Source organism: Loxodonta africana, chromosome 22, assembly GCF_030014295.1.
Source record: "Loxodonta africana isolate mLoxAfr1 chromosome 22, mLoxAfr1.hap2, whole genome shotgun sequence".
Taxonomy (NCBI): Eukaryota; Metazoa; Chordata; class Mammalia; order Proboscidea; family Elephantidae; genus Loxodonta; species Loxodonta africana.
In genome coordinates, this window is record NC_087363.1 from 43,597,759 (window position 1) to 43,669,204 (window position 71,446).

At 46.9% G+C, this 71,446-nt stretch overlaps 2 protein-coding genes across 2 annotated transcripts; one reads left to right on the forward strand and one right to left on the reverse strand.

Annotated features, from left to right (window-relative positions):
• Nucleotides 1-2,959: 2,959 nt before the first annotated feature.
• On the forward strand, nucleotides 2,960-35,510 carry OXTR (oxytocin receptor). The gene is made up of 2 exons (XM_003409984.3): nucleotides 2,960-3,881; nucleotides 35,263-35,510. Exons 1-2 carry the CDS (start codon nucleotides 2,960-2,962, stop codon nucleotides 35,508-35,510), a joined length of 1,170 nt encoding a protein of 389 aa, XP_003410032.3.
• Nucleotides 35,511-43,395: 7,885 nt separating this feature from the next.
• On the reverse strand, nucleotides 43,396-57,881 carry CAV3 (caveolin 3). Its single transcript, XM_003409774.4, has 2 exons — nucleotides 57,710-57,881; nucleotides 43,396-44,093 (listed from the first exon to the last, which is right to left on the reverse strand). The coding sequence occupies exons 1-2, from the start codon at nucleotides 57,827-57,829 to the stop codon at nucleotides 43,752-43,754; spliced, it is 462 nt and encodes a 153-aa protein (XP_003409822.2). The 5' UTR covers nucleotides 57,830-57,881; the 3' UTR covers nucleotides 43,396-43,751.
• Nucleotides 57,882-71,446: the final 13,565 nt, after the last annotated feature.

The window sequence follows — 71,446 nt, forward strand, 5'->3', positions numbered from 1 at the left end:
CACCCACCACACATAGACTTCCTAGGACTAGTAGACCTCCCCACGTGAGGAAGAACAGCCTGCCCCTAATGGAATGGCCCAGGAAGGCAGCTCTCTTCCAGGGAAAAAGTGCAGGCTGGGCTCTATAGGCCAGGGTGTTTAGGGAAAATCCCTCCTCACCCAGCCAGCCATGGAATGAGAAAGAAGTGTTTTACCTCCTAGAATTAAGTTCTCAGATGGCTTAGATCACAAAACTTCAGAAAACCAGAAGGATGGAACCTCAGCCATTAGCTATCTTGATTAGTCTGTCCATTTTACATACGGGAAAACTGAGGCCCGGGAAGAAGGAACTTGCCCAAGGTCACTTAATCCTTAACTGAAAATCCTGGTCATTTAAATCTGTAATTTATGTGACACATAATATTAATTAGGTCCAGGCAGTGTTTTGTTTTGTTGTACATAGGGTTGCTATGAGTTGGAACCTACTTGGTGGCACCTAACAACAGCATAATATTAATACATGACACAACTCTCAAGAGCAAGAAAAAGACAAATTTTGCCCCTGGCACCTTCTCCATGCTGCTGGACTTTAACAGGCCCATCCTAGAAGGATGTTTACTCGCACAGAACCCTGGGTCAGAGCCCTGTGGGGTCTGCCCCAAGAATGCCTTTGCACAGGGCTATAATGGTGGGTTCAGAAAAACAGATCCTAGGCTAATACAATTCTCTCTGCATAGTTAAAGAGGGAGAAGTGAAATGTTGGGAGAAAATATGCGTTTAATACACTTAAAAAAAGCCCTGCTCATTTTTGAATCCTGGCTTTTTTTTTTTTTCTGACAATTCTCGGCTGCTGTAGGGTGGCTATGAGTCAGACTTGACTCTATGGCAATGGTTTTAAAGGGTAGATTAACCCATAAATGATTCTGGAATAGAAAAGGAGCAGAGAAACTGTCCTTAACATTTCATCTTCCCTGGCATCATTTTGGAGCCCTGGAGGCACAGTGGTAAAGAGCTAAGGCTGTTAGCCAAAAGGTTGGCAGTTTGAACTCACCAGCCATTCTCTGGAAACCCTATAGGGCAGTTCTACTCTATCCTATAGGTCGCTGTGAGTCCGAATTAACTTGATGGCAATGGGTGGTTCGCCTCATTTCAGATTTTCATTTTGAATTGTGGCAAGGATGTGCCAAAGTCTTCAGGCCACAGATGAGCAAACTCGTTTTAAAATTAAGAATTTTTTCCCTTATCTTCCCTAAAACCACTAAAGAATGAAGACCTCTCACAGTGCGGATTAGAACGGAAGGCATTTCTAATTCCTCATTAAGCAGGAATACAAACAAAAATATTTCAAAGCAAGTTCTTACTTGAATTCGCTGCTAAATCCACTACATCAAGCTGCTCGTGGGGAAAAAGCACTGACGTTAACGTCATGTTTGGGAAATATCAGTTAAATGCTTTTGTAACATCATCACCATCAACTCAGGGGAAAACATCACCATTCAAACTTATTTGTCCGAGTCAGGAGCTGCTACACCAAGAAAGGAAGAAACCAGACGCGTTTTTACGAGCTCCTTGAACCACTGGGAGCAGAGCATGTATGTGACCGCTCTGGGGCAAACGCTGGGCGCCTTAACCACGCTCCGCCGAGGTCAGTCTCCCGCGCCCACTAGCGGAACGGTGCGGTGGCTCAGCTCCAGCTTCTGGCTGCAGAAAAGCCGGCCACTGGCAGACAGCGCCACATCCCGACGCTGTCCGCGCGCGAGCAGCCTCGGCGCCGCTTCTTGCACTCCTTCTGTATCCATCTGGAGCCCAGGGCTGGGGGACTCCAGCCGAGGCGCCAGGGTTCGAGACTACGGCATAGCGTAAGGTGGAGATCCCGCAGCCATTTGGACCTGAGCCGGGCGCACGCGTCTCTGGGACGGTCAGCAGCAGTGCAGCTTCCCCAGGGAGCCAACTTTAGGGATCAGCCTGCCGACTCCGTGCAGGTAGCCGGGTCCTGCACGCGGGTTGGGAGTGTGGCTAGGGATGTTGGGGCCGTCGGGATCCGAGTTGGTGGTGGTGATGGTGGGGTGCCCCGCGCTCCTGGTTTCTGATGCGCATGGGGTGTACTGAGAGATTGTAAAGTGATTGTTCGGGACTGAGGCTCCGAGGTCTTGACGCTCGTCGAGTTCCTGAACGTTTGAGACTGCAGGCTTGGGGAGCATCCCTGCGGGAGGTGCCTAGGCTTGGGGTTCTGGAGACCGAGGTTGGGCGTTCTGGGTAGTTACTGAGGCAGGAGGGACTGCTGGACAGGGGTCCCCAGAAGCAGTTGTTAAGGAAGTTCAGGGGATGCTGGCTGAGCGCCTTACAAACAGGAGGTTGGGAAGGAGGGGGTCAGGGGCTATGAATTCCCAGGCAAGTGGCTGATTGGGAATCTCTGGAGGAAGTAACTGGACTATTTATTAGGAGAGGTAGCTGGTTTGGGGATGCCGCAGGAAGTGGCTGGGCTGAAGGCTCCTGTGGGGAGGTAGCTAGTTTGGGAGTCCTTGGGGGAGGTGTCTGGGCTCGCAGTCCCAGTCCTGGGGGAAGGTGGCTGACTATGACCCTCCCTTCTACCTCGGTGGAAGCGGCTGAGCATCTCAAGAACAGGCGGTCCAAGAGAGGGCTCCCACTCAGTTGCAGTGGCTCAGAGGAGGTACCCCAAACAGGAATTCCTGGGGTGGCGGGAGAGCGACCTTAGGGCCAGCAGTTGTACTCTGGGGTCCAGATGATTGGAGCTTTCTGGGAAGGGGCGCTCGGCTCCGCCCGGTCGCCGACAGAGAAACCGGGCTGCCTTCTCACGCCCCCTGGTTTGTTTCAGGATCAGAGTCAGCACATCCGTCCGCGAGTCTCCGGAAGTGGACCCCTAGGCGCCCCCAGGCACCCAAGACTGTGCGTCGAACTCCGCCCCGCCGTGCCACGCCTTAAAGGGCGCGAAGGCTAGGGGCGTATGGTGGCCACTATCATGGAGAGCGCCCTCGCAGCCAACTGGAGCGCCGAGGTGGTCAACTCGAGCTGGGCCCCGCCAGGGGCCGAGGGCAACCTCACCGCCGGGCCTCCGCGGCGCAACGAGGCCCTGGCGCGGGTGGAGGTGGCCGTGCTGTGCCTCATCCTCTTCTTGGCGCTGAGCGGCAACGCGTGCGTGCTGCTGGCGCTGCGCACCACTCGCCACAAACACTCGCGCCTCTTCTTCTTCATGAAGCACCTGAGCATTGCCGACCTGGTGGTGGCGGTGTTCCAGGTGCTGCCGCAGCTACTGTGGGACATCACCTTCCGCTTTTACGGGCCGGACCTGCTATGCCGCCTGGTCAAGTACCTGCAGGTGGTGGGCATGTTCGCCTCCACCTACCTGCTGCTGCTCATGTCGCTCGACCGCTGCCTGGCCATCTGCCAGCCGCTGCGCGCCCTGCGCCGCCGCGCAGACCGCCTGGCCGTGCTGGCCACGTGGCTTGGCTGCCTGGTGGCCAGCGCGCCGCAGGTGCACATCTTCTCCCTGCGCGAAGTGGCCGACGGCGTCTTCGACTGCTGGGCTGTCTTCATCCAGCCCTGGGGGCCCAAGGCCTACGTCACGTGGATCACGCTCTCTGTCTACATCGTGCCGGTCATCGTGCTCGCCGCCTGTTACGGCCTCATCAGCTTCAAGATATGGCAGAACCTTCGGCTCAAGACGGCCGCAGCGGCGGCAGCCGAGGGGCCCGAGGGCGAGGCCCCCGGCGGCGGGGGGCGCGCGGTCCTGGCGCGCGTCAGCAGTGTCAAGCTCATCTCCAAGGCCAAGATCCGCACCGTCAAGATGACCTTCATCATCGTCCTGGCCTTCATCGTGTGCTGGACGCCATTCTTTTTCGTGCAGATGTGGAGCGTCTGGGATGCCAACGCGCCCAAGGAAGGTAGTGTGGGGCGGAAACTCGGAGGCGGGAGCGCGGCGGGGCCGGGCGGGGCGCTGGTCTTGCTGCTGCCGCACGTCTAGAGTTCTACGGACCTCAGGAGAGTAAGCGGGTCTTGGAATCCTGCAGAGCTGAGTTTGAGTGGCGGCTCTATACCATCCACTGGCCAAGTGACTTTGGACAAGTAACCTCCCTGAGCTTCCAGTTTCTCTTCTGTAAAATGGCAATAATGATTTTTTTTAAAAAGTACTAACTCTCATTAGGCAGTAGGGGAATGAAATGAGAAAGATGCAAGTAAAGTCCTTAGCGCAGTCCTTGGGCTACAGATGGGGGCGTATGGTTAGTGATTCCAGTAACCCAGTGCCGTCGAGTCGATTCCGACTCATAGCGACTCTATAGGACAGAGTAGAACTGCCCCATAGAGTTTCCAAGGTTAGTGATTAAGGACCAGGAAACTGAGGTTCAAGCGGCACGTCTTTCCCACAAGATTAGCGATTGGTGGAGGGAAGTTTCGAACCCAGGTGTAAGCTCAAGCTCCTTCCACTTTAAGAGGCTTCCAAGTTAGGGTGTCTCTGCCTAAACTCTAGGGGTTTGGTTTGGATGCGGGGACAGCCGCAGAAGATGGGTGATTCGCCCAACCAAGCGCCGAGAAGGTGCCTGGCGGGGCGCTTTGGGGAGGTGAAGACGGATTCTTGAACCTCTGGTCCGGTGGAGGCAATGAGCCCTACAAGGTAGGGAGGTGAGTACAAGGGGCAGCAGGCAGACTGGGGGCACTCAGGACTGGGGTTGGCAGCGCTTGCACTTGGAAAGGGGGAAAGAGAAGGGAGCAGGGAACCGGACGGGGAAGTTCCAGTTGAACCTGGGAGGCAGGGTGATTTCTGGGAGGGGATTGGGGATAGTGTGTGGAGGGGACGTGCCTTCCAGGTTGGAGGACTGCCGAGGTAAGGGCTTAAAGGTGGAACTGTGCTCCTGAGCCCTGTGGCTGCCGGCCCCTTCTCCGCCCATGGGCTGAGGATGGGGCGATTGTCAGAGCTTGGCCAGTGTTGGGAGGCTGGGTGAAGATGGTAGGGTTGGGGACCAGGCGGGATGGGGCCGGGTGGGGATGGAACTCAGGGGAGCAGAGAGCACCCGGGGCTTGAGGCTGGCTGCGGGGGTGGGGGTGGGGGGGTCGGGGGGAAGCGCCAAGCAGCTTTTCCTTCCCTCCCCCCAATTCCAGAAATTCATTTGGAAAGTGGGGGAGGAGTGGTCGGTGTTCCCAATGGTACTGGGATGATGAGGACCTCAAATGCTTATAAGGAAAGACCAAGGGGTGTGCTTCACCCTTTCTGCCCTACAGACAGCAAGAATATCCTGTTTCTGGATATGACCACTGCTGCTCCCAACAGTCTTAAATACACAACCACCCTTTTGAAGCTGAAACCAAAATCCCAGCACAAAGCTACCTTCTTTCAGTTTGATAACTTCTCTTTGCTCGCTTCCTGAAACCACAGACTTTTGGCTTTTTGGAGCCTTTTCCAGTTAGCCTAGTGTTTGCTTTTGTGGTCAGGGCACTTGCCATTCAGTATTTATTGAGTGCCTGCCCAGAGAAGTGCTGGATGAGGATTGCTGTGAGGACTCAAGAAGAAAAGCCAGGCTGGCTTCATAATGCAGCCCTAGGCCACACCTTGTGGGGGGAGGGGGTGGGGGGGATGGATTCCAGGGCCCAGGGGAGGGGAAGGCACTTGCCTCAGGTCACACAGCAAGTTTGAGTTAGAGCAGTGACTAGAGCCAAGGTTTTCTGACCCCCTTCTTATGAAGGGTACTCTGTGAGGAAGAAGGATTGGTCGAAAGCCAGCAAAGAATGTTTCTAAGTGAGGTGTCAGGCCACACCTGTTTCCTGGGTGGGCTCCTGAGAGGCCAGACCCAGGTCTTGAGAAGCTCACACACCAACTGTTGAGGAAATGAGAAGATGCTTGCTTAGGGCAGACACTGGGAGACCTGGGATCTAGTTCCTCCCTCCAGCCTCACTAGCTGTGGGACTTTAGGCGAGGAAGCCCCTTTTCTGGTTTGATCCTTAGTTACTTTTAAAATGAACACATTTCAGCATTTGGCTTATTCGTTCCATGAGCATTCCAGCTTCTCTGTGCACTGTGCACTCCCGTCACCTTGTCACCTCTCTTGTCTGTGAGTCCCTAGTGATTTTCTCCCTCATCCCTTCCCCTGTCCCTCCTCCTGGGGCTTCCTGGTGTCCAGCCCCCTCTCCTGCCCTCCCCTTTCTCACACTTTCTCTCTTCCCTAAAGCATGAGAGTGTATGGTCAAAGCACATGTAACACTCCCTGAATGACATTTGTTTTTTTTTTCTACTTTTAAAAGTACACCAGACAATTCACTTTTCTATCTGAAAAACAAAACACAGAAAAGAAAATACCTTAAAAAGGGAGCTCACGAGGGCTGTGGGGACCTTGGCCTCGGGGAACACCTAGTTCAATTAGCATAATGTAGTTTATAAAGAAAATGTTCTACATTCTACTTGGTGAGTAGCGTCTGGAGTCTTAAAAGCCTGTGGGTGGCCATCTAGGATATTCCACTGGTCTCACCCCTTCAGGAGCAAGGGAGAATGAAGAAAACTAGAGACACAAGGGAAAGATTAGTCTGAAGGACTAATGGACCACATCTACCATGGCTTCCACCAGACTGAGTCCAGTACAGCTAGATGGTGCCCAGCTACCACCACTGACTGCTCTGACAGGGATCACAGTAGAGGGTCCCTGACAGAGCTGGAGAAAAATGTAGAACAAAGTTCTAACTCACAAAAAAAGACCAGACTTACTGGTCTGACAGAGACTGGAGAAACCCCAAGAGCATAGTCCCCGGGCACCCTTTTAACTCAGTAATGAAGTCATTCCTGAGGTTCACCCTTCAACCAAAGATTAGACAGGCCCACAAAACAAAATGAGACTAAAGGGGATTACCAGCCCAAGGGAAAGGACTAGAAGGCAGGAGGGGACAGGAAAGCTGCTAATAGGGAACCCAGGGTCCAGAAGGGACAGGGTGTGGGGTTGGTTACCAATGTCATAAAACAATCTGCATACTAACTGTTTAATGAGAAGCTAGTTGGTTCTGTAAACCTCAACTAAACGGCAGTGAGTTTTAGTGGGTTAAAGTACAATAAAATAAAATTTAACATAAAAAAAATAAGGAGCCCAGCTGAGGTGGGAGCTGTGGCCTTTGTGCACACATGGTCCCCAAGGATCTTCCCAGGCTTGAGACCTTGAGTAGAGATGAGGCCCCGCCCACGCTCTAGGGGCAAAGAATCAATCAGTGGACCTTAGGAATGTCAGGCCCTAGTTCCCTTTGCTTCTTTGCTAATTCTGAGGAAAGGGTGTGTGTCACAGGCAAAACCAGGGCTCCTCTGGGTCCTGCTTGGCATTCTTTATTGGGGGGAGACCAACAGGGGGATTTATGACCCTGTTGCTGTCAATAGAGGACCCCCTGTGTCCTTGAGTGTTTGCCAGGAGCTGGAGCCCCATCAGGTGTGAGAGATCTGTGAGCACAGAGGTGAGGCGTGGGGCTCTGGTCACCAGCCTGGCCAGGAGTCAGGGTGGGGGTGGCCAGAAAATAAGCCCTGTGCCCACTGGGTATTAATTTGCTTAAGTGCCAGTAGTAGGCTGGGCCATCAGAAATCTGTTTGCAGTCACTTAGGAGACACACACAGTCAAGAGAAACACAGTGGGGCTACTCAAGATTCTGGTCGGGAGAGTAGAATGAATGGCCAGCTCCCCTTTCCTCTTCAGGAGAAACAGCCTTTGCAAGAGATGCAACAGCTCTAGACCAGGGCACCTTGCTCTGCTCGCCTCCTGGGGAGTCAAAATTGGAAGTTCGCGGAGCCCGCTGGTAACCAGGAGACGTTATTTAGGGAAGCCCATGGGTGGAACAGGCTCAAATGGAGGCAGGAGAAAGGCAAATGCTGGCTATCTTCCTGCCAGCAGCTTCATCATGAAAGCCTCTGGGAGGACTGGCTGCTCTGCTTCAGATGAAGGGGTGACAGACAGATGGCAAAATCACACTGGCCTTAGCAGCAGACCCCCTGGCCCATGGCAGACCCCTAAGTCCCACCCTGTATCAGCATTCACCCACTAGTGCTCTCTTGAAACCCAAATGTTCCTTTTAACGTCTCTCCCTTGAAACACATTCTCCCTGTATACCTTCACTCATACCAAACCAAGCACTGTCTTTATGGATTTAGAGCTCATCTTGTTCCAAAAATAATTTGGGGGGAGGGCACAAAATTTAAGGTACCGTGACAATAAAAGAGATATGAGAAAACTGGGATGAAGTGGGAAAAAAGGAGAAGAGAATAAAAAAACCAAAACTTTTGCCATTGAATCGATTCTGACCCACGGCAACCCCATGTGTTGCAGAGTAGAACTGCTCCATAGGGTTTCCTTCGTTGTAATCTTTACAGAAGAAGGTGGCCAGGCCTTTCCTCTGCAGTGCTGCTGAGTGAGTTTGAACTGCCAACCTTTAGGTAAGTAGTGGAGCACAGGGATCTGCACCACCCAGGGACCTTAGGAAAATAATAATATTATAATAATAGTAATAATAATAGTAATAATAATAGGACAAATAACGGTAATAAAGATTCTGTGGATAGGTGGGCTGCGCCTGTAGCTCTGAGGCTCACAAGAGCCAAAGCAAAGGGGAAAACTCTCAGTTTCAGTATTTACATTGTTTAGAAGAAAAAAGAGTGAGAGAAGAAAAATTTAAGAAGCATCCTAGTGATTTCGGGAGTTTTCCCTCTGTGGTGCAGTGGTTAAAGTGCTCATCTGCTAACCAAAAGGTTGGGGCTTTGAACCCACCAGCGGCTCTATGGGAGAAAGATGTGGCAGTCTGCTTCCATAAAGTTAACAACCCTGGAAACCCCATGGGAAAGTTCTACTCTGTTCTATGGGGTCGTTACGTGTCAGAATTTTTTTCCCCCCTTCAAAGTAGCCAGGTTGCTGTTGGGGCCCTGACTTGGTAACATTGGTAAAAGGCACTGCAGAAAGAGGTTGTGGGGGTCAGATACCCCCTGGCAGGTTTGACGAGCTCTACACATATCCTTCTGAATCAACTTCCACAGCCAAAGATTGACACCAGCCCTCTCCCTTGAGCTCAATGGAATTTTCTTTGCTGCTAGTCCCAAGGGTTCTGACTGTGGGATGGTTCTGACCGTGGGATGTTTCTGACCCTGGTGTGGTTCTGACCCAGGGGTGTTCTGACCCGGGGTGACCGTAGGGTGGTTCTGACCCAGGAGTGATTCTGACCCGGGGGATTCTGAGTTAGGAGGGAGGTGATAAAAGATGAAATGGGAGTTGGGTGGGGAGAGGAGGGTGTGTTTGTTTTTCCAGGGGTTGGTTGATGCTAGCTGGGTAAGTTGGGGAAATTTATGTCTTTGTCCCTGGTTTTCCCCTTCTGCTGTCTCCTCTGTGAAATGCCCAGTCCAGTGGGCAGGGGTAAGAAAGAGGGGGCAGGTGAGTATGTGGTGTGGGCCAAGTGTGCGGACTACCTGTCCGCAGCAGAGGGCCAAGTGTGGCTCCCATCTGTTCACTCTTCTCAGATGTCAGGAGCCTAGGGGAGAAGCTTCTGGATTAAAAAAAAAAAAAAGAAGAAGAAGAAAAAAAAGCAATCTCATTTCATAGGTGAGCCACATCTGTCTTTCAGAATACGTAGTGTTCTTTTCTCTCAAGCTTGTTGATTTCCACTGGAGTAAGAAATTGCCCAGAAAGTAATAGGCTGGGAGCTCTGCTGGACAAAGACTGGGGAGGGCAGGGTCTCTCTGCTTGGCCAGGAGGGAGTCTCCCTGCAGGTCTGGCCCTGGAATCCCTGCAGTTGGAGCTGCTCCGCCCCTTCCTCCTGTGTGTCCTTGGGCAGGTTGCTTCGCCTCTCTGATACTCGGCTTCCTCCTCTGTATAATGAGACAGCAAAACCCACCTTGTGGGTTACTGTGAGGATTAAATGGTGTGGCCTGTGGAACTTAGGGACACATGATCAATGTCACTCTTCCCTTCATCCCCCTCCCTTTCTACTTTTTAAAAGTTTTGTATGCATCTTTGGGTTTGACTTTGAGGATCTCAGCAATTACTCCTCGTAGAAGGGATGGACATTTTTCTCTGGAGAGCTTGGATGGAGGGGGATGGGGAGATAGCAGCTAGAATTACTGGAAAATAGGTGGGTGTCTGGGGAGGTTTGTTTGTGCAGGAGAAGCTTGTGATGGCCAGAGAGGTGGATCATGAGCCCTGTGATGACAGGGTCCCTGCCTGTCCTGTTCACTGGTGTGTTCTCTGTGCCCAGCACAGGGCAGGCACCCACGGGGGCTCAACCAGTGCTAGTTGAACACATATTTGGAATATGGGAGGAGGAAAGGGCCCTAGATGGTCAGGGATAAGGATGTAGAGTTCGACTCAATAGAAATAAGGACTTTTTAAGCAGCCGTCCAACAACAGACCTGGCTGCCTGATGAAGTAGTGAGTACCCCATCACTGCGGGTAACCAAATGCCTCTCAGGGGTTTTGTATTAGAAGGAAGGTTGGAATGCACAGGAGACCCGGTTTGAAGCGCTTCCCTATCTGTAAAATGAACTTCCCAACCCCTTCTTGTTTCTGTGGCACTTGGGACCCTCTGGAGTGGCCTGCTTACTACCTGTTCATGGAAGCTGGGCCTGAGGGGTGGTGGGACCATGCACCTTGGAGAGCAGTGGGAGACAGTGGGCAGGAGGGAATTGAACAGATTGTTCATTCATGGCCAGGAAGAACTCTGAAGCTTGGCCCTCCTCGCTATGAATTGCAATTAGATGGACGGTTAACGACCATGCTCTTGTCTGATTAAGCGATTATGCAATTGTGAGTTCTTTTATGTTCTTGGCTAATGCTAATATTTTCCCTTTGGGCTTCTGCCCCAAGGTGACTTGACTTTTTTTTTTTAAGGTTTGATTAATAGCAACTAAAAAATCTTTTGGATGGGGTTTGGCTGCATATTTTTCCCCCCTTGGATGGATGTCTGAGTGGATTGGAGAAGGGGCAGGGTGCGAAGAGGGAGTTGCAGGGAGGTGAAGTAGAGGGTGTGGGAGGGTCTAGAATGGGAGTGGAGCAGGCCTCACCTTGGCTGCTTTTAGGGGCCAGAGGGGCTGAGCTGGGCCTGGAGCATGGGAGGCATTTGTCTGTGCTGTCAGTGGGGCTGGCCTACCCTGTGGCCCCACCTCGTCGCACTGGCATCTGTTGGAAGCAAAGGGAGCCCACAGCCTCACTCCCAAGGAGCTGGAGCTGGGTAGGGGCTGAGCTGACTCTGCCAGAGCCTACGGAGAGGGTACAAGGAAATGGCAAGAGTCTCCATCAGAGTCCTGGTCTTGTTGCCACCTGTGCAATTTCTAATGTGTCTCTTGATGGTCTCTGGGCTTCTGTCATTCCCTTCTGAGCAGTGGGGATAATAACTCACGAGGGGCATCAGTTTTTGTAAAGTGAGCAGTGGAATTCATAGATAACAGCAGTCACCATCTGTTGAGTGCTGTGGAGCTCTGGTGGCACAGTGGTTAAGAGCTCAGCTGCTAACCAAAATGTCTGCCATTTGAATCCACCAGCCACTCCTTGGAAATCCTATGGGGGCAGTTCTACTCTGTCCTATAGAGTTGCTATGAATCAGAATTGACTCGACGGCAATGGGTTTGGTTTGATTTGGTTGAGTGCTGTGTGCTAGACCCCACGTCCAGTACCTTCTACACATCTCTGACTGTCACCCAAACACAGCAAGGTAAGGTGGGATTATCCCCATTTTACAGATAAGGAAACTGAGGCTCAGAGAGGCAAAATTTGCACAAGGTCACTGTTAGGTATGTAGTGGAGCTGGGATCTGAACCCAGGTCATCTCATGCCTGAGACTGGCAGATTTCACTGGCCTTCCTTCCCCAGGTCAGCATTTTTCAAAAGGGTGGTCCACCACACTCCACATCGGAACCTCCTGGGGAGCATCTTAAAAAGCTGATTCCTGAGCCCAACTTCAGAATCAGCCTGTACCCTCTCTGTGGCCCCAACATCCCGATATCTGGACCCTCTTCCCCATAACATATAAGTGCACACCCAACCCAGCAGCACCTCCCTGTATATCTGACAATTCCGTCATTTCAGCTGCACCATGTCTCTCTTCCTTCTATTACCACCTTCTTGTTTAGAACAAAGTTTCTCAACCTGGGTGCTATTGTCAGTTGGGGCCAGATAATTCTTTGTTGGGGGGAATCTCCTGTGCTCTGTAGAAAGATTAGCAGCGTCCCCAACCTCTATCCACTGGATACCAGCGGCATCCCCCCTTCTCCTCAGTTGTGACAACCAAAAGTGTTTTCAAACATTGCCCAGTGTCCCCTAAGGGGCAGAATCTCCCTTTTGAGAACCATTGGTTTAGACCCATTGTGTAGGCCTGCCTGAACTAATATCTGAGAAATGAACCACCCCCTCGTTACCTCTGCCTTGGATGCTGGACAACTTGCCTAATCTACTCCCACACAGGCTACATGATTTATGTCCATTACCCACTGCCGTTGAGTGAATTCCAATTTATAGCGGCTGTGTTTTTTTTTTCTATAGGACAGAGTAGAACTGCCCCACAGGGCTTCCAAGGCTGTAATCTTTATGGAAGCAGACTGCCACATCTTTCTTCTCTGGAGTGGCTGATGGGTTCAAACCACCGGCCTTTCAGTTAGCAGCCAAGTACTTAACTGCTGCGCCATCAGGGCTCCTTGATGACTCACTCCTTCCCACAAATTCCTTTTGCTTTGCCACCTGTCTTAGTTTCTTAGTACTGCTATAATAGAAATACCAAAAGTGGGTGGCTTTAACAAACAGAAATTTATTTTCTCACAGTTTAGGAGGCTAGAAGTCCAAATGCTGGGCACTGGCTCTAGGGGAAAGGTCTTTCTATTGGCTCTGGGGGAAAGTCCTTGTCTCTTTTCAGCTTCTGTTCCTTGGTTCTTTGGTGATCTTCATGTGGCATGGCATTTATCTTCCCCCATCTGTCCTTCCTTGCTTTTGTGACTAATCTGCCCTTTTCATATCTCAAAAGTGATTGGGTTTAAGATACACCCTACACTGATATGGCCACATTAATGTAACAAAGAAAACCCTATTCCCAAAGGGGGTTATGTCCACAGTATAGGGGTTAGGATTTACAACACACATTTTTTGGGGACACGATTCAACCCATAACACTACATTTACACCTCGCTAATACTGTTCCCACCACAGGAATGTCCACTCCTAATCTTTTCTGTGGAGATCCAGCCTTTGAAGGCCAAGTTTAATGCCTAGGTTGCTCTGTGACAAAACTCCAGAGGGCGCCATTAACATCACAGTCTGTGAGGGTGGAGCCCCCAGGAGTGCTGCGGTATGCACCCTGAACAGCTGGACATGGCAGTGCTGTGTGCTTACCTAATGCTCCCTTTCCTGAATACCCCCCTACCTCCCCAGCTGGGGGACTCCCTTCTTCCTCTGGACACCAATGCAGTCATTCCACAAACTGTTGTTGGCTGCCTCCCGCAAGGCTTCTGTCCCTAAGACCTCTGCTTTGACCTGTCAGCTCTCTAGTGAGGAGAGTTTGCAAGGAGCCATCCCCAGTCCCTCGCCCGCCCTCCTGTGGCCAACAGCTGGCATGTGTAAACGGGGAGTATCAGACCAAGGTTGGTCACAGGGTTCTAGGTCTTTCCCAGGCTTCTGGGAGGGACACCCCCAGTTTCTACCACAACAGAGTCAAGATCTTGTGTTCCAAGGGTTGCCAGGTGAGCACAGCAGCCCTAGGGACACATGGTGGGAAGGAGAAGTGACCAAGGCCATTTTTGCACTAAATGTAGGTAGAGAAGTGGTCCAGATGGGAGTGTTGTGAGTTAGTTTACCTGCGCTATAAAAAAAAAAAAAAATTTATTATTTTTTTTATCGGGGCAGATTTATGACAGGTCTGCGACTCACGGCCTGTGTGAACGTGCAGGGACTGACCTGCCCTGGAGCCCAGTTTTCTGGCGTTGAGAGTAGGTCTTGAGTTGTGGGGAGGGTGAAATGAGCCCATAGTCCAGTGTCTGACACTTAGTAAGTCCTCGATAAATGTTTGCCTTAAAAAAAAAAGAAAGAGAGAAATTTCAACAAGGGTCAGGGCCCTGGTGTAAGTCAGTGCAGCCAAGGGATGGAAGGCATTTTGAGCACCAAACCCATTGCCACTGAGTTGTTTCAGACTCATAGCGACCCCATAGGACAGAGTAGAACTGCCCCATAGGGTATCTGAGGCGCAGCTGGTGGATCCGAACTGCGGACCTTTTGATTAGCAGCCGAGCTCTTAACCACTGCGCCAGGGCCCCAGGAGGAGGGATTGTGGAGGTTTGGCAAAGAGGTTGCACTTTCAGCGGAGGAAGGGGGCAGCGAGTCTGACGGTGCTGGGGACGAAAGTGCTGGGAGGTGAAGAGAAGCAAATGCCTTACCTGGAGGAGAGGTGGGAAGGGCCTAGCTCTGAGGTTTTAGAAGTGCCTTGGAGGGGACCCTTACATGATGTGTGGGTGGTAGAGAAGTGTAACCAGGTGGTCTGCAGTATCGCAGCCCCAAGGTCGTAATGGTCCTGTGATCCTGAATCCTGGCTACTAAGGGGCAGCCTGGGTCAGTGCCTCCTTTGGTGCTCAGCAGGGACCTGGTGCCCTCAACCTTTTCCCAGATGTCTTCAGTGACACGGGCCTCTGCCCTCCTGGGCCCATACCTCGCATCTTAAGGGTCACCCTTGTTCGTTCTGTGTCTCTCTCCACCTGACCTTGATATCTGAGCATATACCTAATTTTCCTAGATGGAGTTGCATTTGGCTTCAGTGATATTGTTAGGGTGCTATCTCCTATTGTGGAACAGGGAAATTGTCTTTTTGCCTTTCCAACACACCAGTGGTGGTTGCTGATTTACCAGGACTTCCTGTCTGCTATTTTCATGCTTCACTTCAACTCAGTTCCTTCCTGAGCTTGTGTTTTCCAGGCATTCTGCAAATGGCCAGGGACAGAGCCACACAGGAGACACAGTCCCCGGCAGAGGAGTGTAAACATAAAGAATGATAATTTAACAGGCTGGTGCTGTAATAGAAGTTGTACTTATTTATCACGTACTGTGAGGGCCTCAAAGAGGCACCATTGATTCTGTCTCTCTGGAAAAGTCAGGAGGATTTCACAGAGGAAGCAACATTTGAAAAGGGTTTGGAAGGGTGAGTAGGAGCTGGCCATTCCAAGAAGCAAATGGATATGGAAATTCCATGTTGAGATAGTTGGATAGTAACTTTATTATCTTTCCCCTTAGTCTCCATCTGTACAATTTAAGCTGGTTGGAGGAACGTTTCTCAAACTCTAATGTGCACTTGAGTTACGTGGAGATCTTGTTAAAATGCAAATTCTGATTCAGTAGGTTTGGGTTGGGGCCCAAGAGTCTGCATTTCTGGCAAACATCCGGGTGATACCCATGCAGCTGGACCCCTGGTTACACATTGAGTAGCAAGGCTTTAATATATTACTATCTCTTTTACCAAAACCCTGTTTGCCTTTACACACGTGGCCCAAATTGGCCGCAGGGCCCTGTAGTTCCTTGCAGGGTATGAAGAGCTGGCTGCTTGTAGTAAGGCCCCAGTATCCAGAACGTGGTTTTTCCTCACATCCAGCTCAGTGGGTCCAAGATGCCCCTCACATTTGAGCAGTGACTTTTTTTTTTTTTATTGTTCATTGCCATGGAGCCAGTTCCAACTCATGGCGACCCCGTGTGCAGGAGAATGAAAATGTTGCCAGGTCCTGCACCTGCCATGCTCTTGGTATGCTGCAGTCCATTGTTGTGGCCGGTGTGCATTCTGAGTGCCTTCCAACCTAGGGGACTCATCTTCCAGCACTATGTGGGGCAATGTTCTGTTGTGATAGGTAGGGTTTTCACTGGCTGATTTTCAGAAGTAGATCCTCAGGCCTTTCTTGCTACTCTGTCTTAGTATGGATGCTCCACTGAAACCTGTCCACCATCGGCAGGGGTAGGTTATCCAATAGGTAAGGTAAGCACGGTAAGATCATCAGTAGTGAACAGTTTCACTACAGATTAGTAGGTAAGCACAAGTAAGATTGTGCTTACCTTGCTTACTGGGTCATCTGCCCCATCAGGGATTGAAAATTTGAAAAGAGGCTTTAAATCTGCAGGAAGGTCCTATGGGGCTGGGAGAGAGACATGTGCCAGCCATACCTAGAAGCAGAATCTCTGATGTGGTGAAAAAATGTGAAATTGTTCACTACAGATGATCTGGTAAGTGAGGTCAACGCCATGCTTACCTTGCCTATTGGATAACCCACACCAATGTGGGTAGCCCTGCTGGTATCTGAAAAGCCAGTGGCATAGCTTGCAGCGTCATAGCAACACACAAACTACCACAGTACAACAAACTGACAGACAGGTTGTGGAGTGACATGCTGGAAGCCCATTTTAAGCTCTGTAGCTCACAAATTTAGCTCTTAATCCTGACATTTTGATACATAGGGCGATCACACAACTGTGATTTTTAGAACAATCACAATATTGTGAAATTGGGATTGAATCTTTACATAAACATAAATTCCCCCGATTTTTCTTTAAGGCCTTTCTTAAACCATGGGCCCCAAGTTCCTACAAAGTCCTCATAGGAGTAAGGGATTGGAGCTAAATTCTTGATACCATTGGGAGGAGGCTTTATATGAAGCAAGGGCCTCTTATAAAAGTTGATGGGCTTGATTTAACGCAGATGAAATCAGACAAACGTCTTTGAATTGTATATGAAACACGTTCACTGCCTCAGGAACCAAACAGCCCAGAAAGGCTGTGGCCGGTGGCCAGTCAGCTGTTCTGGGCTATTTTGGGCCTTCAGTGAGCTGGGAGGGTGTGCCGGGAAATCTGAACAGGGGAGTTCTCTTGAAGTTTGAGTAAAGCCAGGCTAATAATCAGATGGAATCTCAGTTCATACTGTCCTCCTGTGGCCCTCTGCCTCCCACCCCTCCAAGAATCTTGACTCTGTGTGGAAATACAGCGTTGTTTCTTGTCTCCTGGGGGCAAAATTGCCCAATGGGTGATGTTTGCTTTTGGTGAGTGGTCTTCTGTGCTCATGTCCCCTGCTTGGCACCTTGGAGCCTTTACTCAAAGGACCACCCCTCTTCTACCTGCCCCATCCCCTCCACCAACCCCACCCCCAAATGCTGTAATTCCCCCATTTAATTTTGTGTTTGTCTTTTGCTTGTCTCTTTCCATCATAAGTTGTAAATAAATCCTCTGAGGACAGAAACTCAGAGTTCCCCTAAGTTTCTAGTGTCTGCTCAGTGCCTGGAGCAGAGTGGAAACAGAATGAAGGGAAGGATCAAAGTCTACCTCCTCTCTTTCTCTCCTTCCCCGCCTCCTCTTGATGCCTAAGTGAGGCTGAGCAGGAGCAGAGCGGGCGGGCAGGGGTGAGGGCAGATTCACAGTGCCGACCCACAGTCACACGTGGGAGGTGTTATTTTTCTGGGGGGCTAGACTAAGTGGGAGAGACTTGATTAGAATTGGCTCTTCAAGTGAAGACCCTAAAACCCTTCTTTTGCCCAGGGTAGGAGCTGCCTTCCCTTTTGAGTTTCTTAGGTCACTGGCAAGGAGCCTTGGTGGTATAGTGGGAGGGGATTCAGAACCCAGGCATTTGTCTGTCTCCTCATTCCCTGCCTCAGAGGTAATGTAAAGGATGCCCCCAGCAATGACTCAGACGAAAGCTCTTCAGACACAGCTGGGTTAATCTTGTCAGATGCGGGTAGAGGGCATAATGGTTTTACTAGGGTGGGTGGCCTAGCAGACAAAGATGGAGTGGTTCCTTCTAATGGGAGTAAGAGAGTTGATTCTGTTGGCAAGAGTGATTCAACAGAATTTAGTGCCTCAGTGTCCCCAGCTTCCTCATTATCTGCCTATATGTCCCCACGTCAAGTTTCAGGATCCCATTTCTTCCCAGTCAGTGTCCTCACTTTAACTTCAGATACCATTCGAGGTTGGGAATTCAGTTGGCATTGTAATTCAGCCACCCTTACAATAAGACGTTTGGTTTGGTTTTTGGCAATATCAGTTCTGTAACTACAAGAAATAAGGCTTTCAGGGCACAAATGGCAAATTTTGAGTCTTTATATGGCACTTGAACTGTGACTCTGAAGCCCTGAGCTCATCTCTTTCTTTCACTACCTTGACTAGTGAAAGTAGGACCGACCAACCAGCCTCCCTATACTTCTCATTCTGACAAAATTGTAGAAAAGTATCAAATATGCAATTACCCAGAGCCTTCTTTCCCACAAATATTTGATCCTTTGGTGGTGATATTTTGTGTATTTATATTGCCACCTCATGCCATGGATTGGCACTGCCTTCTTTATTACTGGAGGCAGAGTTATCGGCACCTTTAAGACTAGACAGACTTGAGAACCAATTCAGAAAACTCATCCTTATGATTTTGTTCCTCTAGAACCACTCTTGGTACCAACTGTCTTAGGCTGGGTTCTCTAGAGGAGCAAAACCAGTGAAGCATGTATATACGTAGAGAGAGAGAGAGATTTATTTCAAGGAAATGGCTCATGCAGCTGTGGAGGCTGGCATATCCCAAGTCCGTGGTTCAGATATCAGGCTGGAGGCTTCTCCTGACTCACGTGATTGCAGGGGCCAAGAAAACCAAAATCAGCAGATCAGATGGCAGGCTGCTGGCTCACATCCCAAGAACCACAGGTCAGAGAATGATAAGTCAGATGCAGGATCCAGAGAGGACCAGCTTTGCCAGAACATCTATATGTATTGGGTTCAGGCCACACCCCCAAGGAAGCTCCCCTTTCAGCCGATTGGCTGCTTACATAAGATCATAAAATGGAGGATGATTACGTACTATCTGCTAAACCACTGGGAATCATGGCGTAGCCAAGCTGACACACAACCTTAATCATCATAAAAAAAGTCCTGAATGTTCAGTTAGCTCAAACGAACAACTGTTAACAGTAACTAATTCCGCACAGGCATCGACAATTGTTTATCTAATTTCACCTTAAGGCACTCTGGAACTGAACACTTCTGACACTTTTTTCAATCATCTTTTTTTTTTTTTTTTTATTAACTTTTATTAAGCTTCAAGTGAACGTTTACAAATCCAATCAGTCTGTCACATATAAGTTTACATACATCTCACTCCCTACTCCCACTTGCTCTCCCCCTCTTGAGTCAGCCCTTTCAGTCTCTCCTTTCGTGACAATTTTGCCGGCTTCTCTCTCTCTCTATCCTCCCATCCCCCCTCCAGACAAGAGTTGCCAACACACTCTCAAGTGTCCACCTGATATAATTAGCTCACTCTTTATCAGCGTCTCTCTCCCACCCGCTGACCAGTCCCTTTCATGTCTGATGAGTTGTCTTCGGGGATGGTTCCTGTCCTGTGCCAACAAAAGGTCTGGGGACCATGGCTGCCGGGATTCCTCTAGTCTCAGTCAGACCATTAAGTTTGGTCTTTTTATGAGAATTTGGGGTCTGTATCCCACTGATCTCCTGCTCCCTCAGGGGTCCTCTGCTGTGCTCCCTGTCAGGGCAGTCATCGATTGTGGCCGGGCACCAACTAGTTCTTCTGGTCTCAGGATGATGTAGGTCTCTGGTTCATGTGGCCCTTTCTGTCTCTTGGGCTCTTAGTTGTCGTGTGGCCTTGGTGTTCTTCATTTTCCTTTGCTCCAGGTGGGTTGAGACCAATTGCTGCATCTTAGATGGCCGCTTGTTAGCATTTAAGACCCCAGACGCCACATTTCAGAGTGGGATGCAGAATGATTTCATAATAGAATTATTTTGCCAATTGACTTAGAAGTCCCCGCAAACCATGTTCCCCAGACCCCCGCGCTTGCTCCGCTGACCTTTGAAGCATTCATTTTATCCCGGCAACTTCTTTGCTTTTGGTCCAGTCCAATTGAGCTGACCTTCCATGTATTGAGTGTTGTCTTTCCCTTCACCTAAAGCATTTCTTATCTACTGATTAATCAATAAAAAACCCTCTCCCACCCTCCCTCCCTCCCCGCCTCGTAACCACAAAAGTATGTGTTCTTCTCAGGTTTACTATTACTCAAGATCTTATAATAGTGGTCTTATACAATATTTGTCCTTTTGCCTCTGGCTAATTTCGCTCAGCATAATGCCTTCCAGGTTCCTCCATGTTATGAAATGTTTCACAGATTCGTCACTGTTCTTTATCGATGCATAGTATTCCATTGTGTCAATCATCTTTGTCTTCTTGCTTTGCACTGAATTGTATTCATCCACATGGCAGGGCTTCACGTGCCTCTCTAAGTTCCCTGCGTGGTCTGTATCCATATCTGTGTTGCTAATTTTACATATGCTTTTATTTATAACCTTTTCATACATGAAAAATTCTTGATATGAATTCAAAGACTCAAGGAATAAGAAGTAATATTAACATTATTGTTGTTAGGTGCTGTCGAGTCGGCTCTGACTCATAGCTACCCTATGTATGACAGCACAAAACACTGCCCAGTCCTGCGCCATCCTCACAATTGTTGTTATGCACGAGCCCGTTGTTGAAGCCAATATGTCAATCCATCTTGTTGAGAATCTTCTTCTTCTTCATTGGCCTTCTACTTTACCAAGCATGATGTCTTTCTCCAAGGATTGATCCCAACTGATAACATGTTCAAAGTATGTGAGACGTACTGTTGCCATCCTTGCTTCTAAGGAGCATTCTGGTTGTACTAGATTTGTTCATTCTTTTGGCAGTCCGTGGTATATTCAATATTCTTCCCCAACACCACAATTCAAAGCTGTCAGTTCCTTTTTGGTCTATCTTATTCATCATACAGCTTTTGCATTCATATGAAGTAATTGAAAACACCATGGCGTGGGTCAGGTGCACCTTAGTCCTCAAGGTGACATCTTTGCTTTTCAACACTTTAAAAGAGGTCTTTTGCAGCAGATTTGCCCAGTGCAATGCGTCTTTTGATTTCTTGACTGCTGCTTCCATCGGTGTTGATTATGGATCCAAGTAAAATGAAATCCTTGACAACTTCAATCATTTCTACATTTACCATGATGTTGCTTATAGGTCCAATTGTGAGGCTCTTTGTTTTCTTTGTATTGAGGTGTAATCCACACTGAAGGCTGTGGTCTTTGATCTTCATCAGTAAGTGCTTCAAGTTCTCTTCACTTCCATCAAGCGAGGTTGTGTCATCTGCATAACGCAGGTTGTTAGTGAGTCTTCCTCCAATCCTGATGCCCCTTTCTCCTTCATATAGCCCAGCTACTGCTGTTATTTGTTTCACATACAGATTGAATAAATATGTGAAAGGATACAACCCTGACGCACACTTTTCCTGACTTTAAACCACTCAGTATCCACTCGTTCTGTTTGAACGACTGCTTTTGTGCTGTTTGAGCACAATTAAGTGTTCTGGAATTCCTGTTCTTCACAATGTTATCTGTAATTTGTTATGATCCACACAGTCGAATGACTTTGCATACTTGATAAAACATGGTAAACATCTTTCTGGTATTCTCTGCTTTCAGCCAGGATGGATCTGACATCAGCTGTGATATCCCTGGTCTCATGTCCTCTTCCGAATCCGGCTTGAATTTCTGGCAGTTCCCTGTCGATATATGGCTACAGCCACTTTCGAATGATCTTCAGCAAAATTTTACTTGCATGTGATATTAATGATATTGTTCAATAACTTTCACATTCGGTTGCATCACCTTTCTTGGGAATAGGCATAAATGTGGTTCTCTTCCAGTCGGTTGGCCAGGTAACTGTCTTCCAAATTTCTTGGCATAGCATCTCTTTGTTGAAACATCTTGATTGGTAGTCTGTCAATTCCAGGAGCCTTGTTTTTTGCCAGTGTCTTCAGTGCAGCTTGGACTTCTTCCTTCAGTACCATGGGTTCCTGATCATATGCTACCTCCTGAAATGGTTGAACGTTGACCAATTCTTTTTGGTATAGTGACTCTGTGTATCCTTCCATTTTCTTTTGATGCTCCTTGCTTTGTTTTATACTTTCCCCATAGAATCCTTCAATATTGCAACTCGAGGCTTGATTTTTTTCTTCAGTTCTTTCAGCTTGAGAAACACCAACTCCACTTTGAGGAGGCAGCTTTTCCCCAATCATATTTTGAGTGCCTTCCCACCTGAGGGGGTCATCTTCTGGCACTGTATCAGACAGTGTTCTGCTGCTATTCATAAGGTTTCCATTGGCTAATTCTTTTCAGAAGTAGAAAGCTGGGCCCTTCTTCCTGGTCTGTCTTAGTCTGAAAGCTTAGCTGAAGCCTGTCCGCCATGGGTGACCCTGCCGGTATTTGAATACCAGTGGCATAGCTTCCAGCATCACAGCGACATGCAAGCCCCACAGTATGACAATCTGAAAGACATGTGGGGGATATTAACATTAGGGCATTTTTTTATAGTCACTGTATTACATTGGAAACCCTGGTGGCGTAGAGGTTAAGTGCTACAGCTGCTAAGCAAAGGGTCGGCAGTTCGAACCTGCCAGGCGCTCCTTGGAAACTCTATGGGGCAGTTCTACTCTGTCCTATAGGGTCGCTATGAGTTGGAATTAACTCGACAGCACTGGGTTTGGTTTTTTTGGTTTATATTACATTATGGAGACCTGGTGCTGTAGTGGTTAAGAGCTCAGCTGCTAACTAAAAGGCCGGCAGTTCAAATCCACCAGCCGTACCTTGGAAACCCTATGGGACAGTTCTACTCTGTCCTATAGTGTCGCTTTCAGTCAGAACCGACTTGGCGGCACCTAACAACAACACCGTATTACATGACAGTAAAAACAAGCTTTAGACTTTGATAACATAAAGAGAACAGAATGCATAAATACATTTGTAGAAATGAATTAGAGCTGGTATGTATTAAAATGCTTCTAGCCATGTATCAGAAGCCCTGGTGGCACAATGGTTAAAGTGCTTGGCTGCTAACCGGAAGGTCGAACCTACCACCCACTCTGAGGGAGAAAACCGTGGCAGTCTGCTTCTGTGAAACCTTGGAAACCTTATGGGGCAGCTCTACCCTGTCCTATAGGGTTGCTATGAGTTGGTATCAACTTGATGGCAGTGAGTTTGTTTTTTTGCTTTTAGTCATTTATTGTCAGTATATTAGAAAAATAGGAATAACTTTGTTTTCATGTTCACAGTGTTTGCTGATTTCTTCCATTCGAGGCTCTACTTTACAACATTCTCATACATGTATGCAGCAGCTTTGGAAGGAAAATCTCACTCAAGTTGTTTTCAGTGAAATAATGGCATATCGCAATTGAAACATTAATTTTCTTCCTGCTAGTTGCTGATGTTTGGTAACATTTCGATTTGTGAGATAAATATAAGATTTAAGCACGTAAGTACAGAAAATGTGTGTTAGTACATTTACATCAAGATTGAACACAAAAATGGAATCATCAAAAAATTATACACTATTTTCTATTTCTTAAATTTAAATACGACACTTAAAAATGTGAGTTATGTACTTTTAAAATGTTTACAGTCACTTGGCAAATTTCTGTTCACATGAAATTCTGTTCAGAACTTGATGCGGTATAACTAGCTCTTTCCGATTTCTAACTACGAGTGTTCTCTACCGCCAAACATTCCTCACATCTTTGGCAGGCACAGCTCATGTTACTGTGAGAGGTCAAGTACAGAGCGGAAATAGCAAACCCTGACTGCCCTGTGAATCGTCTCGTGTAACAGCAGTCATCACCTATAACTGCGGCTGTGCAGAGTTGCTGGCCGAAGCAATGAACTGTGCCCTTACCATGTGCCGGAGAAGCATTCAGCATACATGGACCCCAGATGCAAATCAAACAAGTGACCCAATGGTGTTGCTTACAACTTAAGATTTATCATTGAACTGAAAATAGTGTAGTGAAAAAAATAGCATTTTTTGATTTTGGTTTGAGTTCAGAAAAACATTTTTTTCGATTCAGGTTTGTTTCACTCCAGTGAAAATTTTGTTTTTTTTTTAGTTTCGGTTTTTCGTTCTGTTCTGGCTCGAAGCCCTGTTTTCTCTGCACTGACTTCATCATTGCTCCACTTTTGTGGTGGGGATTTAGGGAAGGGTAAGCTACCTCTCAGGCCTTGAGGTCTACCAGAAGAAAATGTGATCATATGAGTAACAAGAAGCAGTCCCCTCTGCGTCCCTTCGGTTTCTCCTTCTGGCTTGACAGTTTCCTGTATACACATAGGGGTCCCTGAATGGTGCAAACAGTTGACCTGCTCGGCTGCTGTGATGGTTAAGATTGTGTGAGTACTCTTTATTTACTGGTTTTTCTTCTCTAGAGAATCCACTCTAAGACATTTGGTACGGAGAGTGGTCCTAGAGAAACAAAATTGTAAGGATAAGTTTTCTAAACTGGTTCTCAAGTGTGGTTAGTCTTAAGGATGTTAATTATTCTCCTTTCAGCAGTAAAGAGGGCACTGCTAATCCATGGCATAAGGTGGCAATACAAATACTCAAAATATCACTACCAATAGGTCAGGTATCGGCGAAAGGCGAGGCTCTGCGTGAACACATGTGTGATATCATTCTACAGTTTTGTCGTAATGAGAAGTATAAGGTAGCTGATTGGTTAGTCCTACTTTTGGTAGACAAACTGGTGAAAGAAAGAGATGCACTCAAAGCCCAAGTGCCGCATAAATGACCTCAAAGTCTCCACTTGTGCTTCGAAAGAAAGCCTTGTTTCTTGTAGTAACAGAGCTGGTATTGTCAAAAACCAAACCCAGAGTCTTATTTTAAGAGTGGCTGAATTATAATACTAATTGAATTCCCAACATCAAATGGTATGTGAAATTAAGGTGAGGGCATTGATTGGGAAGAAATGGGATCCTGAAATTTGGGGTGGGGACTATGGGCAGATAATCAGGAAGCTGGAGACACTGAGTCCCCGATATGGCACCATCCTTCAAGGTGATCAGCCAGCAACCTGGTGGCAAGTTGATTACATTGGACGACTTCCATCATGGAAAGGGCAGCATTCTGTCCTTACTGGAATAGACGCTTACTCTGGGTATGGATTTGTCTTCCGTATAAGCGGTGCTTCTGCCAAAACTACCATCCTTGGACTTACAGAATGCCTTATCCACCGTCATAGTATCCCACACAGCATTGTTTCAGATCAAGGGACTCACTTCACAGCAAATGAAGTGTGGCAGTGGGCTCATGCTCATGGAATTCACTGATCTTACCACGTTCCCACATCATCCTGAAGCAGCTGGCTTGACAGAATGATGAAATGGCCTCCTAAAGACACAATTATGGCACCAGCTAGGTGGCAATATCTTGCAGCGTTGGAACAGTGTTCTCCAGGAGGCTGTATATGCTCTAAACCAGCATCCATTATATGGGTGCTGTTTCTCCCTTAGCTACGATTCATGAGTTCAGGAATCAAGGGATGGAAATGGGAGTGGCATCACTCACTGTTACCCCTAGTGATCCACTCGCAAGATTTTTGCTTCCTGTCCCCATGACCTTATGCTCTGCAGGTCTAGAGGTCTTAGTTCCAAAGGAAGGAATGGAGATACGTCACTGATTCCATTGAACTGGAAGCTAAGAATGCCACCTGGCCACTTTGGGCTTCTTATGCCTCTGGATCAACAGACAAAGAAAAGAGTGACCATATTGGCTGGTGTGACTGATACTGATTACCAAGAGAAAACTGTATTGATACTACATAATAGAGGTAAAGAAGAGTATGTCTGGAATATAGGAGCTCCTTTAGGGATTAAATCAACGGAAAACTACAGCAACCCAATTCTGACATGACTACTAATGGCTCAGATCCTTCAGGAATGAAGGTTTGGGTTGCCCCACCAGGCAAAGAACCATGACTAGCTGAGGTGCTTGCTGAGGACAAAGAGAGTACCGAATGGGTGGTGGAAGAAGGTAGTTCTAAATACCAATTATGACCACGTAACCACTTGCAGAAATGAGGACTGTAATTGTTATGAGTATTTCTGCTTTGTATGTGTGCATCAAATATTTTTTTTTCTTCACTTATAAAATATAAAATGTAAACAGGGCCAGTACATTTTCGGTTGTATGTGTGTCTGTTGTATCATGTCAGGTGTAAGTATGGCTTTATAATTGTCTTTATTCAGAGATTATGCATGGTTTAAGGAGACGTGTACATGTGTACACATCTGTGGACTGTGATGGTTAAGATTGTGTGTCGACTTGGCTGGGCTGTGATTCTCAGTGTTTATATGTGATCACCTCCATGATGGGATCTGCTGTAAGGAGCCAGTCAATTGAAGGGGAGTTTCCTTAGGCGTGTGGCCTGCATCCAGATATAAGCGGATGTTCTGCCTTTTGCCTGTGCTGGATCCTGCAGCTGGCTCTTGTTCATCTGACCTCTGGTTCTTGGGACCTGAGCTAGTAGCTTACCTGCCAGTCTTGGGATTTGTTGATCTTAACAGCCTGTGAGCAAGAGCCCTGCTTACTGACCTGCTGATCTTGGGTTTGCCAGCCCCTGCAGCTACATGAATTAGGAGAAGCCCCTACCTTGATCCACGGACTTGGGACGTTCCAGACTCAACAATCACGTGAGCTGTTTCCTTGATATAAATCTCTCTCTCTATATATTTTTACTCTTTATCTACTGGTTTCACTTCTCTAGAGGACCCAGCCTAAGACAGCTGCTAACTGAAAGGCTGGAGGTTCAAGTCTACCGGAGGTGGGCCTGGTGACCTACTTCCGAAAAATCAGTCATTGAAAACCCTATACAGCAGAGTTCTGACACACATGAAGTTGCCATGAGCCAGAGTCGATTCTAGGGCACCTGGGATACACACGTAAGCCATTAATCAACCCTGTCTGAGCCTGTGCTCAGGAAACAGACTGAGAAGGAGATTTGTATGCAGGAAGTGTGTTGGGGACTGCTCTGAGGAGCAAACCCTTGTGGTCCTGAGGGAGGCAGGACTGAGCAAAAGGAGAAGTTGGGGTGTGATGCAGTAGCAACAGAAGTCTCAGCCATCTCACAGGGAGCTTGGGAGCTGGGATGGCCCTTCAGAGAAGCCTGAATTAAGGCAAGGTGGCTGGGCCTTTGGACATTTGCATTGACCAGTTATTGGATGTGGGCTGCCCCCAGGGGCAGGGGGTATCCTTGTCCTAGACAGCACCCTCTGGGGAAGGCACTTCCCTGAGAGGAGTTCTTTGAGCTGTGAGCAGTCATCAGCCAGCTCTCAGAAGCTGGGGACCATGAGTGCCTCAGTCCTGAGGACAACTTCAGGGCGGAGACTAAGTCTAATGATCTTTTCAGTCAGTGCCCAAAGGCCAACTGACCAGTGGGCATGTGATTTTTGAAAGATGACAATAAACACTGTAAAGATTTCAGTGTGGATAGGCAGAAAGGACAGAGGATGGTTTTACAGGTAAAGAATCAGCAGCGTCTCCCAGCTGAAATGCCCTGGAAATGTAGCAACTGAGACAGGAGGTCTTGGTGCTTCCGCCACAGACCCAAGACCTGGGACCTGCAGGGCAAGACCAGGGGGGAAGGTAAAAGACCCCAAGTTGGGGAGAGTAGTCAAGGGCATTCACATATGATCCTGTTCATTGTTTCAGCACACTTTTGACTGTGGGGTGGTCTTGGGTGGTACAAATAGTTAACATGCTTGGCCGCTAACTGAAAGCTTGGAGGTTCTTGTCTACCCAGAGGCACCTCGAAAGAAAGGCCTGGCGATCTACCTCCAAAAAATCAGCCACTGAAAACCCTACGGAGCACAGTTCTGCCCTGACACACATGGGATCACCATGAGTCTGGGTCGACTTGCCAACAAGTGGTTATTTTGACTTTGTGGAACCCAGGTATCCCCCGTGCCCTCCCCAAAGATAGCCTATCTTTTCAGTCTCTTTAAACCTACCCAAAAATTACTAGCTGAGAAGGGCAAATCAGCCGTGACGGCTTCCCGGGTCGGGGAGCCTTTTGAGCTAGAGGAAGAATCTTTGTATTTGCTGACCTTCTTGCCCTGCAGTCTGGCCTAAGAGCTGCCCTGGACAGACACTGTCAAATGGCAGGGCAGCTTCCAGAAGCTCAGCCGTGGGCCCATGGTCTGTGCCCTACCCTGAGCTGGGGCAGATTCCAAGACACACCCCAGCCCTGGGAGGAGCCTTTCTCTTTTGTTTCACATGGGTTAGTCTTATCGAGAAGAAAAATAACAAATACTCATTGAGCACTTACTTATCATTATAGTAATAATAGTTCTTATTGTTGCTGTTGGGTCAGCTCTGGCTCATGGCGAGCCCACGTAAAACAGAACAAAACATTGCTGGGTTCTGCACCATCTTCACTGTCATTGGCATGTTCGAGTCCATTGCTATGGCCACTATGTATTTTGGGTGCCCTCCAAACTAGGGGGCTCACCTTCCAGGAGTATATCAGACAATATTCTGTTCTGATCCATAAGTTTTTCAGTTTTGTTGGCTAATTTTCAGAAGCAGGCCTTTCTTCCCAGTCTGTCTTAGCCTGGAATCTCTGCTGAAACCTGTCCACTACAGATGACCCTGCTGGTATTTGAAATACCGGTAGCATGGCTTCTAGCATCATACCAAACCAAACCCCACTCATAGCAACCCTGTAGGACAGAGTAGAACTGCTCCTTAGGGTTTCCAAGGAGCGCCTGGTGGATTCAAACTGCTGAGCTTTTGGTTAGCAGCTGTAGCTCTTAACCACCATACCATCAGGGTTTCCCCTAGCATCATTGCAGCATGCAAATATCACGGTATAACAAACTGACAGATGGGTGGTGGAATAATGACAGCTGCTAAGCTTTATTAAGTGTTTACTGTTATGAAGTGCCAGGAATCATGAATCACTTGGCATCTTACCTATTTGAGTCTTGCAGTGGTTCTGTGAAGAAACTCTTTTTATTATTGCCATTTCACAAATGGAGAAACCGAGGTTAAGAGCCATTAGGTGTCTCACCCAAGGACTCACAGCTGAAAAGTAGCAGAGCCAGGATTTGTGCCCGGGTCTGCGTGACTCAACAGCAAAAGCACCGCACAGTTGTGCTAATTATAGTACGAGGAGAAGTGGTCGGAGCTTGACTTTCAGCCTGCCCCCTCTCCTTTCTGTGCCCCTTCCCACCAGCTCCTCCTACAGGCGTCTACATCAAGGCGGGCTAATTTTTCTGAAAAGAGCCAAACAGCAAACATTTTGGGCTTGTGAGGCATATGGTTTCTGTTGCAACTACTGTACTCTGCCCTTGCAGTGCAAAAGCAGCCATAGACAATACGTAAGTGAATGGGCATGGCTGTGTGCCAATAAAACTTTATTTACAAAAGTACGCAACAAGTGGATTTGGCCCCTGGGCTGTAGCTTGCTGACCCCTGATCTAGATCCTGAGACACTCCTGCCAGGAAGGACGGAAAAGACAAGGTGTTTCCCCTTCTAGGTCTACTTGGATTTTAGAAGACTACCATTGGGCAGTAGGCAGTGCCTTCCTCTTGGGAAACTAAATTTGTTATAATAACAGGCAAGTGGCCCTCTCCCTGATGCCTCTGATATCACACCTGTGGCAAGGCCTAGCCTTTGCTTTGGGCCTGAGAGGTTTCACTACTTGCAGCCAACCTGACATGTTGGAATGCTAGCCTATTTCTAAAAGGAAGGAGACTTCATTACTTTCAGGTAGGAGAACACGGTGGCTTACTGTGTGCCCTGGGTAAGGTCACATGCCTTCTCTGAGCTTCACTTTCCCCATCTGTAAAATGGGGCTAAGACTGCCTTGAAAGCCGTACTGCTGTGTGTCAGCTTGAGCAGTGATTTCCACGAACAGCATTGCTGGCTTGGTCACGCGCTTCTGGAAACAAAAGCCTGTTTTTGTCCTAACAGGTGCGTCCATCAGTTGATTAGACCAAGAACAGTACTTTCTGTGCTGTGCTCTGTTCTGGCTCCTCTGCAATCCTGGAAAACCTTTCTAGCTCCCAGAAAGGACGATGTAGCCTGAGCAAGATGAAGCACAGAAAGCAGGTTGAGGTGGAAATGGTTGTTCTTCTGCTCAAAAAACCATCAGTTGCTCCCTATTGCCTAGAAAGTTGAGATTCCATCTGAATTCCAGGTCCTCCTCAGCCTGACTCTAAGCCATCTTGCTGGCCTCTCCTTTCGTGAAACCCCCCTTCCCTACCCTTTGCCCATGGCCATTCCTGAAAGGTTCTGGACTTTCTCACCTAACTATTTGTATTCCTGCTGCTTCTTCCTTTTGAAATGGATTCCATAGCCCTATTTCTTATTCCCAAATAGCTTTCCTCCTGGCTGATTTGGAAACCCTGGTGGAGTAGTGATTAAGTACTACAGCTGCTAACCAAGAGGTCGGCAGTTCAAATCCACCAGGCGCTCCTTGGAAACTATAGGGCAATTCTACTCTGTCCTATAGGGTCGCCATAAGTCGGTATGACTCGATGGCAGTGGGTTGTTGTTGTTTGTCCTGGCTGATTGTGGAGGCTTGAAATTTCACCGCCGGAGACTCATGTGTTTGCATGGTAAGGATATTGACAAAAACATCCAGATGTGTCCTCCACGTCTGGTAACTTGATGTGACCAGGTTCAGTTTACAGAGGTCATTCTTCCCCTCCAGGAGCCAGAACAGGCCGGCCATTTGCATCTGTGGCCGCCAGGTGGGGACAGAGATAGGCTGGTCATGGTCTAAACTCTTGCAACCAAGGCTGGCCACTTGGAGGTAGAGCAGCTTTCAGTGCTACTCTGGAATTCATTAGCTGTTTACTTTTTTTGTTGTTGATGTTTATCTAGGTTTTTTTTTTTTTTTTTTTTTTTTTATAGGGAAACAGTTAAAGAGCCAAATATAAAGAGCAAGGCAAGTAGCTTAAATGGACAGGTAAGGTTTTATCATGTAACCAAAAAGAAACTCAAATCCATCGCCATGGAGTTGATGCTGACGCCTAGTGACCCTGTAGGACAGAGTAGAGCTCCTCCATAGGGTCTCCAAGCTGTAATCTTTATGGAAGCAGACCGCCACGTCTCTGTCCTGCAGAGCAGTTGGTGGGTTCGAACTGCCAACCTTTTGATCGGCAGCTGAGCGCTTAACCACTGAGCCACCAGGGCACCTCTATAACTATGTACAACTAGGTAAAAATTTGGTGCGTTTCTGGCCAAGGCTTAACTTCATTTTTTAAATAAATTTTATTGTGGTAAAATATATATAACCTCAAACTTGCCATTTGAACCATCAGTAAGTGTATGATTCAGTGGCATTAATTACATTCACCATGTTGTGTAACTATTTCCAGAAGTTTTTTTTATCAACAAACAGAAACTCTGTACTCATTAAGCAGTAACTCCCCATTCTCTGCTCCTGGTTACCTCTAATAAACTTTTGTCTCTATGTATTTGCCTGTTCTTGATATTTCATATATCTAAGTGGGATCCCCCCACGTGTCTGTCAGTTTGTCATACTGTGGGGGCTTGCGTGTTGCTGTGATGCTGGAAGCTATGCCACTGGTATTCAGATACCGGCAGGGTCACCCATGGAGGACAGGTTTCAGCTGAGCTTCCAGACTAAGACAGACTAGGAAGAAGGACCTGGCAGCCTACCTCTGAAAAGCATTAGCCAGTGAAAACCTTATGAACAGCAGTGGAACATTGTCTGATATAGTGCTGGAAGATGAGCCCCCCAGGTTGGAAGGCACTCAAAAGATGACTGGGGAAGAGCTGCCTCCTCAAAGATGAGTCGACCTTAATGACGTGGGTGGAGTAAAGCTTTTGGGACCTTCATTTGCTGATGTGGCATGACTCAAAATGAGAAGAAACAGCTGCAAACATCCATTAATAATCGGAACCTGGAATGTACAAAGTATGAACTAGGAAAATTGGAAATCGTTAAAAAAATGAAATGGAACACATAAACATTGATATCCTAGGCATTAGTGAGCTGAAATGGACTGGTATTGGTCATTCTGAATCGGATAATCGTACAGTCTACTATGCTGGGAATGACAACTCGAAGATGAATGATGTCGCATTCATCATCAAAAAGAACATTTCAAGATCTATCCTGAAGTACAATGCTGCCAGTGATAGGATTATATCCATATGCCTACAAGGAAGACCAGTTAATGGGACTATTATTCAAATTTATGCACCAACCACTAGGGCCAAAGATGAAGAAATAGAAGATTTTTATCAGTTGCTACAGTCTGAAATTCATCAAACATGCAATCAAGATGCATTGATAATTACTGGCGATGGGAATGCGAAAGTTGGAAACAAAGAAGAAGAATCAGTAGTTGGAAAATATGGCCTTGGTGATAGAAACAATGCCGGAGATCGAATGATAGAATTTTGCAAGACCAATGACTTCTTCATTGCAAATACCTTCTTTCACCAACATAAACGGCAGCTATACACACGGACCTTGCCAGATGGAACACACAGAAATCAAATTGACTACATCTGTGGAAAGAGACAATGGAAAAGCTCAATATCATCAGCCAGAACAAGGCCAGGGGCCGACTGTGAAACAGACCATCAACTGCTCATATGCACGTTCAAGTTGAAACTGAAGAAAATCCAAACAAGCCCATGAGAGCCAAAATATGACCTTGAGTATATCCCACCTGAATTTAGAGACTATCTGAAGAATAGATTTGATGCATTGAACACTAGTGACCGAAGACCAGATGAGTTGTGGAATAACATCAAGGACATCATCCATGAAGAAAGCAAGAGGTCATTAAAAAGACAGGAAAGAAAGAAAAGACCAAGATGGACGTCAGAGGAGACTCTGAAACTTGCTCTTGAGCGTCGAGCCGCTAAAGCAAAAGGAAGAATTGATGAAGTAAAAGAACTGAACAGAAGATTTCAAAGGGCCGCTTGAGAAGACAAAGTAAAGTATTATAATGACATGTGCAAAGAGCTGGAGATGGAAAACCAAAAGGGAAGAACACACTCGGCATTTCTTAAGCTGAAAGAACTGAGGAAAAAATTCAAGCCTCGAGTTGCAATAGTGAAGGATTCCATGGGGAAAATATTAAACGACGCAGGAAGCATCAAAAGAAGATGGAAGGAATACAGAGTCATTATACCGAAAAGAATTAGTCGATGTTCAGCCATATGAAGAGGTGGCATATGATCAGAAACTGATGGTACTGAAGGAAGAAGCCCAAGCTGCTCTGCAGGCATTGATGAAAAACAAGGCTCCAGGAATTGGTGGAATGTCAATTGAGATGTTTCAACAAACAGATGCAGTGCTGGACGTGCTCACTTGTCTATGCCAAGAAATATGGAAGACAGCTTCCTGGCCAACGGACTGGAAGAGATCCATATTTATGCCTATTCCCAAGAAAGGAGATCCAACGGAATGTGGAAATTATAGAACAATATCATTAATGTCACACGCCTGCTCATCTGTTGGAGGGGCGTATCTGCAGTTTATCAGGTTTAAGACCATTGACAATAACCCACATTTCCCCCCTCTACTGGGAAGTACCTAGCATTAGGATTAGGACTTTTTTCTTCCCCCTAGAAGCTTACTTTTGTGACAAGCTATGTCTTGAAGTTGATTTTGCATTAATCTTGAAGTTAAATTAAAATTAATTAATTGATCTTGGATTAATGATTTTGGATCATTAATTTTGTCTGAAATGTAATGCAATGAATTCTCAATACGATAGCTTCTACACAGTGATTCACTTAATTTTAGTGTCCCTTTTTCCCCCACAGAGGTGTTGTTGTCACCCTGAAGCAGTGCTATAAGGGATGTCTTCACAGAAATGCTTTATATCTTATCAGTTGCGAAGATATTTACTCCTTCTTGCCACCATGCCTTTGCCTGTGCCATTTCTTCACCCAGACCACCCTCCCTCTCCTTCGCTGCATGGAAAACTCGTAGACATCCTTCAGAAATCCACTTAAATGCCCTTCTCCTGGGGAGTCGTCCATGTCATGTCCACATCATGGTGGCATTACTCATCTTATTTTGTTTATTTTTGTGTCCTCGGTGCACAGTCTGGTGCCTGGCATGTGGTAGTGAGAGCAGCTACCATTTATTGGGCACTTACTGCATACCAAAACCTAGTTGCTGTCAAGTCGATTCCAAATCATAGTAGGCCCCTGTGTGTCAGAGTAGATCTGTGCTCCATAGGGTTTTTAGTGGCCGATTTTTTGGAGGTAGATCACCAGGCTTTTCTTCTGAGATACCTCTGGGTGGACTTGAACCTCCAACGTTGCGGTTAGCAGACAATCATGTTAACCATCTGTACCTCCTAGGACTCCTACTATGTAACAGGCACGCCTTACTCCTTATGGCATTTCTCTGAGGGTTGGGTGCTGGTGTCATCCCCATTTAAAGATTAGGAATCAATCTTGGAGAGTTAAAGTAATTTGTTGCTGGTGGGGTAAGAATTCAAACTAGTTCTGGCCATTTTTGAGATGCTGTGCTCTAAGACCCTGTGAGTAGTAAGTAGGCCCTTGAAACTTGCTGTGTGGATGGTGAATGAACAAGTCCTGTGATAAGTACAGCTTCCACTGTGAGAAATACACAATAGGTAAGATTTTTTAAACATAATTTGTTGTTGTTGAGAATATGCACAGGAGAACATACACCAATTCCACAGTTTCTACGTGTACAGTTCAGTGACGTCGATTACATTCTTTGACTTGCGTCACCTGCATTCTCACCTTCCTTTTCTGAGTTGTTTCTCCCCATTAACATAAACTCACTGTGTTCTAAGGATTCTATCTAGGCTTTCAAGCTGCTGTTGTCAATTTGATCCCATATAGATAGTTTTTTAAAAGAGCACAATGCTCAAGGCAGACGTTCTTTACTAGTTAAGCTATACTATTGTTTGGTTTTAAGAAGACTTTAAGGGGATATTTTTGGCTTAAGTTTTAAAGATCATCTCAGGGCAATAGTTTTGAGGGTTCATCCAGCCTCCATGGCTCCAGAAATTCTGGATTTCATGAAAATTCGAAGTTCTGTTCTGCATTTTATCCCTTTTGATAAGAATTCTTTTATAGAATCTTTGATCAAAAAACATTTAGTAACGGTAGCTGGGCACCATCTAGTTCTTCTGGTTTCATGGAGAAGGAGGCAGTTGTTTATGGAGTAGGTAAACATTTGATGGGAGAAAGGGCAGGGAGAATTCCAGGACTGGGCTGATCCTGGGAGGGCTTGAGGGACTAGCAGATATCATTCCCAGAGCAAGGATATGGAAGGAAGGCAAATTTTGCCACTTTTGCACTTCATCTTGAGACCCAGAACTTGGTACCTGGTGTAGACCATTGCTCTGGAAGCATTGGTTAAGCCAGATAGATCTGGGAGTGTTGCCACCTCAGGAACACGCCAGTAATGATGCCCTGTTCTCTCTTCTTCCTGCACCCCTACCCTCCAGCCTCAGCCTTCATCATAGCCATGCTCCTGGCCAGCCTCAACAGCTGCTGCAACCCCTGGATCTACATGCTCTTCACGGGCCACCTCTTCCATGAACTTGTGCAGCGCTTCCTCTGCTGCTCCTCCAGGTACCTGAAGGGCAACCGATCCAGAGAGACAAGTGTCAGCAAAAAGAGCAACTCGTCTACCCTTGTCCTGAGCCACCAAAGCTCCAGCCAGAGGAGCTGCTCCCAGCCTTCTATGGTGTGACCCTGCCCGAGTCAGTACTGCCTCCTGAGGCTTGATTGTTCTGACAGAGACAGACAGTCCTCCCTTGGTGGTTGTGTACGTATGTATATAAGGTAGCCAGTAGTTTATATCCTTCCACACCTTGGAGTAGCTCAAGTGGGGGTTCTGCCATGAGGTGAGGGAGTGGCCTCTGACAATCAATCCCCTGGGCTTCTTATAAGCATGTCTGCAACCCTGACCTCACTGCTGCCCTTGGCTGGTGGGTGTGTTGTTTTTTGCCTGGATCTGTAATTTCACTCCAGTATTTTTCAAATCCTTTATTCTGGGATCTTGCAAAGGGTGATAGTAAAGTACAGGATTGGTGAGCAACTAGGTCAGGAAGCCCAGTGTTCTGAGCTTGGGGTAAGGAGTGGAGATGGGACCACAGATGGAGAGGGTGGTGCTAATATCCTCCTGACCTCAGAGTGCATCTGTTTTTGAGTGGACAATCCGAGCATCCTTGGACACCAACTTGTCAGAAGAAAGCTCTAGGAGTAGGGAATTCATTTATGAGACTACCTGGCATAGGGAGCTAGCTAATGCTTGGGATAAAATGTTTAAGAAGTAATGTTTAATAAACAAGTGGCCAAGAAAAATAAATAAAAGGAATCCAGTTCGGGAAGAAAGAAATAAAACTGTATTTGTAGACGCCACGGTCTTATATATAGAAAATCCTAAGGATTTCATTAAAAAAAAAAAACCTATTAAAGCTAATACACTAATAAATGAGTTCAGCAGGGTTGCAGGACACAAGATCAGTATACAAAAGTCAATTGTATTTCTACACACTAGCAATGGTCAACACAAAATGATATTAAGAAAAAACTTGATTTATAATAGCATCAAAAAGAATAAAATACTTAGGAATAAATTTAGCTAAAGAAGTGTAAGGCTTGTACACTGAAAGCTACAAAATATCACTGAAAGAAATTAAAGATTTAAATAAATGGAAACACATCTGTTTTTGGACCAGAAGACTTCATATTGTTAAGATGACAATACTCCTCAAATTGATCTACAGAGTTAACATAATACCTATCAAAATCTCAGCTGGCTTCTTTGCAGAAATTGACAAGTTGATTCTAAAATTCATATGCAAATGCAAGGGACCTAGAATAGCCAAAAACAATCTTGAAAAGGAACAAAGTTGGAGGACTCAGACTTTCTGATTTCAAAACTTACCACAAAACTACAGTAATCAAAATGGTGTGGCATTGACATAGGGATAGACATATAGATCAATGGAATAGGATTGAGAGTCTATAAATATATCCTTACATTTCTGACCAATTGATTTTCATCAAAGATGCCAAGACAATTCAGTGGGGGAAGGAATAATCTTTTCAACAAATGGTGCTGGGACCGTTGGATATTCACATGCAAAAGAATGAAGTTGAATCCTTACCTCACACCATATAAAAAAAATTAACTCTAAAATGCATCAAAGAGCTAAATGTAAGAACTAAAACTATAAAACTGTTAGAAAAAAGCATAGGAGTAAATCTTTGTGGCCTTGAATTAGGCCATGGTTTCTTATGTATGACACCAAAAGCACAAGAAACCAAAGGAAAAATAGATAAATTGGATTTCATTAAATTACAAACTTTAATGCTTCAAAGGACACCATCAAGAAAGTGGAAAAACAGCCCATGAAGTGGGAGAAAATAGTTGCAAATCATGTCTGAGAAGGGACTTTTATCCAGAATAAAGAATGATTGTAATTCAACAATAAGACATACAAATCCAATTTAAAAATGGGCAAAAGGTTTGAAAAGACATTTTCCCAAAGAATGTATACAAATAGCCATTAAGAACATAAAAAATTGCTTAGGGAAATGCAAGTCAAAACCATAATGAGATTCCACTTCACACCCACTAGGATGGCTGTAATCAAGATGATGGAGAATAATAAGTATTGGTGAAGATGTGGCGAAATAGGAGCTCTCATACATGGCTGGCAGGAATGTAATATGGTGTAGCTGCTTTGGAAAACAGTTTGGGGGTTCCTCAAAAAGTTAAACAGCTACCATATGACTCAACAATTCCACTCATAGGTATTTATACCCAAGAGAATTGAAAACTTATTTCCCCACAAAAACTTGTACACAATGTTCATAGCAGCATTTCATATTAGCCAAAGAAGTGGAAACAACCCAGATGTCATCGAATGATGAATGGATACAATCATAATGAATAAATTAATTAAATTCCTCAATGGAATACTATTTGGCTGTAAAAAGGAATGAAGCACTGATACGTGTTACAGCGTGGATAACCCCGGAAGGCACTGTGCTAAGGGAAAGAAGCCAGTTGGAAAAGTCTACGTATTGTGATTCCATTCATATGAAATGTTCAGCATAAGCAAGTCTGTAGAGACAAAATGTAGGTTAAAACTTGCCAGGGCCTTGGGATTGGGGGAATGGGAGTGACTTCGAATTGACATGGAGCTTCTTTTTTGGGGTGATGAAAGTATTCTTAAAGAGTGGTGGTGGTTGCACAACTTTGCTAAAATACACTAAAAACCACTGAATTATACACGCTAAAAAATAAAAACTAAAACAAACCAAAAAACCCCAGTGTTTATTAGCTGGTTAAGGGAAGGTTGGAGACCCTGGGTAGCACAAATCGTCAATGCATTCAGCAGCTTACTGAAAGGTTGGCGGTTCGAATCCATCCAGAGGTGCCTCTGAAGAGAAGCTTGGTGATCTACTTCTGAAAAATCACCCATTGAAAACCCCGTGGAGGACAGTTCTACTCTGATGCACATGGGGCCACCATGAGTCAGAATTGACTCGAAGGCAACTGGTTAGAGGGAAGACCGATTTGATGGATGAGTTCCTTGGAATCTCTTACTTCCCAGAGCTTTTATTTTTCTGCGTGATTCACCACTTCAGAGGGATCTCATGATCTTCCTACTCAGTTTTCCTTCCAGAGATTGTGTTTCCCGCTTGGCGAGAAGTAACAGCAGTGCTGATACCCCCATCCTGCTTTAGTAAAGGCACTAGCGATGCGTTGTAGCTGCAGTCTGTTCGGTTTTATTTAGAATGGCAATTCATCAAGGGTCTCAAAAGGATTTTCTTACCTGGCTGGTAAACATGTTCTCAACTGTCCTATCAGCCTTGAGGACAGGGTGTGACAGTGCCTAAGAGATGACTTTAGTTGTTAAAAAAAAAAAATTTTTTTTTTATGTAGATTGGAGGTTTTCAGTCTGGTCCTGGTCAGCTCACTGGGGCACTCTGGGACCTTGTTTCTAAACCAGTTTTTATTTCCAGACACTTTTGCTGGGACGTAGTAAGAACACTTCACAATAGCCACAGTTCCACTCTGAAACATGCTTTCCTCCCCTCAACCCACAACTGTAGTACACACATACCACATACACACACATACACACTCAGTCACTCTCACACACATACACACAGTCTCACATACACCATACATACCCTCTGTCACTCAAACACACCACATATACCACACATACTATCTCTCTCACACATACACTTTTCTCTCTCACACACACATACGCACACCACACATACACCACACGCACACACACTATCTCTCACACACACACACATACACCTACACACCACATCACATTCTGCCTCACACACTCTCTCTCACTCCCTTACACACATACCACATAGTCTCTCTCAAACACGCACCACACATACAGCACTCACACACACTGTCACACCCACACCCACACACACCACATCACATTCTTATACACACACCCCCACCCGTACACCTCACACACACACACCCGTACACCACACATACACACTCTCTCACACACACCACACACATACCACATGCACACACACACACTGTCCTGTACACGCACCACAAACACACCACACACTATCTCTCTCATACACACTATACACTCAGACATAACACACACACCATACACATGCTTGCGCACACACACACACACACACACGCATACTCACACACCCGCAGAAGCGGTAGAATGAGCGCTAACTACCATGGTCTAGAGAGGCGTGCACTTAGCTGTCGGTGTTCACAGTCTAAGAATCCAGTACAAGGCTTTCAGTACTAACTGCAGACTGAAAACCGTATCATCTTGGGACTCAACGCTGTTGTACACTGTTGCTATGACACACACTTACAATGTTGACACCAGTCAGTCCTTGCTCTTTGGGAAGCTAACGGGATGCTGGTTCAGGTCTCAGCCCCCACACACTGGAACGCCAGGGTGCTTTGGGTGCAAACACTGTGATGACAGGGTGCTGTTAGCATCTGGACCTCCCTGCTCACTAGCCTCTGAGACACCCTGAGCCTCCATCAGTCCGCCAGCAGAGGCCACTAGGGATCAAGCAGTCAGCAGCTCACAGTACATTTCCTAACCAGGGCACCTTCCTGGAGTCACAAGATGCACAACCGTCTTTCCTGGGCTTAGGAACCCACTGGGCCGTTTTCCTCATTCTCTTCATGTGAAAGCTCTGAAGGAGACCGTGGATCTCATTGTGGGCAGAGGTTTGTGTTTATAGCAAATAAGTGACAATTGATTTCAACAGTTCCACTGGATACACTCCCCTCCCCACTCTAGTTTGTCCTAGTCTGTCCCCCACCAAAGCCTAGAAGAATGAATGTGGGGAGTTCCACAGGCCACGTGAAGCTCAGCCATTTCTGTCCCCATGCCTGAGGCTCCAAACCACCTTCTCCCCCAATTTTAGACCTGCTCACACATCAACATGTGGCTGGAGCTGCCGGGAAATTGCACGTGCAGGTTTTCTTCTGGGATGTTTCATTGTTCTGATGGAGAAGTGAAATGGCAGCACTTGGTGGATTCTGAGAAAAAACCTTCGTCACATAATTTGGTCTCCTCTTGGGATGGCTCTGGAGGCCCTGGGTGGCACAAACCGGTAATGTGCTCGGTTGCCAAGTGAAAGATTGGAGGTTCAAGTCCACCCGGAGGTGCCTCAGAAGACAGTCGTGGTGATCTGCTTCAGAAAAATCAGATACTGAAAACTCTGTGGAGCACAGATCTACTCTGACGTACGAGGGGTCGCTGAGTCGGAATCAGCCTGGGCTGAGTCTGGGGGTGACCTCAGGAAACACAAGGGGATGATGCAGGCTGCCTTTCATAAAGATCTTGGTTTCAAAGTGCTTACGATTTTTGCATTTAATTGCAGTGAAGCATCGCTTAGTGCGAACTGTGAAGTCCTCACCTGTCTTCTGCTGTGGTAACTGTGTGGTGTCCCCATATACCGGGCCAACAGATGAATGATGTGGCCAGTCACACGATGTCTGCTCTGTTACCTACTTTATAAAAGGTGCACTTAATAAACATTTTTTCGTACATTGCTCTTGCCCTTCACTGTCTCTGATGGTGTGGAGACTTAATTTCCCTCCCACGGGTGCAACCTTATCTGCCTGGTTACAACAGTGGTCCGTTTGGGCTGTCTCGGGGGTGGGAGAGGACACCTGGTCTTATTTTCTGGGATCACAGGTACACTGGTTTTTCAGAGTTCTGTCAGAAGATGCTTCAAGACTCAGAAACAACTCTGTGTGATGTAGCCTTACTCACTGTGCTGCAGTCTAACTGTGGAAATAGTAAGATTCCAGATTGTCAGCCAGTAGAGACCCTAAAAAAGATTTCTTCAAGTGAGATTTGGGGACCACCTGCACCAGAATCACAGATGGATTTGTGTTAAAATGCAGATTCCCAAGTCTCACTATCGAATAAGACTCTGGAACCAGGGTCCCAGAATCTGCATTTTAAACAAGAGTCCTTGATGATCCTTATGTATCCAATGAGAGGGCTTTTCAAGAGCAGACACTCACTCTGTCACCCCCCAACCTCGTCCATTCTCTTCACACCCCCAAAGTGCTTGTCTGCACGCTGCTCCTCACGGCGCTTTCTGGAAAGAACAGAGCTTCTATAGGCATTTCAAATATGTGTCCTTTCTCGAGTTCCATTATGGGTAATTGAGCGTCTGCCATAGTCTGCCCCCAGAGAAGGTGAGCAAAAGCTTGGAGAATTGGAGTCCTTGTCAAGTCCAGTTATAACAAATGACAAGATGGTGACCATCTCTGCCTAACCCAAGGTTCCAGTTCTAAAACTGATGCCCTAATGATTTCAAGAGCTGTTTGAAAGGGCTGGGAAGCCCTTCACGGAGGAGAGAGGTAATAGTGGCCTTAATCATTTGCAGCAGGAGGTGTCTGGGCTTTCTGAGTGCACTCGATAATGTGGAGGAGCCCCAGGGTAGAGAAAAGTGGTGGGCTGGAACCCAGAGTGCTACCTTGCCTAGCTGTGAGTCTTTTGGCAAGTGTGCTGACTTCTCTGGGCTATCAGTTTCTCACCTGCAAAAACAGGGATAAATGGTGACGTGTTTAGGGGTAGGAAACCCTGTTGGCATAGTGGTTAAGTGCTACAACTGCTAGCCAAGAGGTCAGCTGTTTGAACCCACCAGGCACTCCTTGGAAACTCTATGGGGCAGTTCTATTCTCTCCTGTAGGGTCGCTATGAGTTCGAATCGACTCGATGGCAGTGGGTTTGGATTGGTTGAGTTTAGGAGTAAATTGTACTGATATCTGCCTCTTACTTAGAAATGCATAAAGAAAGAGGGACTGAGATGGATAGAGGGATGGATAGGTGGATAGAGATGTGCTAAAGCGAGAACAGTAAAATATAATCATAGTGTCTAGCGGTGGGCTTGTAGGTGTTCACTGCAAATCCAACTTTCTCTGTGTTTGAAAATTTCATAATTAGATGTTAAGAAAAAAATTAAAACATAAAATTTTAGAGCAGGTATCATTTTATGGATGATAAGATTGAGGCTAGAGAAGGTAAGAAACTTGATCAAGATCATACAACTAGGAGCAGAAAAGAAAAAAAAAATTTTTTTTTTTTTGGCAGTACTAAAACAGAGGTCCCCTGCGTCGGGGCTCCCAATCCAAGTTCAGTCCACTCTACCACACCACCTCCCGTGGTCCCCTTGGGCTTATAGCCAGGCCGGGATGGAACAATGCCTCCGAAAACCTGTAAGCCATGTTCCGTGGAGCCTTAATTCTATGAACTTTTACTGGCTGTTGCATGGGAAAAAAAAGGTTAACTAGGACTGGGGGACTATAATCTAAAGAGGTTTCTTTAGGGAAAGGTTTATCAGAGCCTTTAACGTGCCAATATCTATTGAAAATCTCTGAGAGAAATATGCAACGTTTCTCCCCCCTCCAAGAAAAAATTGACCACAAACACAAAAAGCTCCTTCCCTTGCTTTTTTTGAGGAAGCAGCCCTAAAGAATGTAAGATTGTCGGTTTTTTTTTTTTTTTTTGAGGGAAGGGGTGGGACATGCCATTTCTGTTGCTTTTAACTGCCATGGTGAGTCCAGGTGTGCACAAAGTGGACCTCCCACCTCCTAAACGTTTCTTAGGGTTGAAGGTGTATATGGTCAAGTGGCCACCACAGGTATGCCAGGGGCTTGGCGTCTGGGGGAGTCAATGAGGAGGCTCAGAGAGGCTTCAGCTCAAGCCCTGCCCTCAGAGATACCCAGTGATGCCCACCAGCCCTTGCCAGCTCAAGGGTCACTTCCCTCTGTTGGTGACCACTGGCTGGCCCGGGTCATAGCTGTCAGTGGAAAATAATCTCCCAAGGAACATGGGGGAGCAAATACCTAGCAAAAAAGAATCCCAAGAAAAACCAACGTCTATTCTGATCCTTGAATTTGGTCAGGAGAAGGGCCAACCAACTTTTCCTACTTCTGTTTCTCAAGACAGTGAACTATATTTTCTCAGAAATACATATTTGTGAAATATATATGTTACAGGTGGCATACCAACTTTATGGATACACATAAAACAAGGAGTCCCTGAATGCAGTCAAAACCCTTTATTAGAGCCACCCTCCTAACACCAACAGTCCCTGGGTGCTTTCCTGGGTGTGCGTGGACAGGCTGACCCCGGCTTTCTGCCGGTACAGTACCAGTGAATGCAAAGACTTGCAGTAGCTGCCCTCTTAGCAAATGATCTTCCCTTGGCCCCGGGTCACAGGGGGCATCGTAGAGGGGAAGGGGCAGAGGGAGGGACCCTTGTGCTTCTGTGTGGCTGGGCTGCCTTTTCTTCCTGGCTCCCCTAAACTGTGTGCAGTCCCTAAAGAGAAAGCATGCCCTAGCAGAGCAGTACCGTGGAGCAGTCCCATGGGGCCAGGTAGCCTGCCTCCCCCTGCCCCGCCACCCCCATCACCCCACCTGGCTTCAGACTTCCTTCCGCAGCAACACCTTGATGCTGCTGCAGACCTGGCCCAAGGCGGCGAAGAGCGGGTTGCAGAAGGTGCGGATGCAGAGGGAGTAGATGTGGCTGATGCACTGGATCTCGATCAGGTAGCTCTTGATGCAGGGCACCACCGCCCAGATGTGGCAGAAGGAGATGCAGGCGAACAGAAAGCCCCAGAGCAGGGCGAGCGGCACGCCCAGCAGCGTGGACAGCAGGCGGTAGCACCAGTACTTGGAGACGGTGAAGGTGGTGTAGCTCACCTTCCACACGCTGTCGAAGCTGTAGGTGCCCACAGGCTCGGCAATCACGTCTTCAAAATCCACCTGCAGGGGCGGGAAGGGGTATTGTCAGTGCCGCCATTTTCCCTACTTTTAGAGCCGCTTGGAAACCCTGGTGGCATAGTGGTTGAGAGCTATGGCAGCTAACTAAAAGGTGGGCAGTTCGAATCCACCAGGCGCTCCTTGAAAACTCTATGGGGCGGTTCTTCTCTGTCCCATAGGTTCGCTATGAGTCGGAATTGACTCGATGGCAGTGGGTTTGGCCTTGAACTTTTGCTTGGTGTGTCAGCATCCCCTGGAGGGGAGGCTTGTTAGACATAGATGGCCAAACCCCACCCCCAGAAATTCTTTCTCAGCAGAGCTGGGATGGGGCCTGAGAGTCTGCACTTCGGACGACTCCCAGGTGCTGCTGGTTCAGGGACCACACTGACTAGCTCTGCACTGGAGCAGAGAGGGACCACAAAGAGCCCGTCCAACCCTTCATTTGATGGATAAATGCCCTGAGAAGTTAGTTAGAGGCAGAGTTAGAATCACAGCTGGCAAATTCTATCGTTTTAGGATTCTAAGGGAGTTGAACAGACAAATACAGCCCACGAGATTTAGTGGGTGCCTTTTATGAATAAAAAAAAAATTTATTTTATTTTATTTTTTATGAATAAAGATGGAGACCCTGGGAGGTGCAGATGGGTAAGCATTCTGCTACTAACCGAAAGGTTGGAGATTCGAACCCACCCAGAGGCCTCTCGGAAGATAGGTCTGGGGATGTGCTTCTGTGAAGGTTTAAAAAAAAAAAAAACCCAAACCCGTTGCTGTCCAGTCGATTCCGACTCATAGTGACCCTATAAGACAGAGTGGAATGACCCCATAGGGTTTCCAAGGATCAGCTAGTGGATTCGAACTGCCGACCTTTTTGGTAACAGCCGAGAGCTCTTAACCACTGTGCCATCAGGGCTCCTGTGTGAAGATGACAGCTAAGAAAACCCTATGGAGCAGTTCTACTTTGTAACACATGGGGTCGCCATGAATCAGAATAAACTCGACAGCATGGCTTGGTTTTCCCAGAGAATAAGCTGGTCACAGCTTAAAACATTCTGGTTTACTAATGACATCACCCTTAATCCCATTCCTCACACATGGGTTTTTTCTAGCTTTGTTTAATCTCAGTCCCTATAAAGAAAAGTGCTTTTTCCCTAACTCTTTGCTGATCTATGTTTCTTTCTAGCATTTTCCCTATTGTACCCCCCCCACTAGTACAATAATCCATTCCCCCCCCCCCTTTCTGAATAAAGCCTCTCCCTACCTGAATCTGCGTGTGTTTTGATTTGACAACACGATGGTGAACTGGCAAGGTTCCTGCCCTGGCAGAGTGTACGGTGTATGGCAGGCAGCCACATTAACTATACTGTAGGGATAAGCGCTCACTAAGGGAAGAGCAGGGGCTGCGTGCACCCACCCCCAGCCTGGCAGTTTTCCTGGAAAAGGAGACTTCTGGCTAAGCTGACACTTGATGTAGCCAGATGGACACATCTGGTTAGGGCTGTGGCCTGGCAAAGAGTGTTTAGGGCACAAGAAGCAGTCACTGCCAGGACTAGTGGGGTAGACAGTGTGTGCCCTCAGTGAGATGCAGATGATTCCAGAAGGCCAAGTGCAAGCCAAGAATGGCCGGAGTGAGGCTGGGCAGGAGAGACAGAACAGAGCTTGGGGCACTGGGCAGCCTGGGAAGGTTTCTGTGCAGGGATGACTTGGTAGGGCCTGGGTGTCCAGCAGCCTATTCTGGGGGTGCAATTGGGAGGTGGCAGGGGCAGGAGTGAGGATGGATGTGGCTGACCAGTGGGAGCCATTGCAGTGCTCGGATAGGAGATGACGTGACCTACTTTAGGGTGCTGGCCGTGAGTCAGAGAGGTGCTTTAGGATCTGGGATGTGGCAGACTGACAGCCACACCATCCCTGGGACAAACCTGTCTGGCTAGTAAAGGTACCTCATCTCTGACTGTGGCCGAGCTGGCCTGAAGAAACTGCATCTGTTTTCCTTGCTCTAGTAATGCATCCACTTCAGGCTTTCCTCCCTCCCCTGCCCTCCGCACTCCTCCCTTGATGCTGGAAGGAACATTGGCACTCAGTGACCCTGGTCACCCATTACACTGATGACGTGACTGAGGTTCCATTTGGGAAGTGGGGGGGAAAACAACAGTGGAACAAAAAAAAACTGTTCTCAGCCAAGTCACTTAACTAACTTTCCCTGAGTCCCTGCTGTGCCTTAGGCACGATCTAGGGGCTTTCTCACATGTGACGTTTAGTGTCACTAAGCCCTAGCTGCCTTGTGTATAAGATGGTGCGTGGAGGGGTAGTGTGAGGAGGAACAAATGCTGTAAAAGCCACCCGAGGATTGACAAGCCCCGTGGGAACCTGAGGACTTAACTACCTACCTGCCAATGGTTACTACCAGGTAGGTCCTGGAGCGGGGGGAATTAAGCGCTGTCTGCTGCCAAGTCAGCTTTTCTGCTTTAAACCGTTGTGTGATATTTCTTTCTGCAGTGCTCCTGGGCTGTTTTAATACAAGTGGGTTGAATGAACACACAGTTGATGGCTCAGGAACGCGGGGCTAATAGGTGGGAGGGACCACTGGGTCAGAACTGAAACTTCAATCTTCCAAACTTCAATCTTTGGGGGTCGGTCCCTTTCCCACTTCTGTTAGAGAAGGGGATCCTCTCCTCTAAGTTTATCCCTTGCCGTCGAGTCGATTCCAACTCATAGCAACCGTATAGTTTTGATTAAAAGTACTTTTCATTATGAAATAGCATAGCCACATTACAGAAAATTCAGAGAAGTGCATAAAGCAAGCAAAACCGTTCCCAATTTGTATTTCTCTAGTACTAAAAATATTATCGTTAGCTGCTGTTGGGTCACCCCTGACTCATGGCAAGCCCATGTACAATAAACAACATGCTGCCTGGCCCTGGCCAGCCCCGTGATTGGTTGTGGGTCAGACTGTTGTGGTCCGTAGGGTTTTCACTGGCTGATTTTTGAAAGTAGATCGCCAGTCCTTTCTTCCTAGTCCGTCTTAGTCTGGAAGCTCTGCTGAAGCTTGTTCAGCATCATAGCAACTATCTAGCATCCGTTGACAGATTGGTGGTGGCCGTGGATAAGGGGCATTGCCAGGAATTGAACCTGGGCCTTCCTATGGAAGGTGAGAATTCTACCCCTGAACCACCACTGCCCCCCAAAATATTGGTACTTCTGTGCATTACTTCCTAGTATCATAGTTTTTTTGGGAAAGAGTGAATATACCCATGTTGTATGTACAATGTTGCATCCCCTTGTCTCACTTAACTTGGACTCTGAGCTCCCGCGCACTGCCTCGGATCCCTGCATCCCCTGTGCTTGGTGGCTGGGGCAGCTGAGGAGGAAACCTCACCCAGGGGGCAAAGTCAACAGGGTGAGATTCCAGGCTACAGGCCATATGGAGAAGCTGCTCTGGGGAGTCAGGAGGGCCCAGCTTTCTATTCTGGGGGTCTCAGCAGAGATCACTTAACCTCTGAAACATGGCCCTGTGTGGGAGGAGAGGGTTGGAGGGAAGCATATGGGCCTCACTGCCTCACTTCTCCCTAGAGAGCTTCCAGGAGGTAGTGGCTGGCTAGGAGTTTGTGGGACTGTGGAGTTTAGAGGCAGGGATGGAAAAGCGGTGTGCTGGACATTTGGAAAAGAAGGCCCAGGTTGGTTGGGGGACATCTCATGGCTTTGGAGAGCAAATGGAAAGGGCTGGCATCTTCTATGTCTGACTTACATCAGGCAAAACTCCAGAGAAGCTTTTTCTTCTTGGGGCAGCTTTCCAGGCTCAGAAGCTGGGGAGTATAGGCCCAGGGGACCATTCTAACCTTGACTTTGATATACCTTCACGGTTATCTAGTTTCATTCACCTCCCCCAGAGCCTGGGTCCTGCCTGATTGCAGCCTGCTCCCACCCCCATCATGGCCCATGCCCAGGCCTATGCCAGCAGCTGCCTCTTAACAGAGGGTGGGTTCCTAGGGACCTGCTGAGGCCTCAGGACTTTATCAGCAGAGGGAGGTGTTTAGGCGCAGGCTTGCTTCCCTGTGTTTGCCCCAGCAGACCCGAGTCCTCCTTCCTTCCCTCCCCTCTGACTGCTGGCCTACTCAGCACCCGGTGGTCCCTCCTGCCTTTCCTGTGACTGTTACTTAGAACAGTGCCCCCTACTAACAGATAGCCCACTCCTGCCCCCTCACCTTACAGGTGAGCAAATGGGCCCAGATAGGGGAGGTCCCTGGTGTAGGCTCTCACAGGGGGTTGATGGTCAAGCCCAGACTGAATCAAGGTGTCCTGACTCTAAACCTGTGTCCTCATATTGCCCTACCTGGGGTTGGACTCTGGGGTAGATGTTGGCAGCCCTGTGACTGTTGGGGGGAGTGGCTGCCCCCTCCCAGGCCTGGCTCTATTCATCCAGAGACACCTGCCCCAATGCAATGTCCATGACTCCTTCTTCCCAGCCACCCACCCACTCCAAGCTGCCAGCAATTTTCCAGCCCCTCTGCAGCCCAGCCAGCTTTGCTCCTTTGTCCCAGCATATTCCTCCATCACCATATTTTATTATTTGGGTCTGGCCTCTAGAAGGCAGCATAGTGGAAATGGCCCTGGCTATAAAGTCCCATGACTTAGGTTCAAGTTCCAGCTCTGCTAACTTATGGGCTGTGTGGCCTTAAGCAAGTTACATAACCTCTCTGTGCCTCATTTCCCTAGTATTTATCTCATAAAGGTTATCAGAGGATGAAATGAGTTAAGACATGTAAAGTACTTTGAACGTTTCCTACACAGAGTTCCTGATTGATAACTTTTAGCTGTTGTTGGTGGTGGTTATGTATATAGTGCTTTATTCAAATAGGAAGCTACAATGCCAACCGTGGCTTTGCATGTCAGTGCGGTTGCTGACCAGATGAGTGACTTTGGCAGGTCGTGAACCTCTTCGAGCGTCATTTTCTCATCTGTAAAATGGGGTTAATAATACCAACCTTGCTATTTCTTACAACCTTGTTGTGAGGAATAGAGGTAATTTTTTCTTCTGTTCATCCACCCATCTACCCACCCACCCATCCATATATCTATTTGTCTATCCACCCACCTATCTCTCAATCCATCTAAAAAACCAAACAAGCAACAAACAAACCAGGTGCTGTCAAGGTAAAGTTGACTCTGATTCATGGCAATCCCATGTGTATCAGAGTAGAACTGCTCCATAGGGTTTCAAGGGCTATGACATTTCAGAAGTAGATTGCCAGGCCTTTCTTTCAAGGCATCTCTGGTTGAATTCGAACTGCCAACCTTTCAGTTAGTAGCTGAGTGCTTAATCGTTTGTACCACCCAGAGACTTTAATCCATCTTACCACCCAATTATCTATCCATCTATCCACCTGCCCACCCATCCACTCACCCATCTAACTCTCCCTCCCTCCTTCCCTCCATCCATCCATTCATCATCCATCCACCCATCCAAACAAATATTTACTGAACACCCTCTTTGTGCTAGGCACTATTTTCACTATCTCTTGGGCAATGTTTAGCATGATACCTGGTGCTTCATAGATACTCAGTGATGGTTTTTTGCTCAAATGCTTTGAAGCGCCTATGAAAAGCTATCTCAGAAATTCTGTGGACACCCAGATCACAAGTATATTAATTCTCCAGCTCAAGTAGTCATAACTGTGTGTGTGTGGTGTGTGTAGGGGGGAAGGGTGTCTTGGTCTGAGCCAGTAAGATGGACGGAGTTCTTTCTCTCATTTTCTACTTGGGTAACAATCCCACCCCGCAAGGATCTCTCTGTCGTGCGTTTTAATCATCATTGTTTCGAAGAAGCCTCTGGTGTTGCCTTTGAGTGATTTGCCGTGAATTGTCCTTGGGGCACTGAGTGTGGGTGACTGCTGCGTTTTCTGCGGGTCAGCTCTCCCCGAGCTATCAGAGGACTGGGCTGGGCTGGGAGGAGGCAGCTGTTCCCCTAACTTGGATTTGAGAGTGGAGAGGGCTTTGGTGATAGCGCGCTAGTAGGAAGAGATATTTATAAGATCCGGTGCAGGCAGCCCTGGGCGGGCGTGCCAGTTTATCAGAAGCGCTCAGTGACTTCACTTCTCAGTTTCCAGAAGTGGCGGGCAGACGGCTTTTTCTTGGAGGGCGGTGGGGGCGCTGAATCCACTGCGCCAGCCTCTGGAAGGAGGGGCCTGGGGCGGGAGGGGGAGAATGCCTGCTGCTGGTTCAGTGGCTGCCGCTTCTCTGATTTATTTATTTTTGGAACAGCAAGAGAGCCAGTGGATTAATCGGAACCAGCCGGTGCACGAGCCCCGCCCAGGCGCAGGACAGCAGGGCCAGGCTATTGCCCCAGGGTGCGTGGGAGGTGAGCCGCCACCCTTGTCAAAAATACTGCCCTCAGATTCCTGCGTGACTCAGTCCCGTGGGCGGAGGTGTCCAGCGGCCCGGGCAGATTCAGACAGGATATCTGTGGGCGGGTGAGGTAGCTCTGGGCAGGGGAGAGAGCTGCTCTGTGATTTTGGCCATGGTGCTTTCCCTCTCTGGGCCTATGGTTTTTTGATTTTTTCCCAGCTGTACACGGAGTGCATTGGGCCAAGGTCCCTAGTGAAATGGAATTAGCTTTGGAGTCAAAAAACCCGAGTGAATGGCTTTGCTTTGCTTGGTGTGTCCTAGCCTGCTACCTTGTTACCACAAACCAGTGCAGACCCCAGGTAAGTTCTGAAATTGGGAGGCAGTGGTTAGGAATGCCCACTGAAATTTGGCACAGGGATTTTGAATCTAATAATAATAAATTGAAGCTTATATTGCACGTGACTTTTTATTTCACTTTTCTAGCCATTTTTATTGTTTGTAAAAGTATTGGTATACAACAAATTGGAATAATAATAAAACTGGTCCTTTACCAGCCTCTGCCTTCAAGAGACTCGGTGCAGGTGGGAGTGGGGAGCAGTAGAAACAGCCCCAGTTTGGGTTCTAGGCTTGGTTGTGTACCACCTTTCTGTGGGCAGTTAGCTAGTCTCCAAAGGACCCCATGAGTCATGCTTCTCAGTGTTATTGCTTTATCCACCAGAATGCGGCAGAAGTGTCGCTGGGCCATTCCAGAAGGATGCCTTAAGAATGCCTGGCAGCCTCTGCGGCTGGGTTTTGGGAGCCCTGGGCCACCATGTTAGAAGTCCATCTAGCCCATATGGAGACCAGTGGAGGATCCACGTGAAGGAGAGGTCCTGAAACCACGTAGAGAGAGAGGTCTTACTGGTTCAATGTCCCAGCTAAGCTAGCCTTCCAGCCATCCCCCTGGGTGCCAGCCCTGTGAGTGAGCCACCGAGGATGGTCCAGCTCAGTGGAGCCCCCATATGATTGCAGCCTTAGCTGGCATCTGACTATGGCTACGTGAGAACTGCCCTGCTGAGCCCAGTCAACCCACAGAATTGGGAGCGATCATAAAATGATTATTGTTGGGTGATTTGTTACCCAGAATTAGATAACTGAAATACTGTGTCATTAGGAAAACAAGTGATACGTCTGGACCCCAGTTTCTCCTCTATAGGATGAGGGGGAGTAGTTTGCTGACACCCCGTCTTGAAAGTATAAAACAGTTGTCCAGGGTGCTCACCAGCCCTGCTGAATAAGAATTTCTGGTGGTGGGACCCAGGAATCTGCATTTTAACAAGCTCCCCAAGAAAGAGGACCACATTTTGAGAACACTAGACTAGTTGATATCCAGAAGTCCCTGTAACACTGAAAAGTCATCAATACTTCAGTGTAAATTAGTCCAAAGTGTCCTTTCTTAGGGGTAATTGATAGAAAAGGCAAGACATTTCCAAAGGAAATGGTGGATTGGATAACTCTCCATAATTTAACCTCAACCTGCCCTTCCTGCCTTCTCTCCCACAAATTCTTTTTCAGATGATCGGCCCTAGTCCAATAGAACAGCTCATTGTTCTGCAGACAGAGTAGCAAAGAGGTTTCATTTGTTGTGCCAACTCTGACTAGCTGGTGGTGTGTGGCTTCCTGGAACAGTGCTGTGATCCGTTAGTAATGTCTGCCGTGAACACAGGAATGGGATGTCACAACATGCTCCCTCACATTTGCCAACTCTGCCCAACATTCCTCCTGATGTTGTGAAAAGCCTTCACACCTTTGCTAATTTTGTTTCCTCTCATTGGAAAGCTTTTTCCCCTTCCCACGTTTTAAACGCTTTCCATTTTTTAACGCACCTTGGAGACTTCTCCCCCCTGAAGCCAGTGCCTGATTTCCCCAGGTGAAAGGAGTTTTCTTCTCTCCTAACCTCCCTTGACACTTCATCTAGCCCTAAATTATGGCATTAAGCACCTTCTCTCATATTATCATCACTTTAGTGTTATCTTCTCTGTGGGATTGAATTCTTTTCAAGAGGAGGTAACAGTTCAGTTTCCTCTTTGTGCAGTAGGGTGTCCCAGAGGGGCCCAAGCTGGGAGCAGAGCTTGCAGAACCGGGGAGCTACTGGTTCATCTGGCATTTATTAGTCTGAGCTGATAGGCAAAAGGGTGTTTGTGTTGTTGAAGGAGGAGGGAGTTTTGTGAAAGGTTGGGTTGGAGGTGGGGTGGGACCTAGCATGATGGGGGGCTGGGATTGTGTCATCCCCCTGTCCTGTTTGAAGGGCTGCCTTTGCATTCCTGAGGAGAGGAGCTTGAGGCCAGAAGCTGAAGGACATGGGTGAGCCTCTGAGCTTTAGCACCCAGATGACTAAGTGTGAGTAAGGGAGAGAGATGAAGCTACTGATGAAGTAGCTCTGAGGCCTCTCAGAAATTACTCGGGGTGACTTTGGGGTGGGGCTGGGGTCCCATAGACATACATGGGGGAGGAGGTTAGAGCCTTTTCAACATGAGCCTGAAGAGAAAAGTGACCTCAGGTATACCCACTGGCAAGTCAAAGAGCCCTGGGGACCTGTAGTGTACATTCTCACCCCCCGGCATGGAGGCATACATGACGTGCGTCTATCTTGTTCATCACCCTCTCCTCTGAGAGCACAGTGCCTGGTGCATAGTAGCAATTCGTGGAATCAATGTTTGTGATGATGGTGGGGTGGTGAAGGTAAGGAGGGGTGGGGGCAGGGCTCTCTTCCCATGTCCCCAGCTCTAACCCCATTGAGCTTTGGCTCTGCCCTGGCCCTAGCCCCACACCCTGTACAGGGCTTGCCTTCTACCTTTGGCACTCATTTTCCAGCCTGGCTCAAGGGCAGAGCCAGGCCTTGCTTGGGACAGTTTTGACAGAGGAAAACCGAAAGCAATTTCCTCCCCTGGCTGGGCATCAAAGCCACGGACATGGTGGGTCTCTCTCCTCTCTTCATCCTTGACTTTTCTATGTGAAACTGCAGCGGCTGGTGGCTGCTGGTGGAGGACTGGGCCTCCCTCTTTCCATCCAGCCTCTGTCTGCACCAGGGACTCAGGCCCAGAGAGGGAAACGGATTTGCCCAGAATTACACAGCAAGCTCGTGTCAAGGCCAGGACCAGAACTTGGGTCTTGGTAGCCTGATCCAACATCCAGCATTCTTTCTGTGTCACTCGCTCCCAGCCCACATGGAGCCTATCACCACACGTGAAGCCACCCCTGATGGGTGCCACCGAGGCCTTCCAGCCTTCACCTCCACCCGTCTTCATTTCTCTTTCTTCCCATCTCTTTGTCTCACTCCCTCTGTCCCTCAATTTTCCTTCCTCCTCTCTTTATCTTCGCTTTTCCCCAGTTGATAAAAGAAACCAGGTGATCAGCAGGTTGGACAGGTGAAGACAGAATGCCCTTCCCCCTCTAGCCACACCCTCTTTCTTCCTTTTCCTTATTCTCTAACTTACTGTAAAACTGAAGTCTGCTTGAACTTATTTGTGATCTTTATTCAACTTTATTTTATGCTCCCTATGAGTTGGAATCGACTGGAAGGCACTGGGTATTCTAAATATCAGAGCCCTGGGGGCGCAGTGGTTAAGAGCTACAGCTGCTAACCAAAAAGTCAGCTGTTGGACTCCACCAGCTTCCAGAGAAACCCCGTGGGGCAGTTCTACGCTGTCCTGTAGGGTTGCTATGAGTCAGAATTGACTTGGCGGCAACGGGTTTGGTTTATTCTAAATATCTAAACGTTTTCATTTCTCACTCATTAAAAATAAAAGAAAAAGCCAAATAACTCCTCAACCCAAAGGGGGAGCCATTGTTTAGGAAGCACTGAGTAGCTATTGGAACCCCTGGTGGAGTAGTGGTTAAGTGCTACGGCTGCTAACCAAAGGGACGGCAGTTCGAATCCGCCAACCACTCCTTGGAAACTCTATGGGGCAGTTCTACTCTGTCCTATGGGGTCTCTATGAGTCAGAATCGACTAGACGGCACTGGGTTTGGTTTTGTTTTTGAGTAGCTGTTGTGATGGAAAATTTGGCAATGAATACTGGTGATGGTTGCACGCAGACCAGACCAGAGCATGTCCCATAAATACCAAATCACAACCTCTTTTCATCAAAATTATTTGCTTTTTGCTTTCGCCTCTGAGTAATGTTTTCCTGAGGCAAGGGGCCCCCAGCGTAGGATAGCTCTCAGCCCCAAGGGGAGGCTGCAAAAGGTGGCTTGTCTCTGCTGCCTGATCCCACCCCTCCCTCCAGATTAGAATTTCACTCCGGGCTCAGCAGGACCCAAGAGCCCCCTCTACACTGGCACCTGCTGTGGGTCTCCCTGGATACCATGTTCACCCACGGGGTCCTCTTCTCCACCCCCTAGCAACCCCCCCAGGGGCCATCCAGGGGATGTTGTCATTGTCAGCTGCTATGGAGTTGGTCCCTGACTCATGACCCTATGCACAGTGGACCCTTGTGACCAGTACAGCTTCCATTGGCTGATTTTTGGAAGTAGATCACCAGGCCTTTCTTTCTAGTCCTTCTTAGTCTGGGTGCTCCACTGAAACCTGTTCAACATCATAGCAACACGAAAACCTCCAATAACAGGTAGGTAGTGGCTGCACATGAGGAGTGCTGGCTAGGACCCAACCCCAAGTCTCCTGCATGGAAGGCGAGAATCCTACCCGTGAGCCACCACTGCCCCACCCAGGGAACAACCTGGGTGTAAACGCTGGCCCATGGCTGAGTTCTCATGTCCTCCGGACTGTGAGCTCCTGGACGTTCCTATGGAGCTCGCCTTTGCCATACCCTTGCCGTGTGCCAGAAACTGTGAGGCACTTTCAAACCCCTCAGCTCCTTTACCCCTCACATTCCATTTCTATTGCACAGTGCTGCTCTGAGATTCATTTACCCCCTGGAGGTGAATTATATTATTCTCATTTCACAGGGGGAAAATGAAGCTCAGAGAACTTAGGTGACCCGCCCCATGCCATTATTTTTTCTGTAGGAGATCCTAGATTTGAAATCAAGTCTGTTAAAGTCAAGGCCAGTCCTATTCCGTTGACACCACACTACAGAAACCATGACTAATAATACTTCACATTTATATACGAAGTGCTTTTCAGTTTGCAAAATTTGTTCCCTAAGTTTCCTGTGACAGAACTTTTCACACCGTGCTGTAATTACCCTGTCTCCATCACTAATGATAGATACAAAGACATATAATACAGTATGTGCTATTGTGGTGGCACAAGCTGTTTGGTCTTGTCTACTAACTGAAAGGTAGCAGTTCAAACCCATCCAGAGATGCAGTGAAAGAAAGGCCTGGCGATCTGCTTCCTTAAAGATTACAGCCAAGAAAACCCTGTGGAGCAGTTCTACTCTGTAACACAGGAGGTCACCACGATTCAGAATCAACTGGATGGTAATGGGTTTGTGTTTTTTTGTGTGTGTGCTGTTGTGGAGGAATGCCCTGAGTGAATGAGGCGGAGGGGAGAGAGCATCTGATTGGTGAAGTTGGGGAAGGCTTCCAGGAAGAGGTGACATGACATTCGAGTTGGGCCTTGAAGGCGGGCATTCCTGGCAAAGGCATGGTAGTGTGTCTTGGTTGGCATGGCTGGTCCTGGAGCAAACAAGGCAGAAGAAGCAGGTTGGGGCCAGAACGTGCTGGGCCTTGAAATCCACGTGGAGAGTTTAGGCTCTATCCACATGGGAGGTGCCCCGCTGAGAAGGGCAGTCCAGGGGCTTGCTTCAGAACAAGCCCTAGAGCCACTGTCTAACATGGTGACTGTCAGCTTTGAGCTCTTGAAATGCAGCTAGTATGATGAGGAATTTTAGATTTCATTTAATTTTAATTAATTGGAACTAAATCCTGGTACTCGATTCTGTTATTGGAAAACTTTTGAGTATGTCTGGAACAATGAATCTATTTTCAACTGTGAATTATGAAATCCAAATTCAGAACAAGTACTTCAAATTGAGACGTACCCTAAGTGTAAAAATAATACACACTGAATTTTAAAGATGAAGAAAGAATGTACAATAGTTCATTGAGAATTGATTACATGTTGAAATGGTACTATTTTGGATATATTGGGTTAAATTTAAAAAATCACTAAAATTAATTCCACCTGTTCTCCCCCCACCATTTTTTTTAACGTAGCTACTAACCAAAAAAACCCAGCTGTTGTCCAGTCAGTTCTGACTCACAGTGACCCCATGTATGCAGAGCAGAGCTTCCCCATGGGGTTTTCAATGGCTGTAATCTTTCAGAAGCAGACCACCAAGCCTGTCTTCCAAGGAGCCTCTGGGTGGGTTCCGCCCACCACTCTTTTGGTGAGCAGTCAAGTGCTTAACTATTTCTACCACCCTGGGACCTCAATGTGGCTACTAGGAAATTGAAAATTAGTAGGTGGTTGCCTTCTATTTCTATTGGATACAGTGCTAGTGTGAGATTATGACCCATTCAGTTGAAACTGGAAACCCCAGTCACCCACACTTTGAAAGCCTCCTCCAGTGGCTCTGAGGTTGGTGATCGGGGACACTGCTCTGAGGAATTCGACTCTTAAAAGATTCTTCTGGCTATGGTGAAGAGGCTGGGTGGGAGTGCATGGGCCTGGGGGCAGCTAGGCCGCTGGAGTCATCCAGGTGAGGCCAGAGGCCTGGTTTCAGGCAGTGGCCATGGGGGGGCCTCCTTTCAGGTCAGACATTCCTTTTCAGGGATGGCACCCTCTGAGGACGCCTCTGCCCTGCTCCTGGCTGGCCGACCAGGGAGGCCCCCTTGGCTTGGCAGCCAGACATACAAGTGCTGGGCAGAGCTCTGGGAGAGTGAGTGTCACTTTGCGGGGCTGCCAACTTTTCTAGAAGCCATCCTCTGGAGATTAACCCCTCGCCCACTGTGGAGACCGCAGAAATTTCCCCTGGCACAGAAAATAGCCCAACTTGGCCCCTTTTCTTGTTCCTTCCAGGACGAGGGCCAGGAGCGAATGGGAGAGTTACAGAGAGTGGGAGGCACTTTCCCCATCACCTGCCTCTCCTGCCCTGATCAACCTGGGCTGTGTATGTATGTGCCAGGAATTTTTTGCTCCTGTTTGTGCTAAAGGCTCTTTGGGGGCTGCACATGCCTTTTGGGGGGGGTGGTGAGAAGGAGAAAACAGAGTCACAAGACCTCTTTTCAGGAAAGTTAATTGTGCCTGGAGCAGAAACCATCCCGTTCTCCAAAGGTGACACCTTCAGGGCCAGGCAGGGCAGGCCCCGCCAAGGGCAGCGGCCCGAGCCTACCTTGACTATGTCCTCGTTAATGTTCTTGGGGTCTCGGTTCACCAAGTCGATCTCTTTGCAGTGAATGTCCTTGACGATCTGGGCTTCGAGGTCGAGGTCCGTGTGCTCTTCAGCCATCATAGCGGAGGTGGGTGGATCCGCCGGAGGAGATCCGCGCCGCGGGGCTGGCGGGGCAGAAAACGCTGGGGCAGAGAGACCAGCTCAGTGTCCCCAGACTTGTGCCCCTGCCGGCTAAATAGGCCCCACCCAGCATGCCGGCTGACAGCTGTCCCACATAACTTCGGCCTGCCTCTTGTTAAAGCCTCCCGTGGCAGGCCTCCAAGCTAAAATTAAGACTGGAGTTCTGCAGGAAGGCCGAACACTTCTTAAAGAAGGTTGCTGCCAGGCACAGAGCCACCACAGAGGGAGCAGAGACCTGGCATTCCCGAAGTGGCACCGGGGTGGGCATGGGTTTTGGGGGGGGGCCTGGAATGTACTCCACACTGTCAGCGTAAGGGCTCCTGGGAGAAAAGGCTGGGGGGCAGGGTGGAGAGGGAGGCAGCAAGCTTGGTCCCCAGCTCTGCCTCTTGCTGGCTGTGTGACCTTGGGTGCACTTCACCTCTCTGGGACACAATGTGCCCATCTGTAAAATTGGGCATGATAATAGCAATCGAATGCCTTTGCATAGTCAATAAAACACAGGTAAACATCCTTCTGGTATTCTCTTCTTTCAGCCAGGATCCATCTGACATCAGCAATGATATCCCTAGTTCCATGTCCTTTTCTGAAACCAGCTTGAATTTCTGGCAGTTCCCTGTCGATATTTGACTGTGTGGATCATAACAAACTACGGATAACACTGCGAAGAATGGGAATTCCAGAACACTTAATTGTGCTCATGAGGAACCTTTACATAGATCAAGAGGCAGTTTTTCAGACAGAACAAGGTAATACTGATTGGTTTAAACTCAGGAAAGGTGTGCGTCAGGGTTGTATTCTTTCACCATACCTATTTAATCTGTATGCTGAACAAATAGTCTGAGAAGCTGGACTATATGAAGAAGAACGGGGCATCAGGATTGGAGGAAGACTCATTAACAACCTGTATTATGCAGATGACACAACCACAATCTTGCTTGCTGAAAGTGAAGAGGACTTGAAGCACTTACTAATGAAGATCAAAGGCCACAGCCTTCAGTATGGATTGCACCTCAACAAAAAGAAACAAAAATCCTCACATCTGGACCAATGAGCAACATCATGATAAACGGAGAAAAGATTGAAGTTGTCAAGGATTTCATTTTACTTGGATCCACAATCAACAGCCATGGAAGCAGCAGTCAAGAAATCAAAAGACGCATTGCATTGGGCAAATCTGCTGCAAAGGACCTCTTCAAAGTGTTGAAGAGCAAAGATGTCACCCTGAAGACTAAGGTGCGCCTGACCCAGGCCATGGTATTTTCAATGATATCATATGGATGTGAAAGCTGGACAATGAATAAGGAAGACCGAAGAAGAGTTGATGCCTTTGAATTGTGGTGTTGACGAAGAATATTGAATATACACCATGGACTGCCAAAAGAAAGAACAAATCTGTCTTGGAAGAGGTGCAGCCAGAATGCTCCTTAGAGGCAAGGATGGTGAGACTGCATCTTATGTACTTTGGACATGTTGTCAGGAGGGATCAGTCCCTGGAGAAGGACATCATGCTTGGCAGAATACAGGGTCAGCGGAAAAGAGGAAGACCCTCAATAAGGTGTATTGACACAGTGGCTGCAACAATGGGCTCAAGCATAACAAGGATTGTAAGGATGGTGCAGGATCGGGCAGTGTTTCGTTCTGTTGTACATAGGGTCTCTATGAGTCGGAACTGACTCAAGGGCACCTAACAACAACAACAACAACAATAGCAATCAGGTCCCCGCCTACCTTTGTAGAAGGAAGAAACCAGCTCATGTGTGTGAAAGGGCTTTGGAAACTGAAAAATGCTAGCTTGTAAGAATGCATGTCGGAGCTGGTAGTGCCCAGTTTGTGCTTGGTGGCCTAGAACATTTCTGAGGTTTTCCCATTTCTGGGGTTTTCCCCTAGAGGAGTTGTTGATGGACTGTCATACCAGGCTGGGGTAGGGGATGAGACAGGGAAAGGAGGGCCTGCCCACTCTTCTCTTTCTTTCTTGATGTGTGAGCCTGCCCGAGGAAATGCTGGAATGGACGATACTCTGTCCTTTGCCCTGCCTCTAATGACAGCTTCCAGGATATCCATGCGCACAGAATTTTCATATGCATCAATAGGATCTACCTCTCTTAGATGCTTGCTCAGTGTTTCTGTTCCCTACTCCAACTCAGCCATCACTCCAGGCCCTAGCAGCATGAAGGATGAAAATTCTCAACACGGTATAGTCTTCTTTCTCTCTCTCTCACGTAGCACAAAGTCCAGAGGTAGGCAGTTCAGAACTATCCTGGTGGCTCCGTGAAGTCACCAGGCACCCAGGTCTCGATCTTTCTCTTCTGCTTTTCTCAAAGCCATCTCACAGGCACAAAATGGCTGCTGCACCTCCAGCCATCATATGAGTCTAGGCAAGAAGAAAGACAAAAGAGTAAGGGTAGGAAAAGACATCTGCCAGCTGAGCCTGCTCCATTAGAATGCTTTCCCAGAAGTCCTACCCAACAACTTCTGATTATATCTTCTTGGCCACCCCTCTTGGCATAGGAGGCTGAGAAATGTAGATTTTTAGATGAACACATTGTCAGTCCCAAAAGGGTCATTAAGGATTAAGGGGAAGTGGTTAAAAAACAGCTGTTGTAGAGTTGACTCTGACTCATGGTGACCCCATGTGTGTCAGAGTAGAACTGTGCTCCGTAGGGTTTTGAATGTCTGAATTTTTTAAAGATAATTTTTATTGTGCTTTAAGTGAAAGTTTACAAATCAAGTCAGTCTCTCACACAAAAACCCATATATACACCTCGCTACACACTCCCAATTACTCTCCCGCTAATGAGACATCCTGCTCTCTCCCTCCACTCTCTCTTTTTGTGTCCATTTCACCAGCTTCTAACCCCCTCCACCCTCTCATCTCCCCTCCAGGCAGATGCCAACCTAGTCTCAAGTGTCTACCTGATCCAAGAAGCTCACTCCTCACCAGCATCCCTCTCCAACCCATTGTCCAGTACAATCCATGTCTGAAGAGTTGGCTTCAGGAATGGTTCCTGTCCTGGGGCAACAGAAGGTCTGGAGGCCATGGCCACTGGAGTCCTTCCAGTCTCAGTTATACCATTAAGCCTGGTCTTATGAGAATTTGGGGTCTGCATCCCACTGCTCTCCTGCTCCCTCAGAGGTTCTCTGTTGTGTTTCCTGTCAGGGCAGTCATCGGTTGTAGCCGGGCACCATCTAGTTCTTCTGGTCTCAGGATGATGTAGTCGCTGGTTCATGTGGCCCTTTCTGTCTCTTGGGCTTGTAATCACCTTGTGTCCTTGGTGTTCTTCATTCTCCTTTGATCCGGGTGGGTTGAGACCAATTGATGCATCTTAGATGGCTGCTTACCACTGTTTAAGGCCGCAGACGCCACTCTTCAAAGTGGGATGCAGAACGTTTTGTTAATAGATTTTATTACGCCAGTTGACTTAGATGTTCCCTGAAACCATGGTCCCCAGACCCCTGCCCCTGCTACGCTGGCCTTCGAAGCATTGAGTTTATTCAGGAGACTTCTTTGCTTTTGGTTTAGTCCAATTGTACTGACCTCCCCTGTATTGTGTGCTGTCTTTCCCTTCACCTAAAGTAGTTCTTATCTACTATCTAATTAGTGAATACCCCCTCCCACCCTCCCTCCCTCCCCCCTCTCGAAACCACAAAAGAATGTTTTCTTCTCAGTTTAAACTATTTCTCAAGTTCTTATAATAGTGGTCTTATACAATATTTGTCCTTTTGCAACTAATTTCGCTCAGCATAATGCCTTCCAGGTTCCTCCATGTTATGAAATGTTTCACAGATTCCTATTCCATTGTGTGAATATACCATAATTTATTTATCCATTCTTCCGTTGATGGGCACCTTGGTGGCTTCCATGTTTTTGCTATTGTAAACAGTGCCGCAATAAACATGGGTGTGCGTATATCTGTTCGTGTAAAGGCTCTTATTTCTCTAGGATATATTCCAAGGGGTGGGATTGCTGGATCGTATGGTAGTTCTACTTCTAGCTTTTTAAGGAAGCGCCAAATTGATTTCCAAAGTGGTTGTACCATTTGACATTCCCACCAGCAGTGAAGAAGTGTTCCAATCTCTCCACAGCCTCTCCAACGTTTATTCTTTTGTGTTTTTTGGATTAATGCCAGCCTTGTTGGAGTGAGATGAAATCTCATTGTAGTTTTGATCTGCATTTCTCTAATGGCTAATGATCGTGAACATTTCCTCATATATCTGTTAGCTACGTGAATGTCTTCTTTAGTGAAGTGTCTATTCATATCTTTTGCCCATTTTTTAATTGGGTTATTTGTCTTTTTGCAGTTGAGTTTTTGCAGTATCATGTAGATTTTAGAGATCAGGTGCTGATCAGAAATGTCATAGCTAAGAACTTTTTCCCAGTCTGTAGGTAGTCTTTTTATTCTTTTGGTGAAGTCTTTGGATGAGCGTAAGTGTTTGATTTTTAGGAGCTCCCAGTTATCTAGTTTTTCTTCTACGTTCTTTACAATGTTTTCTATACTGTTTATGCCATGTATTAGGGCTCCTAACGTTGTCCCTATTCTTTCTTCCATGATCTTTATCATTCTAGATTTTATATTTAGGCCTTTGATCCATTTTGAGTTAGTTTTTGTGCATGGAGTGAGGTATGGGCCTTGTTTCATTTTTTCGCAGATGGATATCCAGTTATGCCAGCACTATTTGTTAAAAAGACTGTCTTTTCCCCATTTAACTGTTTTGGGGGCCTTTGTCAAATATCAACTATCTTATACATGTACAAGAGCATACAAAGATCATGTCTTATACATGTACAAGATCATACAAAGAAAACTACAGTACACTTCTGCAAGAAACCAAGAGACTTACGTAAGTGGAAGAACATATCTTGCTCGTGGATAGGAAGACTTAACATTATAAAAATGTCTATTCTACCAAAAGTGATCTATACATTTAAAGCAATTCCGATCCAAATCCCAAGGACATTCTTCAATGAGATAGAGAAACAAATCACCAATTTCACACGGAAAGGAAAGAGACCCTGGATAAATAAGGCATTATTGACAAAGAAGAACAAAGTGGGAGGCCTTACATTACCTGATTTTAGAACCTATTATACCGCCACAGTAGTCAAAACAGCCTGGTACTGGTACAACAACAGATACATGGACCAATGGAACAGAATTGAGAATCCGGACACAAATCCAACCACATATGAGCAGCTGATATTTGACAAAGGCCCCCAAAACAGTTAAATGGGGAAAAGACAGTCTTTTTAACAAATAGTGCTGGCATAACTGGATATCCATCTGCGAAAAAATGAAACAAGGCCCATACCTCACTCCATGCACAAAAACTAACTCAAAATGGATCAAAGGCCTAAATATAAAATCTAGAATGATAAAGATCATGGAAGAAAGAATAGGGACAACGTTAGGAGCCCTAATACATGGCATAAACAGTATAGAAAACATTGTAAAGAACGTAGAAGAAAAACTAGATAACTGGGAGCTCCTAAAAATCAAACACTTACGCTCATCCAAAGACTTCACCAAAAGAATAAAAAGACTACCTACAGACTGGGAAAAAGTTCTTAGCTATGACATTTCTGATCAGCACCTGATCTCTAAAATCTACATGATACTGCAAAAACTCAACTGCAAAAAGACAAATAACCCAATTAAAAAATGGGCAAAAGATATGAATAGACACTTCACTAAAGAAGACATTCACGTAGCTAACAGATATATGAGGAAATGTTCACGATCATTAGCCATTAGAGAAATGCAGATCAAAACTACAATGAGATTTCATCTCACTCCAACAAGGCTGGCATTAATCCAAAAAACACAAAAGAATAAACGTTGGAGAGGCTGTGGAGAGATTGGAACACTTCTTCACTGCTGGTGGGAATGTCAAATGGTACAACCACTTTGGAAATCAATTTGGCGCTTCCTTAAAAAGCTAGAAGTAGAACTACCATACGATCCAGCAATCCCACCCCTTGGAATATATCCTAGAGAAATAAGAGCCTTTACACGAACAGATATACGCACACCCATGTTTATTGCGGCACTGTTTACAATAGCAAAAACATGGAAGCCACCAAGGTGCCCATCAACGGAAGAATGGATAAATAAATTATGGTATATTCACACAATGGAATAGGAATCTGTGAAACATTTCATAACATGGAGGAACCTGGAAGGCATTATGCTGAGCGAAATTAGTTGCAAAAGGACAAATATTGTATAAGACCACTATTATAAGAACTTGAGAAATAGTTTAAACTGAGAAGAAAACATTCTTTTGTGGTTTCGAGAGGGGGGAGGGAGGGAGGGTGGGAGGGGGTATTCACTAATTAGATAGTAGATAAGAACTACTTTAGGTGAAGGGAAAGACAGCACACAATACAGGGGAGGTCAGTACAATTGGACTAAACCAAAAGCAAAGAAGTCTCCTGAATAAACTCAATGCTTCGAAGGCCAGCGTAGCAGGGGCAGGGGTCTGGGGACCATGGTTTCAGGGAACATCTAAGTCAACTGGCATAATAAAATCTATTAACAAAACGTTCTGCATCCCACTTTGAAGAGTGGCGTCTGCGGCCTTAAACAGTGGTAAGCAGCCATCTAAGATGCATCAATTGGTCTCAACCCACCCGGATCAAAGGAGAATGAAGAACACCAAGGACACAAGGTGATTACAAGCCCAAGAGACAGAAAGGGCCACATGAACCAGCGACTACATCATCCTGAGACCAGAAGAACTAGATGGTGCCCGGCTACAACCGATGACTGCCCTGACAGGAAACACAACAGAGAACCTCTGAGGGAGCAGGAGAGCAGTGGGATGCAGACCCCAAATTCTCATAAGACCAGGCTTAATGGTATAACTGAGACTGGAAGGACCCCAGTGGCCATGGCCTCCAGACCTTCTGTTGCCCCAGGACAGGAACCATTCCTGAAGCCAACTCTTCAGACATGGATTGTACTGGACAATGGGTTGGAGAGGGATGCTGGTGAGGAGTGAGCTTCTTGGATCAGGTAGACACTTGAGACTAGGTTGGCATCTGCCTGGAGGGGAGATGAGAGGGTGGAGGGGGTTAGAAGCTGGTGAAATGGACACAAAAAGAGAGAGTGGAGGGAGAGAGCAGGATGTCTTATTAGGGGGAGAGTAATTGGGAGTGTGTAGCGAGGTGTATATATGGGTTTTTGTGTGAGAGACTGACTTGATTTGTAAACTTTCACTTAAAGCATAATAAAAATTATTTTTTTAAAAAGATCATGTCATCTGCCAATAGAGATACTTTTACTTCTTTCTTGTCCATCTGGATGCCCTTTATTTCTTTATCTAGCCTAATTGCTCCGGCTAGGACTTTCAGCACAATGTTGAATAAGAGTGGTGATAAAGGGCATTCTTGTGTGGTTCCCGATCTCAATGAGAATGTTTTCAGGCTCTCTCCATTTAGGGTGACTTTGGCTGTTGGCTTTGTATAAATGCCCTTTATTATGTTGAGAAATTTTCCTTCTATTCCTATTTTGCTGAGAGTTTTTATCATGAATGGGTGGTGAACTTTGTCAAATGCCTTTTCTGCATCAATTGATAAAATCATGTGATTCTTGTCTTTTGTTTTATTTATGTGGTGGATTATGTTAATTGTTTTTCTAATGTCTAACCATCTCTGCATACCTGGTAAGAATCCCACTTGGTCATAGTGAATTATTTTTTGGATATGTTGCTGAATTCTATTGGCTAGAATTTTGTTGAGGATTTTTGCATCTACACTCATGAGGGATGTAGGTGTATAATTTTCTTGTGGTGTCTTTACCTGGTTTTGGTATCAGGGATATGGTGGCTTCATAGAATGAGTTTGGTAGTATTAAATGTCTGACTCTTTGGAAGTAGATGCCAGGTCTTTCTTCTGAGCATCTCTGGGTGGACTTGAACCTCCAGCCTTTTGGTTACCAGCTTAGTGTGTTAACCATTTGTACCACTCAGATATGTCTGGTGAAAAGGTGGGACAGCCAATGACAGTATTGTCATGAGGGATGGAGGAGCCACCTAGAAGAAACTCATTTTAAAGGAGAATGATAATATAAAGAAGAACAATAATAACGATTATAGAAGACTGTATTTTTCCAGAGATGGCTCTTATGATGGGACTGAAACTCCTCCTACAAAGAGGTGGGGCCTATCTTCCTTTCCCTTAGACCTGGGCAGTAGTTTGGATTATCTGATTCATACAGAACAGGTGAACTGAAGCTACGTGACTTTCAAGGCTAGGCCATAAACAGGATACAGCATCCCCCTTCTTTCAGGATGCTTGCCCTTGGACCTTAGCTGCCATGTTGTGAGGAAGCCCAGGCTAGCCCAAGTGGAGTGACCATATAATGAAGAACAACGAACCGACAACCAACATTGACTGTCAGACGTGTGAGAGAAGGTGGTATTGGATGATTCCAACCTCAGTTTTCAAGTCTCCTCTAGCTTTCAGGTCTTCTAGCCAAAGCTCCAGACACTGAGGAACAAAGACAAGCTGTTCTCTCTGTGCCCTGTTTAAATATCTAACCCATAGAGCCCAGGAGCACAAAAAATTTTTTTTTATGTCATTAGATTTGGGGGCAGTTTGTTTTGTACTCATAGTAACTGGAAAAATGAGTGATAATGGTAACAGCAATTATCAATTGTTGAGGGTTCACTGTGTGCCTGGCACTGTGCTGAGGGACCCTTGGTGTATATAAGTTGACTCATTTGTTAAAAGTGTAGCTGCCTCTAGCTAGTGATCAGTGTTAAGGACCAAGGGAGCAGGGCAGCTCATGTACACTTTGGGTTTTAGAGTCGGGGAGCACACTGTGGACTGGAGGTGGCCAGAGAGTGCTTTCTGGAGGCTGTGGCATATCAGTTGGGCAGAAGGATGCTTGGAATCAGAGAGGGAGGATGGAAAGGACCAGATGCCAGAGGCAGAGAACAAGCTGCCTCTCATTTCATTATGGCAATCCTATTTTCAAAGACAATGTAGTGGAAAGAGCACTTTACCTGGGAATCCTTAGTCTTGAAGTCTTTTCTTGGCCCCATTGCTGACCAGCTATGTGACCTTGGGATAGCCCCTTGCCCTCTCTGTGTCTCAGTCTCCTCACCTGACAAATGTGGATGGTAACACCTGCCTGTACTCCTCAGACAGTGCCTGTGTATCTTACACACAGCAAGAAAACAACAGGGCACAGGAGGTCCTGTGTATTTGTGGAGAAAATGTTCGAAGAACATGCTGAACTGTGAAACTTTTAAATCAACCCTGGGGCAGTGCTTCTGACAGGAGAATGCAAAAAAGAGGGAGAGTAACTTCCCCAAACCAGTCTGTGTCTGGGGTTTCAGGGAGGACTCTGTGTCCTTATTTTAAAGGCATTTTTGTTGTTGTTGTTTGGCTTGCTAGGGGAGAGAGAGAGAAAAGTCTTTGGAAATGGGATGTACAGGAGGAAATAAATTTGTGGAGTGTGAAAAGGGGAAGTAATGGGAAAGGAAGAGATTACACAGTCCAACTCGCTGAGAAAGTTGAGGCATCTCCATCTGAAGACTCAATTAACTGTCAAATGTACCACTGCAATTAACCAGCAAGATTGATTACTTATACAAAAATCTCCAAGGCAAGTCAGGCTAGAATTAGTAGCAGAAGAAGGAAACCTCTTTTGTTTTTTCCTAGGAGTTTAGGTCTAGGGAGAAGGGCTTCTGTTTTCTGCTTTCTCCCTGGCTTTCTGACTCTCCATTCTGAAGACAAATCATCACAGCTTGCCAGAGCCAGAAGATATCCAGTGTCTTCATTTGACAGATGAAGAAACTGAGAGCCCAACGAGTTGTGGCTGGTGGAGGGAGAGCTTGGGATTTGGAGACAGAAGAACTGGGAGTAAGTGGCCTTGTGCCCATGAGCAGGTCACTTCTTTCTAAGCCTCAGTTTACTCATCTCTATAATGAGGACAAGAACACCATCTCTTCCTCCAATGGGAGATTTTTGGAATGGTTTCTAAAATAGATATTGTGATTTCAGGATCCATTAATAGAGATATATCATCTAGAATGATGGAGGTGACTGCTCTACCCAACTCTGCACTGTTTAGACTACACTTGGAGCTTTAAGAGACATCTTGGGAAACTAGATTGTATCTTAGGAGGATGACTAATATGGTGTAGGAGCTTGAAACATGTCTTGTGAGGCACAGAGCAATTTTCGCTTGGAGAAGAGAAGGCTCAGGGGAAAGGCACAGAAAGACTTTACCCAAGTCTCTGAAGGCTTAAGGGATGAGATTTCTTCTGGGGGGTCCCAAGGACTGGTGAGTAAGTACTGACTTTGCTTCATTCAAACCCGTGCTTGGCACATCGTAGGCCCTCAGCGATAGCTAATAAGATTCCTGGTAAGGGTACAAGGAAGATATAATAGGTTGTGTCAGAAAAGGGTGAGTTCTTGAGACTAGAAACATTCAGGCAGAGAGTGAAAGGGAGTCAAGATTGGAATTGTAGCAGGACAGGGGAGCTTCCTGTAAAGGGCCAGATAGTAAATATTTTAGGCAGGACTGGCTATGTATCTTGCAGAGCCCAGTGTAAAACAAAAATGTGGGGCCCTCTGCCAAAAAATTATTAAGAATTGAAAGTAGGGACTCACACAGATACTTGTATACTGAAGTTCATTGCAGCACTATTCACAATAGCCAAAAGATGGAAACAACCCAAGTGTCCATCAACAGACAAATGGAAAAACAAAGTGCAATATATATGTACAATGGAGTATTATTCAGCTATAAAAAGGAATAAAGTTCTGATACATACTACGACATGGGTGAACCTTGAAAATATTATGCTAAATGTCATGTATTGAATTGTGTTCCCCCAAAACGTATCAACTTGGTTAGGGCACGATTCCCAGTATTGTGTGGTTGTCCTCCATTTTGTGATTGATACAATTTTCCTTTGTGTTGTAAATCCTAATCTCTGCCTGTGGTTAATGAGGCAAGATTAGATTATGCTAAGGAGGATTAAGGTGGGACCTCATACCACCGAGAAAGCAGCACAGGGAGCAGAGAGCATCCTTTGGACCCAGGGTCCCTGTGCCTGAGAAGCTCCTTGACCAGGGGAAGATTGATGACAAGGACCTTCCTCTAGAGCCGACAGAGACAGAAAGTCTTCCCCTGGAGGTGACACCCTGAATTTGGACTTGTGAGAGAATAAATACTAGACTGTGAGAGAATAAATTTCTCTTTGTTAAAGTCATCCACTTGTGGTATTTCTGTTATAGCAGCACTAGATAACCAAGACACTAAGTGAAAGAAGTCAGACACAAAAGGACAAATATTGTATGGTCCCATTTCTATGAAATACTTACAATAGGTAATTTTATAGAGACAGAAAGTAGATTAGAGGTTACTAGGGGTTGCAGGGGGAGGGAGGGATGGGGAGGTATTGCTTAATGGGTACAGAGTTTCTGCTTAGGGTGATGAGAAAAATGTTCTGGAACTATGGGGGTGATGGATACACAACATTGGGAATGTACTTAATGCCACCGAGTTGTACACTTAGAATGGGGAAAATGGTACATTTTAACACAAATAACGTTTTAAAATTATTATTAATAATTTCAAGACAGGACAGCAGAGCATTAAACCAAGTGTGTGACTTCTTCTAAGCTCTATGGGTTGCAGGCCCATGAAGCTGGCCCGATTTCAGGCTTCATGGCCATGCAGCCTGTCACGACTACTCAGCTGGGTCATTGTAGCACAAAAGCTGTCATGGGCAGTACATAAATGAAGGGGCATGACTGTGTCCCAGTAAAACTATTTACAAAAATAAGTGGCCTTCAGCCATAAAGGGAAAAGAAGCCCTGATGCGTGCTATCACATGGATGAACCTTGAAACGTTAGGCTGAGTGAAGTGAATCAGTCACCAAAGGACAAATATTGTATGATCCCACGTATATGAAATATCTATTTGTTGTTAGCTGTCGTTCAGCTGACCCCTGACTCATGGCGACCCCATGCACAATGGAAAAAAATGCTGCCCTGTCCTGTGTCATCCCCAGGATAGGTTGCAGACTGGAACATTGTGAACCAGGGTTTTCACTGGCTGATTTTGGGAAGTAGATCACCAGGCCTTTCTTCTGGAAGTATCACTGAAACCTGTTCAGCATCATTAGCACACACAAGCCTTCACGACCGATGAGTGGTGGCTGCACAAGAAGTGCATTGGCAGGGAATCGAACCTGGGTCTCCCACATGGAAGGTGAGAATTCTACCACTGAACCACCACTCCCTCTCTATATCTATGAAATATCTAGAACAGACAAATCCATTGAGACCAAAGAAGATTAGTGGCCAGAGGGAGAGGGAAATGGGGGGCAAGGAATCGTCAGCAGCCAGATTTTGGCCTTCAGGCTGTAGTTTGCTGACCCTACCTTGGAATCCTGATATTGGGTCATCAGAGCCACCTCAGATGGTGCTGCTCAGAGCTACATCTGGTGGACTCTGTTCCAAGTCTGAGCCACTGTAGACTTGCTCTCAATTCTTCTCCCCACAACATGGGTTTGACTACCTGAGTGGTGCAAATGGTTAACACATTCAACTGGTAACCCAAAGGTGGGTGATTTGAGTACACCTGGAGGTGCCTCAGAAGAAAGGCCTGGCAATCTACTTCCAAAAAATCGGCCATTAAAAACCCTGTGGATTGCAGTTCTACTCTGACGCACATACGGTCCCCATGAGTCAGAACTGACTTGACAGTAACTGGTTGATTTTGCCTTGAGCCTGAGACAGTTCTTTGAATTGGTTGGCCGCTTACCTCCTCCTCCCATAGAAGAGTGAACTTGAGTAAATGGGCCTTCAGTCGCAATATTACCCTCCAAGGGCTGGTGCTAACACAGGTGAACACGGCCTCTGCCATTTTTCAGGTGGAATCTGCTTTGCTCCCAAGGTGAGAGAAAAAAGATGGAGTCTCTCCTCACCTCAAGAAACAGCAGTGAAAACGTCCTGGTTTGAAACCACCCCAGATGTGCTCAGGGCTAGCAGTCACTGTTTTCTTCCAGACCCTGGGGGGCCTTCATCTGCTAGAGCAGTTGTTGGGGGAGAACCAGGGGATTCATGAGGCCAGGGACCTGACTTTGGGGTGGGCTTCCAGAGATGTGGAGCTTTGATCTCTCTTTGAGGTACATGGTTGCTGATCCAGAGTCCCCCAGGATGTTCCAGGGACTAGGGTCCTGGAGGTGACCCCAGCTTTAGTCTGAAATATCATTTCACTGAATTCGTGAGATGGGAGGATGAAGAAGAGAGTTACTGCTTTCCCATCTCTGTCTGCTGACTCCCCCAGGCTAGGTGCTTCCTTCAAAAGGAATTGGCTCCAATTTACATCAGCCTCAACTGTGGGGTGAGCTGTCCGAGGAGTTCTGGGATTCAGAGGAGGCCCCCACTTCTTAACAACGCCTTGTTTTAAACAGGTTGAGATCCTCTTTTCTGTGCTGAGGGAAGCTTTCCATGGGGTCACTGTTTGCATTCAATACAATGGCGTCGCTATAGTGTGTGGGGTGTGGACCTTACCGGGTGACACTGTCAGAGA

What these genes read in the sequence shown, in the direction of transcription:
- OXTR (XM_003409984.3), top strand. Translation starts at nt 2,960, where the DNA reads ATGGAGAGCGCCCTCGCAGCCAACTGGAGCGCCGAGGTGGTCAACTCG. An exon ending in TGCCAACGCGCCCAAGGAAG is followed by an intron (nt 3,882 to 35,262) that starts GTAGTGTGGGGC and finishes CCTACCCTCCAG; the next exon opens with CCTCAGCCTTCATCATAGCC.
- CAV3 (XM_003409774.4), bottom strand. Translation starts at nt 57,829, where the DNA reads ATGATGGCTGAAGAGCACACGGACCTCGACCTCGAAGCCCAGATCGTC. An exon ending in TTAACGAGGACATAGTCAAG is followed by an intron (nt 44,094 to 57,709) that starts GTAGGCTCGGGC and finishes CCGCCCCTGCAG; the next exon opens with GTGGATTTTGAAGACGTGAT.